At 43.5% G+C, this 72,089-nt stretch overlaps 4 protein-coding genes across 4 annotated transcripts in view; 2 read left to right on the top strand and 2 right to left on the bottom strand.

Annotated features, from left to right (window-relative positions):
* Positions 1–566, top strand: part of LOC149288371 (cleavage and polyadenylation specificity factor subunit 3-like) — a 9,123-nt gene extending 8,557 nt beyond the window's left edge. Inside the window, exons 17-18 of the mRNA XM_089491848.1 lie at positions 1–47; positions 462–566. The exon at positions 1–47 is cut by the window's left edge and continues 50 nt beyond it. Of these exons, the coding sequence (XP_089347974.1) occupies positions 1–47; positions 462–566 (152 nt within the window). The remainder of the gene's footprint in view (positions 48–461) is intronic.
* Positions 567–2,927: 2,361 nt separating this feature from the next.
* On the top strand, positions 2,928–6,707 carry LOC149288370 (isoamyl acetate-hydrolyzing esterase 1 homolog). The gene is made up of 6 exons (XM_089491891.1): positions 2,928–2,975; positions 3,846–3,898; positions 4,411–4,556; positions 5,049–5,210; positions 5,838–5,959; positions 6,519–6,707. Exons 1-6 carry the CDS (start codon positions 2,928–2,930, stop codon positions 6,705–6,707), a joined length of 720 nt encoding a protein of 239 aa, XP_089348017.1.
* Positions 6,708–12,337: 5,630 nt separating this feature from the next.
* LOC149288369 (disintegrin and metalloproteinase domain-containing protein 17-like) lies at positions 12,338–51,257 on the bottom strand. Its single transcript, XM_089491890.1, has 20 exons — positions 51,185–51,257; positions 32,340–32,414; positions 31,829–31,961; positions 31,583–31,716; positions 30,645–30,733; positions 28,814–28,976; positions 24,829–24,965; positions 24,019–24,105; positions 21,392–21,505; positions 19,730–19,874; positions 19,201–19,289; positions 18,368–18,520; positions 17,096–17,295; positions 16,455–16,558; positions 16,103–16,234; positions 14,149–14,279; positions 13,757–13,835; positions 13,080–13,168; positions 12,842–12,898; positions 12,338–12,685 (listed from the first exon to the last, which is right to left on the bottom strand). Exons 1-20 carry the CDS (start codon positions 51,255–51,257, stop codon positions 12,338–12,340), a joined length of 2,532 nt encoding a protein of 843 aa, XP_089348016.1.
* Positions 51,258–58,456: 7,199 nt separating this feature from the next.
* On the bottom strand, positions 58,457–67,177 carry LOC149288368 (14-3-3 protein theta-like). Its single transcript, XM_089491832.1, has 5 exons — positions 66,884–67,177; positions 60,391–60,514; positions 59,796–59,959; positions 59,307–59,402; positions 58,457–58,519 (listed from the first exon to the last, which is right to left on the bottom strand). Exons 1-5 carry the CDS (start codon positions 67,175–67,177, stop codon positions 58,457–58,459), a joined length of 741 nt encoding a protein of 246 aa, XP_089347958.1.
* Positions 67,178–72,089: the final 4,912 nt, after the last annotated feature.

The following is a 72,089-nucleotide window of genomic DNA, read 5'->3' as shown; positions in this document are numbered from 1 at the left end:
CAGTGACGGTTGATGGGAAGACTGCTGTTCTTTCTTTGGAAACCAGGGTAAGCAAGCAAGCAAGCAAGCAAGCAAGACATTTTAAGGCATTCGGGATTATTCATAAAGCCAAGTCTGGTTCAAGTTTCAAAAGTAGTGCAATCACCATAGCAACCAGCTGGATTATACAGTTACAGGGGATATTCCGTTTGATTTATTTTTCAAACACTTTTTAGAAATACTCCCTAAATATTTCAGTGTTAATCACGTGAACAAAATACATTATTCAACAAAGCATAAATAATCAGCCTTTTATATTTTTTGTTTTAAATTATCCAGCAGTTTTTTAAATATTTGTAATATGGGATTTGCAGTTTTATTTCTTGACGGTTATCCCAGCATGCTGCTGGCCTCTTCTTTTTGGGCCGATTCTATTTTTTGGTGTGTTTATTACCCAGTATGTCCCCTAAATGTTCTGCCAGGTAGTGGAGTGTGAAGAAGGGATCGATGAAGACGAGACTCTGCGGGAACTGGTGCAGCTGGCAGCACAGAGACTTTATGATGCCCTCGGGCCGGCAAATCTATAAGCAAACTATAGAATAAAGTCACAGAGATCAGCTATGAACACCTTCTACAATATCGTCAAAGAACATGCTGTACAATATAGTTCTGTTCCATACACCAAAAATCTGTTTTTGTTTGTTTTTTAATAATTCGAGGTCATTGTAATTCCTTTTCTAATTTCAGTTAAGATACTAAAAGAAAATAATTTATCAATAAACATATAATGTTTTGGTATAATGTTTCCTATTTCTGTTCTACCTGCCTCCTTAATGCATATGACAGATGGATGGTTTGTTTTGGAAACTCCCTTTTCCCTGCCCTCGGCTAAATGCCCTGCAGGAGGTGCATTCGGACGAATGTATCTCCCCGCCGGTCAGTGCTGGCTCTGCTGAAAGCGGCATGCAGGGGGCTGTTTACTCTCCAGTGTGCGTGTGTAAAGTCTTCCCATTGATTTCAAAGAGAGCAATTTCCTGCTACTGATTGGCTGCTTCATCTGTCAGTCAGTGGCAGGAACACACTCCTTCCATTGAAGGACTTTGCTGACTGACAGCTTAACCAGCCAATCAAGAGATTTGGGATCATAGAGGCCTAAAGAAGATTGCGTTCCTTGGCTTCAAATTTGGTGTCGGCTGACTTTTTTAAAAATTGTTTGTGTTGGAGGAATGTATATAAAATACGGAGGGTTAGGGTTACTTACAGAGTACGTTAACATGTATTCTTCTATATTAGCCATTAGACCGTCCCACCCTGAAATCTCAACTAATGCCGCCTGAAATAATTACTGACCGGACAGATATCACTTTTAGACGCTCAAAAAATCTTCAGGATCTTTTGGTCCGCGGTTATTGTTCTTCATTAAACAGCCCGTGGCAGGGAGATATAAATGAGGGCATCGTGTTGCTTGTAAGTAGATCTCTGCTCGGTTCTTTCAATCACGGAACTCTAAGCGATCGACTTATAAATAATATAAAACACAACGCGGATATTTAATTCCGTGTTCTTGTGTCCTGAGATATGTAGGAAAAACCTTTCATCCTCGTGTCTGATAACGGCGCGTGTTCGATCTGCTAGCGGAGTGAGAGAGGCGCCCAGCGCATCCCTTTGGGGAAGCTCTGAAAATAATAAGTTGGACCAAGAGGAGGCGATGTGACTCTAAAATAATTGCAGAGAATCACGGTGGATTCATCGCTTCCCAATCGCCTCGATATATGCATCGAATAAACCGGCGGGAGCGATGACGTCAGATTTGGATCCTGCACGTCTTCAGTCTTCTGCCCGTTAGCCTTCATTAACTCCGACCGTGCCGGTGAAACGCGATGGGAATTAGTTTTTTTCTGTCCCGTACATCCCTGGTTAGTCAGGGAGCCTTTGTAGTGTATTAAGTGATGTTTTTAGGGTATGGAATTGAAGGGTTAAATGGTGGTGGTAGTAGTAGAGAGTGTTTAGGTGAGGGACACCGCGTCGGCAGGTAAAGGTGCTGTTCCACTCGGGCAAACCATTAACTAATTCTTTGCTGCCTCTCACAAGGCCCGGAGGACAGTTTCATGGGCGCGGCTGGAAAGCGAGACTTCCTGTGTATGTCTGTGACCTGTTTACTATATGATACATTCTTACCCAGAGAGTATTCTGCGCTCCTAGAAAAGAGGGATCTGAGTCCCAGAGAAGGACTGTGTCTCCTACACAGGGACACTTGGAATGTATGGTGTTTTATAATAGAGATGTTAAGCAGTGAGAAAAAAGTATTATTTTCATGTTATTTATAAAACGTGCCCTATACTTAGACATGCAGATGTCCGTTGTGCAGCGCTGCGGAATAAGAAGGCGCTATACACTCGCGATACGACAGGGTGACCGGACCGGTGTGCTAACCCTCTGCTCTGTTTACAACACACACATTACCCACTCCCCACTGGCTGGCGCTGGTCACATGACAGCTTTCTCACCCCGCCCCCAGCCGGAACTTCTTCCTTGTAACGTGTGAGTTACAGCAGGGGCTGTGAGTTCTGTATTCGCTGCGGGGAATGTCGTGCCGGTATCTGCGCATATGTCTTATAATACGTCACAGAGGCGCTGTGAATTGGGGAGGAAAACCAGCTAAATCCTCACACCCCCTGAGCTCGCTTGTTCAGGAAAGGGTTGACTAAATTAAGATTTCATTAGGAAATGAAAGTGATGACATTGCTGGAATCGCCTCCCTGCGCCTACTGCCTATACGTGTCGCATGATGTCATAGAGGGGCGAGCAGCGCAAACTGTCGCAGTTTTGGGGGTTTAAGGTCTGTTCATGTTTTGTTTTGTTTTGCGGTATTAGATTCTCCTGGGGTATAATCTGTTCTGAGTCCTGCGCCTGTCCTCTTGGAACGGTGTACACCATCGCTCCGGGGGATGATTTGTTGGCCTCGCGTCATTCTGTTTGGAGACTCCATAACTCAGGTAAATAAATGATGTGTTCCCCGGGGAGGAAATCCATTTATTACATCGTATTATAGGGCATCTCGCGTGTGTCCGTTAAATAAAAGTATAAATAATAATAATAAAGTGTATTTTATTAGCCGCAGGCTGTTTCTCGGTCCCTGGTCTGTAAATTCAGTGGTCAGTGCCACCAAACAAAACGGGGCGATACCAGCCGGACCCGGTGCCGGTTTTGTGTCGCAAATAAAGACGCATTTTACTATTTTTACGGCATTTTGTAAGGGTATCTCATGCCGTATACTTGATTACGTTGTGAAGCAATCAGCGCCAACTTCCAATCTCCAACGCTTCGTATATCACGGAGGGTCATGGAAATAAATGGTGCTGATACTATTTATGAGGCTTTTTAATTTAAGAAGAAGGATTTAATTTGCTAAGAAGAGGGGTCATCACGCTGGACACTTAAACCTCCGTGCACAGAGACCCCGACCTTCGATCACCCTTAAGAAAGACTCTTTAGGGGGTCTCTCAGGCTGGTTAAGGGTTAAACTTTTAATAATCTCGTAATTGTTTTATTTAAGTAGGGATTTTTCTGTGATGACGTATATTTTCCTTACAGCCATCAGACAATAGCACAACGGTGTAAGTATGGCGAGAGTTTAAACTCCAAGGCACATCTTTCTATCCCTGAACAGCCATGGGTAGTTTTTATTATTCATTAATGGGTTAAATCGGATTGAAATGTTCAGTGTGACACACTAATCCTTTGCGTTTGGAAGACCTGTGGTGTGTGCGTGTGTGTGAATGAAAGCGCTCATCCTCCCGCTGGATAGAACAGCACAAGAATGAAGGCCAGGATTATAATGCGATTTTATTTTTCACTCGTTTTAGTTTGCTTTTGAGGCGAATGCGTGGGGCTCCACACTCGCTAATAAGCTTGTCAGGTAAGGGTAATAAAAATAAAACCGTGGTGCTACGTTAGTCTGAAGAATAAAATACTAGCCTAATGTTGGGAATGTGAATAGCCCCGATTCCCCGGCCCATATTCCTAGTATTGATTATACGTTCATGGGATAGCCGTGAATCCAAGACAAGAACGAGAACCGATTAACGCCTGAGTCTCTACATCACGAAAACGGGAAGACTAGATAGCTGAACGGGTCTTACCTGCCGGAACATTCTATGCTTCTGTATTCAATAACTAGAAATGGCCGCCTGTTCTTCCTGTAATTATCTGTAGTTTGTGATAGGTGTGTACAGCACACAGATACACAGTATGGAAATAGCCATTTGTCTCGGTGTTGCACCTGTAGACTGGTGGAAGACACACAGTGATTGCCCTTAATACCCCGATACCTCGCAACTCATAACAGCCGCCATAAACGTTTACCTCTCCTTTCTGTCTCTGCCTCTTGTTGTGTTTTAAGGATAACCCTTGCTTGCTTACCTCATGTAGGAAATGTGATGTCATCAACCGCGGCCTCTCTGGGTATAACACAAGATGGGCCAAACTGCTGCTGCCGAGGCTGGTCTCCAGAAGCTGTTCTGGAAACGTGGCTGCGGTGACCGTATTCTTTGGTGCTAATGACTGTTCCTTGAAAGGTACATTTATTTTATACGAGGACGGCCATTTCTAGTCTTAACGATAACGGGAGAACTCCCGGTCTCCAGGCCTTCGCCCTCCTCTGCCACTCCATGACCATCATGGTAATAAAGTCCCGTAACGTGCCGGCGGCCGGTGAATGGCAGCTGGCAGCCTGTAGGTAGTCCAAGTTTAAATATTTAGAGAAAAACTATGCTGTAAATGTCCTTAACAACCGAGTATCCTGCGTTTACAGCAGTAATAACTTAACATTTCAGGAGTAATACTTTTGAAGGAACAAATAAGTCTCAAGTTAAAGTCAAATGTGCACTGAAATAATAAAAAGAGGCAGGTGGACAATAATACCTCTACATCTTCTAATAAAACCCCAAACATTGCTTTCCATGCTTTAAAACTGGTGTCGTCTGGAAATGGTTTCCGTGGTTCTTCACGATAGTTTAAAGCTGCAGGGAAGGAAGTCTGATGGTAATTCTTATTCTCTCCCTAAACAGAGGAGAACCCCCAGCAGCATGTCCCGTTGGAGGAGTATGCGGACAACCTACGGCGCATGATTCAGTATCTGAAGTCCATCCACGTCACCGGAGATCGGATTATCCTGATCAGTCCTCCTCCTCTCCACGAGCCATCCTGGGAAAAACAGTGTCACGGAAAAGGTGACTCCCGGCCGCTGTATAAAGTGTCTGATTCTCGCAGTAAATAATACTTTCCTCCGTTCCCAGTAGATGTCTGAGAACAAAGAGCAGCTTTGGCGGATAGAACATTTCCTCTACTTGGCAACCCTTGAAGCGCCACCGCTAACCCAAGTACACGGGCAACTTTGGTCAATGTTAGAAAACCCAGATAATTCCGGGTGTTTGTCATTGTTACTCTTTCATTGTTTAATTCCTTATAAAAGATACCAGAACTATGAGCCAGAACTCCCACTCCCATATTAAGCCATGAGTGATCACCATTTAATACTTTACATCTCACCAGCTTCACTACGGATTATAAAATGACAGCCGCAGTGAGGATCTCTTGTTAGATGGAGGAGCCGACCCTGCATAATGCATAGTTAATTCAGATAAACTTCTCACAGCTATTCATTGGGCACGGCTGACTGAACCATTTATGCAGGAGAAGCTCGCTGGGCTTGGCCATTCATGATGTATAATAAAGTCAAGTGAGATGAAGTGTTTAGAATGTGTCTCCTGGATTTCTGTAAACATCAGTATTTACAGAGCTTATTATTACTATTAATAAGTTAAATATCACAATGGACGTCTAACGTTGTTCCCAAGGTTGTAAGCTGAATCGCTTGAACGCCGTCGCGGGTGAATATGCCAAGGCCTGCGTTCAGGTTGCTGCGGAATGTGGGACGGAGTGTCTGGATTTATGGACCCAAATGCAGGAAGGAGATCTGGTAAGAAGAGCTCTGATTCCAATATTGAACGTTTTATATTTCATTACCGGCAGGATTTGGCGAGGAGAGAGCAGAATCAAATGTGACACCAAGGCAGTGAGCTTGGTCAGTTGGTTAGATAGTGGAGTTGTCGCAGTTGGATGTATGTCAGGAGCAGGTGGCGGGATTACTTTGGTCTTAAGGTAAAGGGACGCCATCCATGATGCAATTCCTGAAAGGCACTCGGTGATGCGACTTAGAAGAGAGGGTGAGAGATCAGGAGAGGAGATATAGATCAGTGTGACGTCTGCATATAGGTGGTAAATTATCATTGCATATAATTTTGCATTCTCCCCAAAATGTATTTTTTTTTTAAGTATTTACTTTTCTGCCTTCAAAGTAATTTATCTTCTCTCTTATTTTTTGGTACGCTGAAAACAAATTGGAATGTGCAGCAAAAATGTATTACAAGCTGCGTGATGTGGAACTTCTGGGCTGTTGGGGGATATAGGATATAACGGACTTCGTGGCTGCTAATAAATAGAATGTTAGCGTTTTGTTTCCTCTCTTCTTCTTGCAGGACTACACCGCGTATCTGTCAGATGGGCTCCATCTATCAGAGGAAGGCAACCGCTTTGTGGAGTCCCATCTCTGGTCCATCCTTGAGAAGAAGCTGTCTGCCCTGCCCTTCATTCTGCCCTACTGGAACGACGTCGACTCTCTGAATCCAGAAGCCTCTCTGCTCCAGGATAAGAATGCAGAGCCGTAGAGCTTCGTTGCACAGCCCGTCCTGCCGTTACTATTCCATACTGAATGATGATGACGATCTGAGGACAGCTGAAATCTCAATTTAGTTAAATGACCGGGAAGCGAAACAGATATCAGGAGAAATATCCAACACTTGATTTCAGAAGCACCGACCTTAGAAATTCAATCCAACATTTTCTTTTGCATCAGATGGCTGTATATGTAACGGTTGCGGAGAGCATACGATAAAGAGCTCTTTTCCTTTACAGTACAATAGCAGATATTAATAAAAATCAAAACGTCTCGACCCTATGCGTTTGGTCAGGTAATACCGGGATGTCGATGATAAGCGGAACCTATCATGTGCTGACTTCTTCAGGCGCTCTAATCTCTAACCTAACTAATTTGGTTCAGAAGAGATCCCCAGCGATAAGCAAACACAGATAATTCTAGCGGTCACCAGGAAGTCTTTTTTCCATTGTTAGATGGTCACATTATGCCACCGAGGGCCAGACTTTGGAAGAAAAGCCTTGGCGATCTAAGGTCAGAGGTCACTAAATGACACACATGGCCAGCTAGATGCGCGGCCGAATACTACTCTTTTGCGAAATTGTACAGAGTGGAGCGGCACTGGAGAACGCTGTGTTTTTATGTTGTGTTAACCCAATAAATATCCTTTAACTGCAGTCCAAAAAAAAAAATGGGCTCCTAGATCCAAAGCAAATTTGTCGACCTTTGGTGGAAGATATTACATACCAGCGCTTCGGCTCTGAAGAATACATTTGGAAGATACGTTACAGAGTGATAGAGACTTTGTTGACGGGGGAGAGTTCTCCGTGGTATAAACGGGCCAGTGGGGCAGATAAGTGATTTCTGTGGGATCCGGTCCGTTGCGGAGAGGCAGAGAGGGGATGCCAGCAAAACCATTTACCATTTTTACAACCTTATTAAATACGATGGTGCTATATAATAAAAAAATAATTATAATGCCACTCGCAAAATAAAAAAGGTCCGAGAATGCCGTCTTACTTATTTTTATGCGGGGTAAACAGGAATAAATTCAGCAATTACATCTGGAGAAAAAAATACTCAGCCCGCACAGTATAACTATTGGGAGAGACTCTTAAATCTGTAAAACCTCATTTTATGAGGTTAAGAAGCACTGTGTGTATTATATATATATATATATATATATCTCCCCCTCTACAACTAATACACATATCCTAACAAACTCACTCTAACACCATACATTTTCACATACATACACATTCTTTCTCCCGCTCCTCCTCTCCCCCGGGCTCCACAAACCTAAGCAGAGGGACCCTCTTACTTATTAAAGTCAAGGGATGGAGTGCATATCTAATGTTTTACTTACTAATTCAGATACTGTGCGCCTACAAGGATTAACACTCCTAGGCATTAAAAGGACATCACGGCACCTACATCTTCCCATCATCAACTGGCCCCATTAATGTGAAATAACCTGAATTAGCCCTAGCATTTTCCAAACCTGGGGCTAATAGGAGAAAGACAAATCCATGTGCTCTGGTCCTACAGCCGCTTGTTAAAAATTAAGGAACAATTTGGCAAACCGGTGGACGTATCTGCAGACTTTATGTTTCTTCGATGCTGTGAAGTATAGAGAGAGACATAATGAGAAACAACTTCATTTTTATTTTAATAAAAATATTCAAACTAACTGAATGCTAGAGAGTTGCAATAATGATTTTCAATCGAGGCTGGAAAAAGTTGTATTTTTGCAGTTTTGCCTCTGGCAGCCAGTTTTGAACACGAAGAGATGGATGATTCTCCGTGACGGGACACAACATCTGCCGTCTCCAGGCTGGGGAGACATCATGGTGACTGCGCAGCCAAAAGGAATTGCCAGTTTGCAATAGACGTTAACTGGAGTGTTACTTATGAAAGTATACATAGAAAGTTATTTTTGTCACATTGTTATATTGAGCGATAAGTGTGCACACAACCTGTATTTTGTAGCTTTTGGGAAGGCCGAGCAGTTTGAATCCAGTATTTGACTTGGTCCACCAAGTTGAAGTGGTGTAAACTGCCTCTCGTGAAGTCTTCTCGTTATGTTAGACTTGTATAATGATCGGCCTTCCTCCTGGAGAGTGCTCTTCACTTGGCTGGGTGTTGTGAAGGGTTTTTCTTTACCGTGGAACGGTTCACCCACCACTGTTCTCTTCCATGGATGTCCAAGCAAGCGACAGCTTCCAAATGTGAATGCCACAACTCGAATCAACTCCAGACCTTTTAAATGCTTCTACCTTTTACCTGATGAAGAAATAACGAAGGAATAGCCCACACCTGTCCATGGGCTTTTGAGCCAATTGTCCAATTACTTTTGCTCCCTTAGAAAAAGAGGGGGCTAACTTATTAGCTGTAATTCCTAAACTCTTCCACCATTTTGGATGTGAATACCTTCAAATTAAAGCTACAAGACTGGACTTTATTTTGGTAAACAGTCCAAAAAAACAACTTGTGTCAGCGTCCAAATATTTCCGGACCCAACTGTATGTGTGTATGGATTGGTGTTGTGTAAGCGCAGTGTAAGTGTATATATGTGTACACCATTTTTGGGGGGAGGTAGGGGCCCCCAGTGCATTGCTTTGCCCAGGGCCTACAATGCTGTTAAGATGGCCCTGCATGCAATCCATGATGTCTGCTTACCACGAGAGGAGCTGCATGGCCATGTACTATGTGTCCAAAATCACATGAACAGAGGCTCAACAGCACTCGGACCCCATCAGAAATAAAGATACACATATAGGGACTGCATATAAATCCTTGAAACTAAGCACTATTTATCGTAGACATCCCATGAAAAAGCTCCTGTAGCAGCCATATTTCTTAAATCAGTGCAATTTATTACCCCTCTTTAGGCTAATTGCAGTAATTTACAGTAAGACAAAGAATGTCTCAAAGAACAAGGAGTTACTCAGTTTATTGGTTTAAAAAACACTGCTTTTACTGTCATTTATCACAAAAAAAAGCTTGCGAATTTTTTATATTGAAACATTTCAAGTAAGAAATATACACCTCGATAAAAACAAACAAAAAAAACCCCACGCTGCTTGAACTGCTCTCATACAGACATTCGCCAAACTTCGCACATTTAAACGTCGAAAGCAAGCCTTGGGATCCTAGGGCTTTGTTTTTTCAATGTAACAAAAAAACAATAACGGCAATTTTTACAGAAAAAAAAGTAGTTTGCTAATTACAATATTTAATATATGTTTACAATATAGCAGAGGACTTCCATCCACACAGTGCTTACATATACAGGTTGCGTGGCGGGGCACAGCTAACTCTGCACAGTTACCAGTTACTTGGGAATAATATTAGCGCTTTGAAGTACAAAGCGAGGGAAATGAAGATTTAAAAATGACTACTAATTACATCGGCAGATAAAGTTATAACTCAGAACTGTCCCTGTTATATAAAACAAAACAGCTAACGGGGAAAGTATGATTCGGGTAAAGGCAGTGATTAATTCTAAGAAACAGAAGATGCAGACAAAAGAAAATAATAATCACTAATGAATGAAATGATGACGCTGAATGAATGAATGAAACCGTGACACAAATAACGCTTTGGAAGGAGATTCCGTGAAAGAGCTCGTTTCCCAGCAGTGCTTTATTTTGCTACTAGAACTACTGACATATACATCCTACACATGCTATGTAGCGAATGTATTTCAATGGCACGTGTGCCGGCTGGAGGCAGCTACAGCGGGAGTAGAGTAAAGCATGAGTAGGAAGTGTACTCAAGTGTGTTTTAAACTAGTGCCTGGTTTCCACTAAAACACTCAAGAGGAAGGTGTTAATTTAATTCATAAATACTCACCCAAAAAATAATAAAGGGACCAGTTCCAAGCACCTCCAAAAAAGAGACTATTTATGGGGGGGGGGGGGAATAAAAGCAAGTGAAGAACAAGTGTTTTTAAACTGTGGCACCTGCTGGTTTATTCCGTTTCACTAGCCTGGCTTATGTCAAAGCTTTAAAAAATAAACATAATTCATCTTTTTTACCCATTCTTAAAAATATGAAACTCATTTAACACTTTGCAATCCTGCACGCCTTTACTTTTCATAAAGGGGAATGGCCACCTAGAGAACTTGGCATTCATTTATTAAAACTACCTATAGCTTGTGCTTTGTTGTAAAAATGAGATCATTACAAAAACCTGCGTTTAATTAATCACTACTCAGACTTACCCCATTCTTCTCAATTCTAAAGCTGCCAGAACCAATCACCTTCAACCATTTAGAAGGAATAAATTAACTACTAGTTAATTACTATTAGATTTCCTTTATATCGCTAATAATGAGCACCACATCAAGGCTTTTCGTAACAGAATGCCGAGAGTTTATTAAAGCGATGATAAACATGGTTTTGCTCACAGTACGTGTGGTGGTTGCGTGTGCATCGAAGGGGAATAAGCAGGAGCCTTCGTATAGAGGACTATATACCCACGATAATTCAAAATTTCATACGTAAAACGTATAAAATTATACAAACGTTCAAAAGAAACAGATTAGTAAAGGCAGTGTATTAAATAATGCAAAAGAACAAATCTAAGTGGAATATTCTGAAGAAGAAAAGAGTTCTCGTTAGGCAAGAACATTGTCGGGGGGGGGGGGGGGCTTTGACCGGAACCCACTGACATCACAGAACCCACTTCTGCTGTACTCACCCTTGCGAGGCCTCCTCTATAACTGGGGAATGATGGTACAGTGACAAGGTCACTCGCAATGACAAAGAAGAGAGGGGGCAATGGGGTACTCACAAGACACGATTATTATCGCTGAGCACACAGAAGCTATGAAATGCATAAATCATACCCACAATGATTATGAGAATGAAAACCCTGCTCATTGGAACAAGGATTTGCAAAGACTTGGGATCTTTTGGAAATGATGCAACTTGGTATGCGCTGGAATTATCATTTGATTAAAACAGAGAGGCATGGCTGATGTTAACAAGGTGAACAGACGATACTGAATATAAAGCGTAGCATCCCTGGGTCATCCGCTGGCAGAGTTTGACTGTTTGACTAACCAGCCTTAACGGATCCCCCTGAGAAAGACCCCAATACGTTATCTGAGCTACGTATTACAGATATACACAAGCTCACGGCTTATGCGCTATTGGTGACTGTGCAGTGAAATGTGTGTTTTATGGCTCAAAGAAGTGAGGTTTATTTATTTATTTTTAGAATATGCATCCATTTATCCCTCTTAAGTTATTTTCGCACATTCTCTTTAAATATTGGCAATATACAGAAAGTGTAACGCATCGATTTACGGGGGGCAGCTTAGCAGGGAGGCAATAAAACAAGCAGATGGAGGCTTTGGGGTGATGAGGTTTGGCTACCCCTTCTTTAACCTGCTTTCCATTTTCTATTTGTTTGTGGACTAGGATTGTTGAAGGATACCAAGGCACACGGTTACATTGCACATTTCTTACATAGAACACTTGAGGGTCTCAGAAGCAGTAGCCAGCGTCACGGAGCCCTTGGAATTTGTCCTTTTAGGGCGCATGATTTTTGGTCAGGAATTCCATCCAAAGTAACCCTGTCCGCCTGCTGTTTAGGATGAATGAGATGATTGTCAGTGTTCACTCCACACTATATCAGCACTCGGTCTCCTTGCTGTCTACGCGGCCCTGGCGCTGTAACTTGAAGGATGATGCCTTCTCGCTCCTGATAACTGGGTTATCGGTGAGATCTTCAAATGATTTGGCTGGAGACCCACTATTAGGGAAAGGGTCCTCATCAAACTGATCATCGAGGTGAGAGTCCGTACTGGAGTCCTCCTGAATCGTGTCCATTCTTTGGTGGTCTAGCTTGGAGGTGGAGGCAGATAACGGTGTTATTGGAGCTTGCTGTAGACCCTGGAACCGTGGAGCGGGCTGGGAGGACGGAAATGGCTTGACAATACGCACCGGAGCCGAGTCCATGCTGCTCAGCATTTCCACATTCTATCAGGGAAAAAAAAAAAGTTATTTTTTTTAATGTTTAATGCATGCATATGGCAGGGGAGGGCTGGGAAGAGTCGAGATGAGAATTTATAGGACAATGTTCTAATATCAGTGATGGTCGATTACACTCCAACTAGTCGCTGAAAGGTAACTTACGCTGGGTAAGAATAACGACTTGGTGTTCTCTTCATACTGCCTGTCTAACTTCTTATCCTAAAAAGTTGGAATTAGAAAATATAAGAACTTTTAATCATGGTTAATGCAAAAAAAACCCAAAACAGTTACAAGTTTTATTACATAAAGAAACCGGACTAAATGGATATTGCATGGTAAGCTTAAATGGCGCAAAAAAAACAACAAAAAGGAAATTGCTAAACAGCAAACTATTACTTACCACACAGTGGACAAGAATACTGAGCGGGATCCAGAACACCAGAGAGAAGACAATGACAGATCCTACAATGTTATCTGCCAAGAACTTCCCTGGAAGTAAAGAAATCATATCAAATAACTCTAGGAAGGAAGATAACACCAAGATTCATAACCGAATAACTATTTAACGGGGAACTGCTGACGCAACTTCATCTATTAGAATTAATTAATAAATGCTTAAAGCCTTGTTTGCAGTGTAGTTGAAGACTTGCAGTTGAAAAGTGACATTATTTCACCGCAGGCAAGCCGAGATCCAAATCAGACTGTGTTAAAACCAGAATTCTCTCCTAAATTTCTTGTTCTCACCAAACAGCAGTGTAATGAGGGATAACACAGTGGGGGGGATATTTTTGAGGATCTCAGAGAAAACGATGATAGCTTTCCCCACAGAATACACATGAGCAATATATATGTAATATTGCTCACGTGAATACAGTTACATGGGTTTATTTAGGGTAAGAAGTGCTAATACTATGGAGGCTGTGCCAACTTCTATCGTTTCCACCCTGTGCCAAATGTCCTTAAAAAGCAAAGCGCTGGGATAATCTGACACTTGGCAGGAGGGAAGCCCGGAGGGGCGGCTGGCGGTGCTGCCCTAGGATACCCCAAAACCAAAAATACATAACAGAACACACATACCCAACGTGTTGATGCTGAGTTTATCAATAAAGTCCCAAAGCCTCTCAATGACATCTTGTACCTGCTTCTCGCACTTTCCCTACATGAAACGAGAGACATGTTAATGGCATCAAGACAGAAAGGCAACGTTTACCAACAATGAATGATTATTGCTCCTTAGAAATACACTTAAATAAACGTGTGGAGGGCAATGCATTCTCTAAAGCGACTAGTCCAGCATGGAAAGTATTAAGGAGGACTCCATTAGGGTTATCTTTTATTCTATATTATTATGTTTAAACGACAATGCTTAATGTGTCCCAAAACGCTGACGTGTTAGATAAACCCACGAGAACAGGGTTACGGGGCTGACACCTACGGCACGGATGCGGGGCTGGTCCCGAATCACTTACGTTCATATCACAGAAGCCGACGGTGCATGGCTTTCCTTTGCGTAGATATAGATACTGTCCGTTTGCGTTCACATAGGGTGTACACATCCTGCTGTGGTCACGACAACAAACTTTACACGAATGTTCGGTCTCTGTAAATAAATAAAATATATATAATAGAAATATACATATATTACAAAGTTATGACTCCCCTCACCACCCCATTATCAATCCACGTGGGATCTGAGCCACTAAACAAATCCCTGTTCCTACCCTGCTTGGTATAACATGTATGTTCTTTACCTGCCAAACACACGGAAGATACCCCGTCTTACAGAACAGCCAGCATTGACTTTTACTTCTGCGCTTGTCTTGTTTAGTGTCCTGCGGGTTCTGATTTTAGCCAAATGCTGCATTCTCCTGACACGGCTGGCTTTCCCTAATTCTTTATAGTTCTGGGGGTGTACTAGCAAAACCGTTAACTGATATATTTAACGAATCATTGGTAACGGGAGTTGTCCCTGGGGATTGGAAAGTAGCAAATGTTTTGCCCATTCACAAAAAAGGCAGTAGGGAGGAGTCGGGCAACTACAGGCCGGTTAGTCTTACATCTGTAGTGGGGAAATTAATGGAAACAATGTTAAAGGATGGATTGTTGAACATCTGAAGTCGCATGGGTTTCAAGATCAAAAACAACATGGGTTTACCTCAGGAAGATCTTGCCAAACAAATCTTATTGATTTCTTTGATTGGGTGACTAAAGTAATTGATCGCGGTGCTGCGGGGGACGTGGCGTATCTGGATTTCAGTAAGGCCTTTGACACTGTGCCACATAGAAGACTTATAAATAAACTGCAATCTCTGGGTTTAGATCCCAATGTTGTTGAATGGATCAGGCAGCGGCTGAGTGACAGACAACAGAGGGTTGTAGTGAATGGCGTATATTCAGAACAAGGTCTTGTTACCAGTGGGATACCTCAGGGGTCTGTACTTGGACCCATTCTCTTTAATATTTTTATTAGTGATATTGCAGATGGTCTTGATGGAAAGGGATGTTTATCTGCTGACGACACAACAATTTGCAACAGGGTTGATGTTCCTGGAGGAAGAAGCCAAATGGCAAACGATCTAGGAAAACTGGAAAAATGGCCAGAGCTGTGGCAATTGGTATTTAATGTAGATAAATGCAAAGTAATGCACCTGGGGCATAAAAACCCAAGGGCAGAGTATAGAATATTCGATACTGTCCTTACCTCAACGTGTGAGGAAAGGGATTTAGGGGTAATTATTTCTGAGGATTTAAAGGTAGGCAGACAATGCAGTAGAGCAGCAGGTAACGTTAGCAGAATGCTTGGTTGTATAGCGAGAGGTATTAGCAGTAGAAAGAGGGAAGAGCTCATGCTGTTGTACAGATCACTGGTGAGACCTCACTTGGAGTATTGTGTACAGTACTGGAGACCGGATCTCCAGAAGGATATAGAAATGTTGGAGAAGGGCTACTAAAATGGTTTATGGGTTACAAGATAAACCTTACCAGGACAAGTTAAAGGATCTTAATATATATAGCCTGGAAAAAAGACGTGACAGGGGGGATATGATAGAAACATTTAAATACTTAAAGGGAATCAACAAGGTAAAGGAAGAGAGTTTATTTAAAAGGAGAAATACTACCACAACAAGAGGACACAACCATAAACTAGAGGGGCAAAGGTTTAATGGTAACATCAGAAAATATTACTTTACGGAAAGGGTAGTGGACGAATGGAATAGCCTTCCAGCAGAAGTGGTAGATGTTAATACAGTAAAGTCATTTAACCAAGCATGGGATAGGCATAAGGCCAAGCTAGATATAGGATAAGGGCAGGTACTAAAGGAAAGTACTCAGAGGTTGGGCAGACTGGATGGGCCTACTGGTTCTTATCTGCCGTCACTTTCTATGTTTATAGGTAGTATGTATGGAGTATAATTATCGTACCATTGCAAGCACACGACTTGAGGTTCACGATTTCACAGAACGGTTTGCACTCCCCGCTGACACACTTCCCCAGATCGACGCAGACCGTGTCGTCGGCCGCGTTTCCAGGTGGGGGGCATTCGCTGCTATTACCTGCGGGAAGCACAAGAGTAACACAGGTACAAACTATTATCATAGTCGCTGCCTTAAAAGAGCGCCCGCCGGCACAGTATCCATCCAGGAACAGAACGTTCACATTAACACAATAAATTATGACTTACCGTGCAAATGCAGGGACCAGGCGTGGCGCTACACAGATTCTAAGGGTTACATCCGAAGGACAATCGATAAAAGAAGCCCCGGGGCCACTTACCTGTGCAGTAGGACTCTCCTTTGCAAGTAGCATTTATGGCTTCCTGGCATTTCTTTTGGGCCGTTTCAAACTGACATCCTTTACAGCACGGACTGTTCCGATCACTAAAACACACGGGCAAAGTCAGCCGTTAGACGCTTCGAAGCACTCGCTCGGTTCTGGAATTGTGCAAGTTGTGCTCTATTTCCTTCAAAGTTCCATTAATTAAGACAAACATTTAAGGGGATACAATGGTTGAAAAAATGGTTCATTTAGATTGCAAGTTCTCCAGCCTGCTAATATGGGGGCCTTTGAGTCCAACGGTACATGCCAGGGTTTGAATAAACTACTTAATGAAATATATTTTCAGGATTGAGCACAGGTGCTGTTTTCAGTAATATAGCTCAGCGCTGACAAAAACCTACTTATCCGATTTTTGTGCCAATAAACTTCCTTTACCTGCAGACCTGAAGGCGGCCATTGTTGTCAATCATGTGATATTTTGAGTGGTGCTCGCTACTCAAACACCATACCGAGCGTGTTCTTTATGGCAATGCACAGACCTTTAGTAGTCAGCTCTTTTTTTATTAAATCATACTCCTATTGGTGCACCTAATGTCCATTAAATGGCGTTTTGTCACACTGTAGCCTCTTCTACTCACCTGCAGCGGACGCCCTGCCTGAACATGCAGTCCGACGTGCAGCACGGGTCGTTGTGCTGATGCAGCAGACCCGGGTCGCATTCTTCCCCCTCGTCCACGCGGGAGTTGCCACACACCTTGTTGTTGCGCTCTTTAAAGCAGATCGAGGCCTTGCTCATCAACGTGCGCAGAATCGATTCTCTACTACAGCTCGAGAACATCTAAAAGCAAACGTATAGAAAACAGAACAGCTATCTTTTAACGGCTTAAAAGATTTATATGTCCCATATTTTGGGCGTTACAACAGATATACAAAATAATGACTCGGAACTCGGGGATTGTTTAGGGTCTCAAGCGCCACCAATGGAAAACGGCAGACATCTAATGGTGGAGAAGAGCGTTCACCATCACTGTTGTAGTATTTGAGATGTAACAGCGCCTCTCTAATGAGCGGCCAGGTCTTGTTAACAGATGGAAAGACCAACCCCTGAGCTCCAAAGACGTGATTATGCCGGTGTAGCGGTCTGGCATTCTTTGAAGTGGATAAATGGGTAGAAATGAATAGAAATTAAAATAGCGAAAACATTTAAGTTAAATATCTGGTTGCCTCCCTCGCTCAAACCCCTAAAATGATCATTTACAAAAGAATGAAACTAACCTGCAGCTGGCCAAACCCGGAAGTGAAACTTTAGCTAACATTGAAGATACAAAGTGGGCTATTGAAGTCAACAAAAGATATATATTTAAATAAAAAATGGTCCTTTTATTTTCCAAATAAAACTTTCGGTTGTTATTTAGTGAAACTGCTAAGCAAAAGACAACACGGACTTCCCATTTCGCCCGAAAACGTCAGATGCGTTGTTTAAGCAACAAGGAAGCTAAAGGAGACCGAGCCGGAAATGACGTCCCATTAAAAGGTATCTACGCGGGGGAAGCGGAGCGTCGCTGGGCTCAGATCTCATAGGATAAAAGTTTATGGTGGAAATTCATGGAGTAGAAGGTTCTTTTGGAATTGTGGCCATCACACACATTATACCGGACGGCCAGCAATATACTGGAGAAATACAAGGAGGTGCATTATGCAGACTGGGTTGATGCTTGTAAGAAGAAGTCATCCTTCGCTGCACACAATGGCTTAGCGGTAACCTTTTGTTTACTTTGGCCAGTTTCTTGCTGGCCAAGCGGCTAAAATATTAAGCAGAAGGAAGGTTTTTCTTCCCTTGTCATACATTCCCGTAAAACGCTACAACGACGGAAGATTAAAGGCACCGAGTTAGGATGACTGAAGCATACCTTATTGTTTTCGTGGTCTCCGCTCACGGCTATGGGATACATGACATATTTTCCTCCCCGATCCTCGCTGGGAGCACAGGACTCCATGCTGTCAGGATCGTGTTCTGACCCAAAGTTGTGACCGAGTTCATGAGTAGTAACCAAGTCTGCTTCCTGAACGAGAGCATAGAGGAAATCTACATTAACAGGTCATCGAAAAAAGGTTATCCTATATGGCGTCTTCTTCACAGCATCCCGACCCCAAGCTGCAAACAGCAGAGCTCACCCCATGCACTTAATAAATGCTGGTCTATTTTGCATGGTTCACTTAAATGTTATAAAGGAGATACATATAATAAAAATAAAATAACTAATGGATCTGATATACATTTAATGACTTTGTAAATGCCCAGATATGGCGTTGGAGCATGAATGTATCCACAACTTAATTTACCCTATAGGTTTGATTGCGGCAATAAACGCAGCCACCATTTTTAAACAAAACCTTAACAGCAACGCTGTAATTAAAATGTTCTCACTATTAACATACAATACGGGTCTGCATAAACTGATTTTTTGTTTCCTTTTAGGAAATATGAGGCTGATCCTATACTTATATGTTATAGTGCATCATATGCAGGCTCGCAAGTGTAAATTATAACGTATTTGGTTATATATTACTTAGACGTATAATATAACCTGGGGCAACAAAGTGGGATATACACACTTTTCGAAGGAAAAAAAAAACCCAATACAGTTTGCGATGCGATACCCACATTTAGATATATGCGGCCATTATTACTATTTATTGCTTTATATAGCACCATCAGATTAGTAGGTGGGATGCACTGTACCTTAGTGAGGATGGTTTTCCCATAGTTTTTGGTGCTGGTCAGACCAGTGTTTAGGTATATCGGCTTCTTCAAGGAATCTGTTTCATAAGCTATGGGAAGGAAAAAAAAAACACAAGGAAAAGCCAGGATTGATCATTCAATAATATAACCATGCTGTGCATGTGCTTGTATGATTTATGCCACCATGCAAGGGCAGTAAATGTGGCAGCACTTAATGCCTCACAGTGTAAATGATCAGTAAGAACTGAGTCAGTCAAAGGTCTGCAAATCTATGTGACGGGCAATGTATACACATTTTATCCGTTTATCCCCAGAAATGCATGGACATTCATTCGAAACATGAATCAGCAATTGCTCATTTCTATTAAATAAACTAAACAATGTTACCTACTCCTCCAAGTATAAGGTTACCCTTTTATAAGATAGCTGGGTTGGAAGGGCTATCTTCCAGCAATAGCTGGAGAGCCGCTACCCCTAGGTCTCTCTCCACCGACAGTGAAAACAGGTTGACCCAAAGAGATTCACCAACCTTTTGGACAGATGCCTCCATGGGTATTTGGCTTGTGGGAACCTACATACGCAAGTCCCAGAGTCCCCATGTCAAAGTCCTGATACGTGAAGAGATGCGCCAGGCAGACCTGAGCAGCTTTCTCGGATATGTCATGGCTGAATTGCTGAAATCAGACAGGTCTGACTTTTACTGAAGAACATCTCACATTGCTAAACTTAAAGACTTTCACATGGTTGGCACGGAATTAACTGCAAAAACATCATATTTTCAGCAACTGATTGTGTACGAGAGGGTCAAATATAAATAAACAAAATAATGGCATCTACAAAAGGTAACTAAACTGAAAGACACGAGTCATTCTTACACACAGCCTGAAAAGACATTCATTCATATATCCATGCACCTCACACCCCCTCGACCTCCCTCTTAAATTTTTACATGTAATTATATTTGTTGGAGAGCTGCTATTTGCAATGCGGATTACCTACTGTGAAAGGGATTTCTGTTTTAAAGAACTTTTGTTCATCATAAAATGTGAAAACTGTTACATTCATACTTAATTTCAGAGGCAACAAAAAACCAAGCGAACCTTTCGGAATTACCAGCCTTTATGAATAAGTTACAATAACGAACAAACACAATCCGTTTGTAACTAATAAGATTATTGTATTGTTCTTGTCCATATTGAATACATCATTCAAACATTCACATTCCCTCCGCATACTACCATGAATACGTCATCCCAATGCTAAAGTATGGCGGAGGGAGCATCATGATTTAGGGCTGCCTCAGGGCCCGGACAGCCTGCCATCATCGAGGGGACAGTGAATTCTCAAGATAATATACAGGATAATGCTGCCCGCCAGCCGCAGCTCAGTAGAAGTTGTGTAACGCAGCACGACAATGACCCTAAACATCAAAATACATCTACTACAGAATGGATTCAAAAAAGAAAATCCACCTTTTGAATTGGTGAAATGCCCTAAAGAGAGCCGTTCACAGCAGACATTCTAGGAATACAGCTGAGCTTTAGCAGTTTTATAAGAAAGAACGGTCTAAAATCCCTCCAGAACGCTGTGCGGGTCGGATCCGCAGCTCCCGGAAGCGCTTGTTTGAGGTTATTGCTGCCAAAGGAGGCCTGACGAGTTATTAAATCCAGGAGTTCCCGTAGATTTTCTTTCTGTATGTGTCATAGATATATCTGGAAGGTATTCTGCAATCTGTGCTAAGTAGGTTTTTCTTACTTGATGCAGGAGATGTATTCTGTTACTATTGATGAGATTACTGTGATGAGACTACCATAGAGCAGTAACTAAACAGTATAACATTACGGAGGGGGTTCCCCTTTAAATGTAAAAAGATACACAATACAGAAAATGGAGATATTAAGGATGTATTCATTCTTCATCAAGCGCCAACATCATTAGCACTATAAGCTATTATAAGGTTCAGCTGGGTTATACATTTGAATATAAACATTTGAACACCAGTCTATAAATTTCCCTTCATAGTAACGCACTTTAACACCATTCTAGTAAAGAGTAAACTTCCTTTAACACAAGTTTAAATGTTTTGTGGAGCAAGAATACCCTGCTGAAGGCATCCACCAGCAGTCACACCAAATCACTGTTCTCCATTCACAGACAGCTCTTGAAGGGTCTCTGATGCTCCAAAGCCTACCTCCAGCAGTTGCTTCACATCCCAAGCATCTTTCCGGTCATCGGGCCAACTTTTCGCCATGTTATAGTGTCTTCGGTTATTGGTTACGTTCTCAGGAACTTTGTGCACAATGATCTGTATGAGAAAAGCACAAACAGATGAACAATCTGCCCCCAACATGTCATCTACAGGCTCATCAATGGATTTAATGAAGAAGCAGCTGCCCGTCCCGCGCTCCTATATGCCCATCACCAAGAGAAAAGGCTTACTGCGATGGATGTCCGATTGCTGCTCTGGGCGCCTGCGTAAAATGCAGCGTATAAACTCAAGAAATTCACAAAAGACCTTGTTATACGGTATAAATAAATGCTGAATAGTTGGGGTGATTGCACTGAAGTTACTTTGGATAGCTTACTCGAAGCTGGGGTTGGCACAGAAAATACTGGGGCAAGTGGGAAAAGGTTCTAGCTTGCAGAGGGCAAGAGAGGGTATAAAAATAACGAGCTTCAATGCTAATGGAAAAGTATGCCTAAAAACCACGCTTTGTACCATTTGGAGGAACGTCCTAGAACCGCTAAGACCATACATGTAAAGGATTTGTTTGGTCTGACAAAGCTTAGATAGCATGTTTAAGCAAAACGTTTGTAGGAATATTTACTTGTAAAATGTAGAAAGTGAAATTTTATAATAGGTGACTTATAACGTTTTATCAACGATACGCTGTAGCTAAAACAAAAATGATTATACCAAAAATGACTAAAATCTTTGATATTAAGGTTTGTCTTGATTTTAAAGTTAGAATTAAGCGTTTAAGACAAAAATAGACACTAACGTATACAAAAAACTCAAAAGGTATGGCTTTGCTGAAAGGTACCCTGCTGTGAATATGCCATTTATTATTTCTTGTAGATCCTGTGGATACCATCTACTACATCATTTCTCTCTGCCCAGGTCTTCGGCACTCAAAGGATTAATATCCGCCAACACTCCCGTTCCTTCGAGTCTTGTCATTTGGTAACCTCCGTCTCCCAGCCTTCTACCGTCTGTTCAGCAGCTGATTCCTTCCTGCCAGGGACGTCTCCCGTCACCCATCTCTCCGCGGTGCCATCTGTGCCCACGCTCTGATCTGGATAGCCCACTTTGTGTGTTTGTGGCCGGCAGCAGATATCAGCCCAACAGAAAAAAGGCCGGCTTTTATGGCACCAAGAGAGGGGAGACGGCTAAACCCCGGTCTAAAGCGGACAGGCGCTTATTCACTAAATACACTGAAAGCTTCCAAAGCAGGGCTGCCTTCTCATTTTATACCAGCACGGGTTCATCTAGTTAACATGGTATATTTTCACTTGTAATGTTATGGGTAATGCCCCCATCCCCATCATAATTGCGCTACAGATTATGCTGGTGTTTTTTGTATTAAGGGATGTACCCTAAAAAAAACAGAAATAATAATAATAATAATAATAATAATAATAATAATATGATTATTATTATTATTATTAATAGCAGCAGGAAAGTACGATGAAGTCTGCAAAGAACTCAGATGATTACTAAAATGTTGATAACAGTCAGCTTAGTGCCATGAAAAACAATAGCTGCTTTATACCAACAAATCCAACAATGAAAGGATCATTATATTCAGCAACTGGATCCAGCATAGAACGCTCAAAAACGCAGGGGAATAAATGTTTATCCCGGCCGTGTTTCCGCGGAGCTCGCCTTCGCCATTCCCTCATACGCTGCGGTTGGGTTGAGTCGGATGCCAGACGAGTGACCGAAGTGTCAGATGCGATCGGACCGTATGTTTGACAAGACGTGGAAGCGTTACTCCTCGGCCTTCGGAAAGAGGTTCACAAGAGGCAAAAGCGGGTTTGACAGATCTTTGGAAACCACAGAGGTTTCCTTTTTATTTCCCAGGAAGCAGTGTTCGGGGAGTGCTGACAGCCATCTGTTCGGCGTACATTAAACGCCACTTAGACGCCAGGCCCAGCGTTGTTTATTGCCGTGCCTTGGGGGGGGAGCACGAGGGGTCTCGGGCATAATGTATTTCTCCGGTACTGCCGGTATTTTGTAGGAATAATAATAAAAAAAAATGCGCACTCAACCGTAAAAGTAAAATACAAAAATAAAATATATTTAATAAGAGCTAATTAGGAATAATGAGTGATTTTAAGAGATGCTATGAAAACAAACAGAATTACAGGGATTATCGAAGGACATTAAACATCTTATGTTTTGCGTTTCTTTTCAATTGTATTTCTCTCAGATAAGTTGTTGTGCTGGAATAGATAGGTACACCATTCCCCTCCTACAGACATGGAGTGCAGTGTAGATGTGTGTGTGTGTGTGTGTATCCCCCAAATAATGGATCACGGCCCACCAGCTATCCTTAATGGAACAACCTGTGGCCTCTTAACCGTTTTATTCACCAAAACCAAGACATTACTCCTCCCCCCCCCCATCCAATCCCCCATGTTACCACAATGTATTTGACAATATAGCCTTCTCTGCATTGCTCCTCACACGCACTGTACTCATAGGGTTGGGAATTAGGCCAAACCTCTCATTGCCCTCACCTCAGGTGCACAAATCATGCAAATTACTTTATTTCATTTATTTCAATATCACTCCAAACATGTATTTACAAATACCTGCTCTATCTGTACTCCGTATCCTTTCCACTGGGCATCCCACGAAGTGTTCCTGTAGATGTCATCCACCCGATCAATAAGCTCAATCTATGGCGATATGATGAAAATGGACAGTTGGATAAACATTAAAACGCGGTTCTAAACACTAAATAAGCCTGTAAGTGTGTATATATGTATCGAAAGTCCACCTTATTTAAATGCCAAGTATTTGTAATGCATGCATTAGCGTGTTTAGTTAACACACACAATTCATGCGCTCACATCCCGTTTGCGATACGACCCTCCCTTATGATTTCCTTAACCCCCCTATTCTTTCAGACATTATCCATGGAGTCTTTAATCAAAGCTGGTACCTTTTATCGGGCTAACATTTGAAAGAGACCTCCGAGGTCCCAGAGGCCTTATATGACTGCATTCGTCTATGTTGGCCCAGTGAAATCATCAAGTATCTGCTGGACTAAAGACTCCACGGATGGTCTGGAAGATAAGGGAATGTGCTGAGAGATCTGGACGGTTAAGGGGATGGTGAGAGGAAAGGGTCATATTATGAGTTGGTGTGTAAATAAATGCACTAATGCATGCAGTGCAACTACTTTAAGCCTCAGGCACCCAGTTTGGTTCCCACGTCGACATATTGTGCTTCATTAGAAATATTTGGATTTAGACAGAAATTCAAAACAAGCATTAAAAAATCCATAATCTAGTGAGATTCCCAGTGTTGGAGACTGTTCTATCCACCAAGAACCAGCAGATGGCTCTGAATAGCAAGTGTGTATTCGCAGTACGTCTGCTGAATGATTGAGTACTCACCAGGTAGTTGATGGTGGTGCTCTCCTCACCGCGGCCCATGTGCTGGAAGAAGCGGTGGTCTGCTACCACAAGCATCTTACAAGTATTCCTGAGAGGGTCTGGACCTGCCTTCTGTCTCTTCTTCCGGTGTAGGTGCTCTGCATTGAGATGAAAACACACATCAATGAGAATAATCTCCCTCCACCTAATGTATCGGTTCGTCTTAGTCTACCAAGGACTTGTCAGACCCCTCGAATATACATTCTACCCAATTACTTTTCAAATTTGAGAGAGTTAGAGCTAAAGCGCGAGAAGAATGAGAAGACTTCTTATTTGACCTATTGATTTATATAATGGAGTAAATACTTTTTTTCCAAAAAGGAAAACATATCCTACTCAATTAATTTAGACACATTGTTGACTTTTAGTACATTACAGCAGTGTAAGAAGGATTTGGTTCCTAAGGGGGCGCATCCTCCTCGAAAGGGACACCTGGGAGGTGTGTAGTAATGAAGCCATTACCAAACATTACAACGCTCTGCCGGCGGACGGCATGTTTATTTACACGCCTCAGTGATTTAATAAAAAGAAATCAAAATTCTAAGCTAGAGGGAGTTTACTGGACCCCTAAACCCAGAGCAATAAATACCAATGGGGCACCACGTAGAATTCTTTATTAAACAAGATTTAACGCTTTCATTTTATTTCATTCAAGACAAATCAATAATAAGTGGTCTTCCGAGGGCCGACACAAGTCTACAGCTCCTTACTTATTATGCAGGACGTATAAGTCTCAAAAGCAGCCTCTATTTACACAGCTGACCCGGAGCTGCTGAAGTCTACATTTCCCCGATGTCCAGACAGCTCTGGGTTGACATTTTTCTCTTTATCTCTTCGACCTTTTTCATATCCGCCTTCAATCCGTTAAACCACCGCAACACCCAAAATGTTTACGTTTCTTTAGCTTGAGTCATTCACTTCTACAGGATCTGTCTCTGTTTATCCTCTCCTTAAATCCCCGCAGTTACTTGGCTTGAGAAAAAGAGACGTCCGAGTGGATCTCTTCCCGCCGATACAGACACAGCAGCTGAGAATAAGGGGAAATTACTCGTTGTAAACGGGTTCCCCCTATACAGAAAACTATATGAATAAAACAGATGCGAAGCCAGGGGCAGGCAGCAATGATCTTCACTAAATGGTCCATATGCACCAATCACCTCTGCAAGTCTCGCTAGGGACCCTGAAGTTTATTCACTAAAGGGAGAGCGTTCACGGGTGAGTATGCAGGAGAGTTGTTTTCAACCCCCCACATTTTGCTATTCATTAAGAAGGGCCAACACAGGCAAGAGTCTCCAGCAAGAAGGGCTGAGCTGGCCCTGTATTCAAAGGGTCAAGAGACATCTCATTTAACACTGAATTACATGGGACCAATGTATACGGGCAGTGGGGAAAGGGGCAAATGCATTAGAGGGTTCTGCAGAAGCCCCCCATGCATTTGGAAAAGGGGCAGCACGGATGACATGCGCATTAAGGTGCATACGATGGCTGGAGTGTCCTCCTAATGTAAGTCATTCACTTGGCACCTTTATGGAAAATGGCTCGCACTCCCCGGAGACGGCTTACGTCATTATCGAGATCCGCACTAGAATGGAGGAAGGGAGGAAGAACAGCCCGTTGGTAGCTCCACAGCCACTACTGCTGGAAGTCAGAACCCCCAGGCCCCACAAATGAGAATCGCTTCTTGTTTTTAGGTATGCATTACTAAAGTGTCACAAAGAGCTCTTGGCAATATCACATTAAATATCCCATTTTATTACAGCACACTGTGGCCCATGAAAGCAAACACTGCGCTAGATCTGAGAAATACTACAAGAGAGATCAAAAGACCTTGAGCTAAAAACTCCAGGGCATGACATCATACACAGAAGGGAATTTCCCCCGTCTATTCTAAACCTACATTTTTTGAGAATGACATTTTGCATAATCCTGGGTTATTTTCTGAAGCAGTGCCATGACTTCAATGTAATTATCTAAAATTAGGCTGCACAACACTGACAAAAATGTTACATTTTTCCAGAACACATTTGAACTATACACCAGGCATGTATGGCTGTACACACGGATCCCGTAGGGCTGCGTAATTTAGTACAGAGAGAGTACAAAGCATTTTAAATCCAGTGAGCACAAAGAGTCACACTGTAATCGGTGTCATTGTGTGGCTCAGGACGCACACGATTATGTCAGCTGGATAAAAATAACCGTGTGCGGGTGAGGAATTAGCTTCACGGGACCGGCTGTATGTATCTGTAGCAGCTATTAAGCAAAAGGGCACGAGAGGTTAAACGCCAGAAACCTGCGATGGCAAAATAAGGAAGCTTCACAGATTCTGACAAAACAAATGGAAATGACGCTTCGTAGAAAGACCCAAAACACGAAACCTTAAAGGAGAATTTCATGGTTGGTGAGAAAGACATAAAATATAATGACCAGAAGAGGGTTACAAAAAATAAAGCTCTGGGAGTATCCAACACTGTAACAAAACCTGTGATTTTATACACTCATTCTTAAGTTTTACTTTGGGTTCAAAGTTTTACTTTGGGTTTTTTCTTTTTACGTTTCATTGACCTGAGGTGTAGTGTTGCTTTGGTTGAGCCATGTCCAAGTGTTCACACAAACACACACCGTCTCGACAATCTGCCACTAGCCCCCCCACACGGATACAATACACACACCCCTCTCATATATACATTGTTACTATCGCAAAAGCCTTTTGTCAGCAGTCTGTTACTTCGATTCATTTCGGGGACTCTACATGGTGCTGGAACGAGGCTGCCGGAGACACAGGCGAGATTTGTGATCTCCTGCAGCTTGATGGATGTCACAATGAATATTTTTTAACAGTGTGGGATTTAGGATCCACATTAAGTTTTATACATTAATCTGCACAAAGTGATGCAACTGCAGAGATATAACGGCCAACATTACAATTCTAGAAGTCATTGCCACCTGGTCGAGGATCTGTCCAGCTCCTTTAAGAACTATTTCAAACTATTGATCAAGGGATTTACACATGACGTGGACTTTAAAGCATGAAGTATAATCTCTATTACAAGTAGAGTGAGATTGTTCGTCAGACATTATGCGTTATGGAGAACATCGGTTATGTTGGATATGTCGCAGCTTGGAACACACGGTTTTCCCTAATGAGCTTCTTGCTGCCAAGGGACAGAATGTATCTCTGAACGTCACAAACAGACCTACAGGCAGGTAGCCAGAGTCTACCTCCTTTACCAAGTCTGAAAGCTAAAGCAACATCAGCCGGCAAAATTAGCGAGTTCTGATTAACAAAGAATCGGAACGGTCTCGTTATCGATGTTAAGCACCCGGCCATATTAGAGACAACATCGGGGAATAAACATGCCGCTGGCTATTCAACGCTCTCCAGCTCCCGACGTATGCAAAAAGGACAATCTTGTCAACAGTAAATTGACTTCACAAGCTAGCAGTTTCCCAACAAATATTCCTAATGCACGGAAAAAATGTCATACAACACAGAACATGACGGCGGTTTTCAGAGAAAGGATCTAAGTGCTGCGTGAAATTAAGATCAGTTGATCGTATAAACCAAATACTTCACATTCATTTACTACACAGGTCTCACCTCTCCTACAGGGGCCACAAGTGGCTCGTTTTCCAATTTTAGCATCAGTTGGTATCTCCCCCTTCCCTGTTAAGATGATAAAGAAGCAGCATCCCAGCTGCTCACACATTGAGGTCTGGTACGAGATCTGCCCACGCTCTATCTGTTCTTGATTATGACTTTAAGTGAGTGGGCAGGACCTCTTTGAAGCTCATCAATTTCATGTTCTGTGAAACTTGCTACTGCTAAAACGCACCGCAGAAAAAGAACACCAAGTATTTTTTTTTTAATAAATTCTATGTGATAATTCTATGCAAAAAAAATTGCGGTGGTTGCTACGGCAACATGAAAAGAAAGACCACAAACCTTCACTTTGTTCCATGTCTCGTTCGCTCTTAAAGACATCCTCCTTAGGTTTTATGTAGCCACAAACTTTTGAATCCTTGCGGTGAGAGAAGTCTCTTACATCTTCGGATCGATAAACCAGAATGCTCTCCCTTGAAGAGTTCTCCACAAACCTCCACAGAGGCTGAAAGATGAGGAAAGTAAAGTGAAGGTTAATAAACTGATATAGATGCATCGTACACACAATAATACAATCGAGACGCTAACAGAATGGAGATTTCCTGATCTCATTAAATGTATATATAGTTGGTAAACTTGGGTGCGAGTAAAACTGAAACCAATCAATATTTACATTGAGTGGACATTAAGACTTTTTAAGTTTCACGATATCCTTCTCAATGGGAACAGGACAATTCTAGGGAATATTAGTTAGCAAAGCGTCACTTAAGAAAATATATCATACATACACAGATGTGCCATAACAATATGACCAACCACCTGTCAAATATTTGTCCCCAAATCCGTCGAGGCAGGGACTCCACTAGACCTCTGGAGGTGCGCTGTGGCATCCGACACCAGGACGTCAGCAGCAGATCTTTTAAGTCCTGTAAGTTGCGAGGTGGAGCCTCCATGGATTGGACTTGTTTGTCCAGCACATCCCACAGATGCTCGATGGACTGAGATCTCGGGAACTTGGAGCCCAAGTCAACACCCTGAACTTGTTGTGTTTCTCAAACCATTAATTAGCCACTTTTGCTTTGCAGCAGGGCACATTATCCTGTCGAAAAAGGCCAATGCCATCAGGGAGTACCGTGTCCATGAAAGGGTGTACATGGTCTGCAACAACGCTAAGGTAAGTGGTATGTGTCAGCCTACATAAATGACAGGACCCAAGGCTTCCCAGCATAACATTGCCCAAAGCATCACACTGCCTCCGCCTGCTCGCCTTCTTCCCATAATGCATCCTGGTGCCAAGTGACGCACCTGACCATCCACGTGATGAAAAAGAAAGCGTGATTCATCAGACTAGGTCACCTTCTTCCATTGCTCCGTAGTCCAGTTCTTATTCACGTGCCCATTGTAGGCACTTTTGGCAGTGGACAGGGGTCAGCATGGGCACCCTGACTGGTCTGCGGCTACACAGCCCCAAACTGCGATGCCCTGTGTGTTCTGACACCTTTCTATCAGAACCAGCATTAACGCTTTCAGCCAGCCTTCGCCTCCCACACGCATCAATGAGCCTTGGCGGCCGGTTCACAACTGTTCTTCCTTGGACCACTTTTGATAGGTACCGACCATCGCAGAGCAAAAACACCCCACAAGAGCTGCAGTTTTGGAGACACTCTGACCCAGTCGTCTAGCCAATGAAATTTGGCTCTTGTCAAAGTCACTCAGATCTTTACGCTTGCCTATTTTTCCTGCTTCTAACACATCAACTTTGAGGACGAAAGGTTCACAAATATATCCCACCCGATGACAGGTGCCATGATAACAAGATTATCGTTATGTTATGGCTGATCTGTGTTTATACACAAATACATACATACATAGTCATACATATAAACACACATACATACGTACACTAAGCCATCCCTTCCTGCGCTGTCAATGCCAACACCAGGACATGGATGCCAGATAGAATTTTGGTCGTTTAAATTCCTTATAATGCAATAGTGTTTGGTGTGAGTGCTTCTACAGCTGTTAACACTCACTCATTAGCATAACACTCACTCTTATGAGTCATTTAAGCACTACTGTGATCTTTTTATGCTATAAAGAGGACATCTTATATACAGAAATATATTGTAACCCTAAACATATGATATGGTAAAGTCCCCTATATTGAATATACCTCTACGTTGTACTCTTCTCCGTCAGTTGTTATCCGTGCCGTAAAATCTCCATCACCAATGTGTGCCAGGACCTTTGAATTGTGCTCCCCTTTAATAAAATAAAAAAAGGAAAAATATGAAAGCAATGAGGACTTTAAAGGTTTACATTTGCAAACGAAGTAAAAGTGTACAAATAAATTGAGTTTTAAAGGCACGAATACGTCATAGCGTAGGATTTGGTGGATGGTTCGCATTTCCACAGGCGAAATGGTGATAAGATTAAAGTAGAGGACAGGCGCCCAAGCAGTTCTAGGCTTTGGTTTGCCGAGTATCATGTAGATTGCAGCCGAACAGGTAGAGGCCAAAACGACGTATTCTACAGCATCGAGACACGGGCTTATCCAAGCCAAGGGTAGCATCCTCAAATGCAACGCCTAAGGACTCCCAGCCGCAGCTCCGGCTGAGAATGCACAGCTAGAGATCTACACGTCATCTAAGAGACAGATAGCAACAGATATTTGATAATTCTGGGCTTGAGAAAGGGGCAGTGTGCTTAAAACTAATTCTTACTGGACTACTTTTTCTAAGAAAGATAACTATATTTGCATTTCACAGGAATAGGGTTTTCATTAAAAGAGGAAGTACTGCCTAAAACAAGAGGCTTTTCAGTTATCCCCACTCATCAGATATATGTTCCTCACAATGCTTCTACTATATGGTGTGCCAACACATCATAGCAAAACATAGACAGCCTTTACCCACAGCCACACAAGAACGTTGCAGGACTGCAATCGCAAGCCGTTGGCTACATGGTCATCATGAAGAAGACATGAAAGGTTTACGGCTTCATTGGTGATTTTAAAAAGTGTGTCTCTATTCTACATCAAAAACCATTGAATGCGTCCTTAACGTAATATGGAAGAACCCCACAAAATGGGTTCAGCGATGGTTAACTTACCTACAACGTGGCCAGTGAAAAAGTCTGATTTCTTTACGTGGTATTCCGTTTCTCTGCCATTCCCATCCATTACTACAGCTTTAAGGTTTTCTGAAAGATGCTCAGCGCTTGATGTCAAGTATAATTTGAAATGTCTATTAAAGATATAAAAAAGATTTACATAGTTTATTAAGGTAGACATGTCAAAAAAAGAACATACATACATAAAACACGGTGAGAGGTGACAGACTCGGGCGATTCGTCTACCTGTGCAGTGCGGTGAAGCTCAGCATCCTCTCCAGCTGGGACTCCGACTCCAAATCGCGCTTCCTCAGGGAGTGCTGCTGGATGCCGGCCATGGAGATGACATCGTAGTCCGCCAGCATGGAGTCAAGGTTCGCTGCAGACAGAAAGGGAAAATCATGCCGGCTGCAAATGGTTCCAAAAAGGTAATTTAAACACAGTAACTAAATGTACTGAATACGTCTCATTATAGAGTAAAGCAATCCCAGCCCTCTTTACACGATGCAAGTATTAACTAGAAGCCACATTTCTGGAATTCCAAGCCTGGCTTACCAGAGCTCAAGCCCCAGAAACAACACATGTGTAGCATGACAGCTAGCACATGCATGAGGTTCATTCATTAAAAACAGTAGCGTGCGGGAATATTATTCATCAACTTTGCAGTGAATTATGTAAAGCCAATTCATTCATCCTGCAAGAATAGGAGAGCTGGAAATGGGCGATTAAACCCGCGAGGTGAATAAATACACATTACGCCAGCTCAGCCCTTCTCCCAGGAGACGCTCAGTAGGGTTGGAAGCTGCGTGAGGCTCTTCTACCAAATACAACTCTAGTGGAGAAAAGAAAACAAAAGCCGCACCATTGAAGCTTGTGTGTAAAGAATCTCACTAACGATCTCGGCTTCAGACTTGGATCACAACTGTTAGCAGAAACTGAGTGTCGCAAACCTGTTGTGTGCGCACGAAAGTTAAGTCAAGCATACGATACACAAAGGAAACGTTCCCCCATATTACACCATACTAGATTACAATAAGCAATATACAGTAGAATCCACCCTGTGTGTATATCGTATATTTGGTAAGTATATATACCATATGTATATACCATTTTTATTTGATTAAAATGTGGTTGTTAGGACAAGCTTGAGAGAGAGTATCAAACAAGAAGCAATGCCAGTACTGCTAACAGGGGTATTGCTGCAGACTTGCTTTCAGGAGTGTCCACCTTCCTTTATCTTAAAAACTAAACTGTCCAATAAAAAAAGGTTATAAAATAAATTGCTTATTTTATGGATTATTTTATGCTGTAAACACCGTTTCATATCTGTATTCAGCCAACAGGAATGTAAAACGTACAACAGGAAAAGATGACAGATTGTCTTTAGGAAGCACGCACACATCCCATGAGCCGGGACCCCCTGCTAAGCAGATTTCACTCTATTTAACTGTGTTTTGTTTAGAATAATAGATCCTTATTATTTGCAGTATAGAACAATAAAACTTGTGGGCTTTTCACGTACAAAAAAAAACCTCCTTGGAAATATGCAATGCAGCTGGGAAGACAGTATAATTATCGGGACAAATGTTGCAGAAAAAGACACTGTTATTCAGAAGGAAGAACATGCGGGTGTCGTTGAAAATATTGTATCAGTACAAAAGCGCTTGGTGCGTTTTCTCTGTTTTTATATTGTTTTTTTGCTCCATGGAGGTAAATTAATGACCGACTGATCTATTTCCTGATACAGCATTAACATCGCTGCTTAGAAAATAATAAGACAGAATTATGTCAAATAGAGGACAGTTCCACGCTTCATAAAATAACGCGTGAAAGGGATAATCCAGCCATCACCTGCACTTTAATGCTCACGGCGAGTGGCCCTCATTGCAAATGCATGGAGGGATTCTTAAGGACCGCGTTGTTCATAGCCATCTTTGTTATTGACAAGATATTGAATAGGAACCTTATCTGGAATTACTCTGCTGGGGAAAAAAAACCCCCTGTTTTTAGATATTTCTCTAAATTTTCCATACACTAAAGTAAGGATATTTGGAATTGCGTCCCTGTTTTTCAGCAGGAAGTGGAAAGCAATTTGCGCTTGTTTTACGAGCATTTCCTGCACAGGATGCTGCCTTAAAAACAAAGAGCGTTAAAACTGCTTCCCCTGGATGCTGGATGAGAGTATTAATGCAGTTATATACCCAATATGAACAGCATCGGGGAACACAGCAGGATCTGGACAAAGAACGCAGAATCTCTACGATTTGCATCAATGCTTGGACAGCGCTGGCAAGAGACAGCCAGCAATTCCAGCTCCTGTCAAGTTGAGCCAGCAGGACTATTATGTCCTAAGGGTCATGTGACTGCTTATAATGGTGATCTGTAAAAAATAATGGGATTGGATTGGAGCCCACTCTTCTTCAATGCTACTCTTCATACACATTTTTCCTATATGCCTTAGCCTTTTAACAAGTAAACTAACGATCCAGCAACCCTAATAATACAGGGTCTTCTCTACTTTCAGTGGAACGTTACTATGTTTATCTTTCACTGGAAAAGTACAATGTTTTCCTAACCCACAAAACGTGTCGTTCTTAAGACTGACCACCCAGCCATCCCTCCCACTTCATTAAGTGTGAACTTCAGCCGGGTACAGAACCCGCTGAATGCTGTCTGCTCATCCGCGTGACTCAATCACAATCTCCCCACAATTAGCAGAGATCATACCGAAAGGCAGAGACTACACACAGCAGATTGCTGGCACTTTCGTGCACATTTTTTTTTCTTCACAATCTGCCGGCAGAAATTGTTGTGAAAGTGTTGGGGGAGCATCTGAAGTTTCAACAATGTCCATTCACAGAGCATCTCTCACACACACACACACACTGTGTATATATATATATATATATATATATATATACACACACTCACGGGCCACTTCATTAGGTATACCTGTTCAATTGCTTGTTAACACAAACCGCTAATCAGCCAATCACATGGCAGCAACTGTCAAGGCGCGGTCAAGACAACTTGCTGAAGTTCAAACCGAGCATCAGAATGGGGTAGAAAGGGGATTTAAGTGACTTTGAATGTGGCATGTTTCTATTCTATATTAGGGTTTGAAACTCGAGTCATTATTGCCAGAATCTAGTGTGGCTCTAAGCCTTCCCACAGAATAATGACAAGTGCAGACTAGTAAAGGGAGAGAGATTTGTGGTGTTGGATCACTCTTGTCGGGAAGGCAGTGTTCAGTTGGGTTACACGACACATGGCCGAGATGCGTGTTTAAGTTTTGAGATTGTGCACAGTAGTTTGACTAAGAATGGTACGTGTGTTTGAATGTTCGCCAGTGACTGACTGAGCGCGTGTGTGCCCCCCCCCCTGAAAAACCAGAGGGGAATTCTCTCCCGTAAATAAGATTGAATGTCATGCTCTGCATATTTACCGCAAAGCTAGCTTTGCACATTCGTAAAGTGGGAAAGTCAAGATGTAACAATGGTGACACAACATGAAATAACCAAGACACATGCTAACCCGGGGGGCCGGAATATTAACCATGGTCTAACTACATCTGTCTGGGCAGAAATCTGCATGAATGCAAGTAACTTAATGAATGTTTGAGAACAGTATTCAAGAAAGGGCAAACCCAGAGGTTCCCAAATTTATTTGGCTTACCAACCCCTTTTTTAGACTCAGCCCCCTGGGAATATACCTGGATTGTTCCAGCTCCCCAGGGGGGGTTTCACCCACTTTAGGAAGCACTGGGTTATAGTTATAGCTTGCATTTTGTGTGTCTATTTGGAAAATGAAGTGATCACTAGAACTTTAACTCTACTACACAATGGATGAAACACGTAAAAACTGTTTTTAAAACATTTCTTATCTTCTCTTTCTATATGCTTCCACCGCCCCCTTATTTTTATTCAGCGACCCCCAAGGGCTACTATCGCCCCCTTGAATTGTTCCACTTTAGGAATCACTGAGTTAGTCAATGGAATGTTTCTGTTTAGTAAGTGGTCGCAACCACCACGTATCAAGACTCTCGGCCTACGTTGGGGCCATCAGGTTTCTCATCCACTCAACTGGACTCACCTGTAAAGCCAACGCTTGCCCGCCTGCCCCCGATAACCTCTAGACCACTTAATTTTGAGAGAACATCCACTGGTTTGAGGCAAAGCTCTTGAGCACCATTTGGACAGAATACATCTCAACTCCATGAATGCATTATTTCTCCAACATACCAAAAGTAAAAAGACCCCATCTCATTTACAACTTCAGTCGCAGAGATAGAAGCGGCCATTTCAAGTATTTCTCTAGCCAACATACTACAGATTATTTGATATACTAAACAGAATTATAAAAAGGCTGAAATGTTCTGAAAATAAGAATAAAACATGGTAGATATTGCCCGGAATTATTTTGTTCCATGGTCAGACTGCAACATTTCGTTTGTTTGGCTCTTTGCGTTTGCTTTTGTTGGTGGATAAAACCGATTCGGACCATGAAGTCTTTGGAATGTATTCTCAAAAACACCGCTTTATTAATTGGAAAATAACATTGCTGTCAGAATAATTGAATTATATTGAATAGTGATCAGAACCCTACAGTGCAAGGTATTTCTTGTCTCTCTGGAACTCAACGGGTTACGAACGAACACGAAGCTGAAATGAATTCATTTTAACAATAGTGAGATTGTCTTGGCAACGCTACGTGAAGTGGTTCCAGTGCATTTCGCTGTCGCTCTGACAGCCTTCGCAGGAGATGCATTACTATAATGTATTCATCCATTCCATAGTTACATTCCACTAGGTTAAATGTTATGCTTCAGCCAGTGTCATTTTATGAAAATGTTATAGCTGAAAAATTAAATGACAATTTGGTAGGGATGCACCGAAATATATATTGTTAACAATGCCCAGGTTCTAACATGTACTGGTTTGCCTGGGCATGATCAGAGTGTGATTGCTGTTAATATATATATATATATATATATATATATATATATATATATATATATATTTATATTAAAATTGTTATTTAATTTTTCTGTCCATTTTTGGTGTGTTAACCACACTTTTATTAAAAGTAAGTAACACAAATTGGACAGAAAAAAAATCACACAAACTTATTCACTCATTCATTCATTCCCTTAATCTCGCATATTTGCTCATACACCCTCCCCCCACCCCCTTACCCGAACTGCAGATACGGTATTTTGTTTAAAAACAAAGTATTTGCTCGATTATAAGACGACCCCGATTATAAGACGACCCAAATCTGAATATTAATTTAGGAAAAAAAGAAAAAGCCTGAATATAAGACGACCATATAGGAAAAAAGTTTTACCAGTAAATGTTAATTCATCTAAACTATTTTTTTTTTAATAAAAGCTATGATTGAGAAAAATTTTGGTTTTATTTCCTTCTATTTTCCAACCTGCCCCCCAGTTATGCACATCTGCCCCAGAAACGCCTTATACCCCCTATATGCCACTGTGCCCCATAATATGCCTTTTAACCATATGTGCCACTCTGCCTCCAGAAATGCCTTATACCCCTATATGCCACTCTGGCATTTAGAGGGTTAAAAGGCATATTATGGGAAAGAGTGGCATATAGGGAGGTTTAAGGCATTCAGGAGGCAGAGTGGCGTATAGAGGGTTAAAAAGGCATTTCACAGAGCACTCTGCCTTCAGAAATGCCTTATGCCCCCCATTTAACCCCCCCCCAAACTTACCGGTGCTTCTGACTCCCCTCTCATGTAGCAGGGGCAGCGTGTAGATCCCACGCACTTATGCTGCAGCCGGAAGGAGGCGTGGCTAGCAGCGGGGGTTGTCTGCGTCGATCGCGCAGACCTTCGACTGTCAGAGATCAAAGTTCCCGGCACCGGCGCCGGGAACTCTGATCTCTGAGAGCCAGGGAAGGTCTGCGCGATCGACGCAGACAACCCCCGCTGCTAGCTACGCCTCCTTCCTGCTGCAGCGGAAGTTGTGTACGCGAATCGCGTAGACATCTACACGCTGCCGCAGCTACACACCGGGGACTCAGAAGTACCGGTAAGTGGGGCGGGGGGGCGACAGGAGGATCCAGGTCCCCTGCAGCTGCGGGGGATCTGGATCTTAGTCGTCTCATAGTCAGACCTATTTGAGGTCTGATTATAAGACGACCGCGATTATAAGATGAGGGGTATTTTTCAGAGCATTTGCTCTGAAAAAGACCTTGTCTTATAATCGAGCAAATACGGTACATTAAAAATGCAATCTTCTTTGGTGAGGCTATATGGAATAAACTGAAACTTGGAGAGAACCAGTAGCTCTTGTCCCAGTCACGCCATCACTGTGAGCAGTCTACCATGTTCCTTATCTCTAATAGTAAGGTAGGGAAAAGGTTTTTCCTTTTATAAATATTGAGGAAATTAGTGATTGCAAGTGGGTTACAAGGGTGTCCATATTAGATCTTAAACAAATAAATAAAACATTTAAAAATTCACAACCATCCAAGAGATTACATTCAGTCCCTTGGGACAACCGTATGTGTTTGACAGTATATAGCTGTTTTTAGAGGCGAGTGATTGTGGAACACATACAGCAAAAATGTCAATTATCTTTGGATGAAATGTGGATGTGTCTTAAAGGCAACACTCCAGCATGTGATAGCTGAGTGGCCCTCAGGGGACGCCGGAGAAGTATGTTCAGACACTCTGTGTGTTTGAATTCCAATGGGAGCACTTTCCTGCCACCGACTGGCTGCTTTATGCTCTCTCCCCTTGAACCTTAATGGTATAACACCCAACGGCCCTAATAACGAGCAGTTATGTTGCGTATTACATTGCTGGTATCTCTCAAGATCAAGTCAGTACCTGTGAGAAAGGTAACACTTGGTCCTCGGGCCGTAGGGTGCTAGAGGGCGCAGTGCATGATTAGTGGTTGTGCGAGAGTTACACTTTTGGCACCCTGGACGCCTTCGTGGATTTCTTATTTTTGTATGCACTAGCCTCAGCATTTTAGGCTAAGCGTGTGGTGCATAGAGAAAAGATTTTTATCACGAGCTTAAAAGGCCGGGGCTTCCATGGGGGGCACCTTTTGTATATACCGTATTTGCTCGATTATAAGACGAGGTTTTTTTCAGAGCAAATGCTCTGAAAAATACCCCTCGTCTTCTAATCGGGGTCGTCTTCTAATCAGACCTCAAATAGAGGTCTGATTATGAGACTAAGATCCAGATCCCCCGCACCGCTGCAGGGGACCTGGATCCTCCTGTCTCCCCCCCCCACACTTACTTACCGGTGGTTCCTGCTGTATTGCCGGGGCAGCGGGTTGACGTCTACGCGATCCGCGTAGACAACGTCCGCTGCAGCCGGAAGGAGGTGTGGCTAGCAGCGGGGGTTGTCTGCGTCCGTCGCGGATACCTTCCCCGACTGTCAGAAATCAGAGTTCCCCGCACAGGTGCCGGAACTCTGATCTCTGACAGCCGGGAAAGGTATCCGCGACGGACGCAGACAACCCCCCGCTGCCAACTCCACCTCCTTCCGGCTGCAGCGGAAGGAGACGTCAACCCGCTGCCCCGGCAATACAGCAGGAATTTGGAAGCACCGGTAAGTGTGTGTGCGTGTGTGTGTTAAATGGGGGACATAGGGCATTTCTGGAATGCCTTATACCCCTATATGCCACTCTGGCACTTAGGGGGTTAAAAGGCATATTATGGGGCAGAGTGGCATATAGGGAGTTATAAGGCATTTCAGGAAGCAGAGTGGCGTTAAGGGGGCATTTAATAGAGCACTCTGCCTCCTGAAATGCCTTATAGAGTGCTCTATACAATGCCTTTTAACTCCCTTAATGCCACTGCCTCCTGGAATGCCTTATACCTCCCTATATGCCACTCTGCCCCATAATATGCATTTTAACCCCCTAAATGCCAGAATGGGATATAGGGGTATAAGGCATTTCTGGAGGCAGAGTGGCACATAGGGGGTCAAAAGGCATACCATGGGGCACAGTGGCATATAGAGGGTTAAAAGGCATATCATGGGCCACAGTGCCATATTGGTGTGGCAAGCCTGGGGGCAGATGTGCGTAACTGGGGGACAGGTTGGAAAATACAAGGAAATAAAAACAAAAAAAATATTTTTCTCAATCATAGCTTTTATTTAAAAAAATAGTTTACATGAATTAACATTTACTGGTAAAACTTTTTTCCTTTAGGGTCGTCTTATATTCAGGCTTTTTCTTTTTTTCCTAAGTTAATATTCAGATTTTGGGGGGTCGTCTTATAATCGAGCAAATACGGTAGTTTCTACATGTTTAGCAGCGTAGCGACACAGGACAGCCACAGACAAAGGAACAGACTACTGGATGAAGATGAACACTGAAAATACCATGGTGGATGTCCCTTAAAAAGCCCCCTGGCTTTTCTAGCGAGGGGGTGGGTTAGGAAGCTCTTCTGAGTGCCCCCCTCTAAACGGGATTTCAGCATCCCGAACCCTTGCAGGGAATGGCCAAGAAGATCCGGCCCTCCAGCAGGCTTTTTGGACGAGGAGAGAAAGGGCAGCAATACAAATAATAATAAAAAAGTGGTTTCTAACCCAGTCTTCAAGGCCCCTGCAGTCCAAAAGGATCCTATCAGAGTAGAATATGGTAGTTATTTTGATCCCGCGCAGTATGTGTGCCTCGAGGGCTGACTTAGCGGACCAACAATGACAAAGTAGATATAAAGCTGCTTCATCACAAGCTTTCCCAAAATACCGGTACCCCTGTGCCATCGAATATCTGAAACCTCAGCACCTCTGCTATTCATGTCCTTAATAATGCAGTTTTAATACTAACTTTTCAGTTTTAATTAGTAAGTCCAGCAGAACTCCACAAAGGGACAGTAAAAAAGTGTGTGCCACTAATCAGAACACTAAAAATACCCGGTACAACCAGGTCAACCACGAAGCAGCCGTGTGCCCAGGCTCTTACCCAGACCAGAGGTACTGCTCAACACACCATACATCCAATGGGTTTTTCAATCTTTACTTTTCTCCTGAGTTTTTCAACCACTAGAGTGTTTGAATCCTAGGCTAACACCTAACGTTGATAAAACACTTTGGATGTAAACACTAACTTTACACTTAAGACATGCACATAGTCAGCGTTTTAAGCTATTTAACAGAAATAATGCTGGGCTATTAACCAGTAGAGCAGACGTGAGGAGAATCTTCCTCATTGGGAGAGAAGGAGAGCGAGTCGGCTCAAACGCTTCTTTCCCCTTTTAGGTCTTCACTTACATACAAAAAGGACGCTCGTGACAACCCGTGTATCAGCTGCACCAGGTACCGTATGTAAAGGAGACCCAGCCCTGGGTCATCTACTCAGCCACCCCAATAAAAATGCCATTTCTCATGAATAATAAAGACCATTCCAAGAGGTACATGAAAATAATACGAATAACACGTGAGCCTTATAAATGTTACTGCCAGCACCAGACATAACGCTTCACTAAACTCAACAAAAATCACACTGGCTTCTAAGTAGGTCTATCGTTAATATTTCCAGCTTACTGCTTACATGATAAGTAGCCAAGAACCGAAACGCCATAATATTTATCGAGCGGAAGCTTGAATTCGCGTAACTTGGCAGAATAAGCACCCCGGGTTTTGTACGTTTCTACAGAGGAGCCTCATTGTTCTTAACAGCAGGAAACACTGAAACGTGTTTTCAGATCTAAGGTTCACTGTCCTTAAAGGGTCAATCATGCGTTACTTAGTCTCTCACAACCTCTACCTCTCTGCATGGATATATTCGACCGCTCTTACCATGATGTTTCGCAGAATTCTCCTGTTGATACACAGTCGGCACTCGTTCAGCTGCCAGGAGGACCGGTGATAAAATTAAGAAGAGTGGAATTGCCAGACTTCGGCGACTCAACGGCCACCCCGTCTCCATCTTTTCCCCAAAAAAGATGACGGCTTCAGATGGAGAGAAGGTTTAGCATCAAAGAGATGATGGAGGGAACACCAGTCTGGAACACTGATGCATTACTGGTTATTGATGACAGTCTGGGCTACTCCACAGTTCCGTGTGTCTACGGATCTTCTGTAATTCAACCAACGTTAGATGATGCGTGCGAAGAGATAAAGCCGGGGCTAGAATGCAAACCTAAAGAAAATAAGGGGAAAGAAATGTAATTAGCAACAATACAGTTTCCAAAAGAAATCTTGTAACACACGAGAGTGAACGAATCAACATGTTTCATGGATCAACGTGTTTCATAGATCCCCGCGGTACATAGAAAGATAATTTATCGCAACCGCAGGAGAAGAACAAGCCTGAGATTATCAGATAGGTGACCATAAGTGACCATTCCCTGATCACAGAATATATAGGGGGCACTTACATGACAGCAAGAAACAGAAGGTGGAAGATTCCGCGTCACAGAGAACGAATGGAAGGACGCTTTCTGCTGGAAGATGACACTTCGGGGGGTTATTCAGTAGTGGCAGGAGCTGGCAAGAAACTTTGGTTTCTACTCCCTGAATTCACTTTGTATTAGAAAGGGCGGACTCCCAAAATATATCAACAGGAAGGGCTAAGCTGGCCCTGCGTAATGCAAAGTGCAGTCAGTGAGGAGACTTCAGAACACCTCACATCACTCCTCTACATCCACGTCGGCCCAATAAAAGGAATCAACCGTAACTAAAGAATACAGAGTCTCCTGGGCGAACACAGCTATATCCATTATATAGATAGATAGATCATTTTCAACTGGTAGAAGTACAGCACTATGGGATATGATGGCACTATATAAAACAAATAAATACTAATATATATAAATATATATCCATAGATCATATTCTACTGGTAGAAGTACAGCACTACGGGATATGATGGCGCTATATAAAAACAAATATATATATATATATATATATATATATATATAAATAGATGATATTCCACTGGTGGAAGTACAGCACTACGGGATATGATGGCGCTATATAAAACAGTAAATTATAATATGTAATACTTAACTGGTAGAAGAACTGTGCCTGTGCAGTTAATAAATAAATAAAAAAAATCACCCACAGCATAACTTGGGGGAACTAAAATACAGTCCACTGTTACATACATACAGACAGACAGACAGACAGACAGACACAGATATTGAAAGGCATAAAAGTAATTGTAGATATTAGAAGAAAAATATATAAAATATTAAAAATAATAGAGAATCATTTGGGATGAGAACTCCACCTTTACCCAAAATAACACAGATCTCGCCTAACGAGCAGCAGATGGAAGGTAACTGTAACTACTCATACTACAACTCTCAGGACTCTCAGCACATTAATACCTGCCCTATACAGTAATGGCCCCACAGGTGGTGGGTGGGCACTGCCACTCATTGCCGGGTACACCAATGACACACATGCACAGACCATAACAGCAGCACGCACCTCATTGTGTGTGGTTATTAGGGCTGCTCCTCTTCCTGTGCCGAGCTCGGGCCTCACCCATACGGTACACAGAGAGGGGTACCGGCTACCCGCGGGCGGACGAATACCTACACCACATTAACGGGACTGAAATGCGCTAGGCTCATCCAAAAAGTCCCCTGCCCACACACCGGAACACTCAACAAGGAGAATCATTCCGCCGAACCATGTGATCCGCCTGGCGCTGCTCAAAGGTCACGTGATCATCACGTAACCCGACGTAATGTCTGACACTTTGCCTAGCTGGTAAAGTAGTCCGAAGCGATGATCCGGTGGCGTACGTTGTATGATGGTATCGTGACAATCGTGCAAATATGCGAATCAGTAGAGTTGTAGGGTTCTTGTAGCGTAGTTCTCATATATAGATTTACAAATCGATGCATAAAAGGAAAGAGTAATCTTAGATACTAGAAAAAATATTAAAAATAATGTTTTTAATATTTTAAACTTACAAAATACACATACGTGCACTCTGTATCAAATTTTCACCATACTTTATTTTTTCATGCTATCTAAATAGAAAATATAGATTATTTATTAGGTCGAACTGGCTCTGTGTAACCAAAACAATAAGCTGTTAAAAATATGTACCTTAACCCCTTAAGGACCGGGCTCGTTTTTTCTTTTTGTACCCTGTGGGACCGAGGCTGTTTTAATACTTTTGTGGTGCTTGTGTTCAGCTGTAATTTTCTCCTCACCCATTTAGTGTACCCACATAAGTTATATATTGTTTTTTTCAGGACAAGATGGGCTTTCTTCAGATACCATTATTTTGATCGTATCTTATTTACTATAAAAAAAAAACATGGTGCAAAATTGAAAAAAAAAAAAACATTTTATGACTTTTATTTGAAAAATCTTTTACTCACCTAAAAAAGCAAGTAAAAAAACTAGCTAAATAGATTCTACTACTTGTCCTGAGTTTAGAAATACCCAATGTTTTTTTGCTGTTTTTTGTAAGTTATAGGGCAATAAGTACAAGCAGCGTTTTATGATTTCCAAATCTTTTTTAACAAATCTGGTCATTCTGCCTCCATCTCCTCTTTGGAATATCTTTGAAGCCGGTTAACTCAATTTAACCCATTCAAACCATATATTTTTAAAAACTAGACACCCCAGGGTATTTCAAATGCTGTTATTTTAACCCTTTCCATGCAACAGTTATACAACCACACTTTGTCAAACTTTGTAATAGTAATTTTTTTTTATTTTTTTTCACACAAATTGTACTTTAGTTATAGATATACACGTCCTGGTATATGTCACTGTCAAACAACACCCCAATGTGTGTTCAGGAACATCTCCTGAGTACAGCGATACCCGACATGCATGGGTTTGTCAGATTGTTTGGCTGGTAAAAGGCTACTTTTGGCGCATGCGTAATTCAGGTGGTCATTTGGTCAGTCTGCCTCCATCTCCTCTTTGGAATATCTTTGAAGCCGGTTAACTCAATTTAACCCCGTCAAACCATATATTTTTGAAAACTAGACACCCCAGGGTATTCCAGATGCTGTTATTTTAACCCTTTCCATGCACCAATTATACAACTACACTTTGTCAAACTTTGTAATAGTAATTTTTTTTATTTTTTTTTCCACACAAATTGTACTTTAGTTATAGATATACAGGTGCTGGTATATGTCACTGTCAAACAACCCCCCAATATGTGTTCAGCAACATCTCCTGAGTACAGCGATACCCCACATGCATGGGTTTGTCAGATTGTTTGGCTGGTAAAAGGCTACTTTTGGGGCATGCGTAATTCAGGTGGTCATTTGGTCAGTCTGCCTCCATCTCCTCTTTGGAATATCTTTGAAGCCGGTTAACTCAATTTAACCCCGTCAAACCATATATTTTTGAAAACTAGACACCCCAGGGTATTCCAGATGCTGTTATTTTAACCCTTTCCATGCACCAATTATACAACTACACTTTGTCAAACTTTGTAATAGTAATTTTTTTTATTTTTTTTTCACACAAATTGTACTTTAGGTGTAGATATACAGGTCCTGGTATATGTCACTGTCAAACAACCCCCCAATATGTGTTCAGGAACATCTCCTGAGTACAGCGATACCCGACATGCATGGGTTTGTTAGATTGTTTGGCTGGTAAAGGGCTACGTTTGAGGCAACACAGACTTTTAGCATCTGGTCATTCTGCCTCCATCTCCTCTTTGGAATATCTTTGAATCTGGTTAACTCAATTTAACCCCGTCAAACCATATATTTTTGAAAACTAGACACCCCAGGGTATTCAAATTGCTGTTATTTTAACCCTTTCCATGCACCAATTATACAACTACACTTTGTCAAACTTTATAATAGTAATTTGTTTTATTTATTTTTTTCACACAAATTGTACTTTAGTTATATATATACAGGTTCTGGTATATGTCACTGTCCAACAACACCCCAATGTGTGTTCAGGAACATCTCCTGAGTGCAGTGATACCCGACATGCATGGGTTTGTCGTGTTGTTTGAGATTTAAAATGCCACATTTGGGAAGTGCGCTTTTTTTCTCCATTTTGGTCAGTCTGTACATATGCCCTATCTTTGAGCTCTGCCACTCCAATTTACCCCATCAGCCATTTTTTTTATATTAGACACCCCTTGGGTATTTGAAGTGCTTTTATTTTAACTCTTTGTTGAGATTTTTGAGCACTTGCTCAAAATAATAAACTTTATTTTTTTATTTTTTTTAATACTTTTTTAATATATTTTTTACACATTTTGCTGGTACTGGATGGTTCATCTACTGACATCACTGCATAATTATTTTTAAATGTTAGCACATTTATTTTTTTATTTTTTTTTAATTATTTTTTGAATATTTTACTAATTACATTGTGATTAGAAAGCTGGGCTCCATTGACTTGCATGGTGGCGTGCAGTACCTGTATTCAACCTGCAAGTGGGGCCAGAGTTCTCTAGAGGGTCTGGAGACCATCTAGCAAACTCTTTCATCTCTATTGTTTTTTTTCCCGGGCCGCCGCCATCTTGCTCATGGCGAAGATCACCGGCAGCTGCGGCTGTGACCGCTCTCCGGATCGAGGCATTCCAGCGACACCATTTAAGTTTAGGAGGCAATCAACGGGCGTACATTGTATGGCGGCTGTTGACGCCCCGGGGAGGGGCCAGACATGGCCCCCGATGCCGATCTCGGCCTTTACAGGAACGCCGTTTAAGCGAAGAAAGTGATCGTTGATCACTTTCTAAGCTTATTTATTTTTTTGACGGTTCAGGACCGTCAAAGGTCGTTAAGCGACCGTTTTTCCATGACGGTCCTGAACCGGCAAAGGTCGTTAAGGGGTTAACCCCTCCACAACCGGACTGTTTTCGAAATTTTCTACCCTTGTTTGTGTTTAGCTGTAATTTTCTTTTCTCTCATTTATTGCACCCACACAATTTACATATTGCATTTTTAGAACAAAAAAGACCTTAGATACCATAAAATCATGGCCGTTTTTAATGCAGGGCAAAGGGGCAGCTACCATGGGCTCAGTCATTCCTAGGGGGCCCATGGAAGCTGCTCCTTGAGTCCGCAGGAACCATGTTCGCAGGGGTCGTAACTGCGACCAGTAGTGATGTCCGGATCATGAACGAATCGTTCATTTGATCCGAATCTTTTTAGTGATCCGGATGAATCGGTTCAGTAGACTGAACGATTCATTTGTAGCAGTGCCAGTTCAGTCTGTGAATCATGCAGCTGTAACCTGATCCTAGAGCGAGTCATCTGCAGAGCACTCAGGCACAGACTCTGGGATCAGGTTACAGCTCATTAATTCACAGGGGAACGATGACTCATAGAGTCAGAGAGTCGTTCAATGATTCATATGATTCAAATGATCCGGATCTTACAGGGATCCGAATCTTACAGAGATTCGAATCATTCAGAGAATATCACCATACTTTTATAAATAAATACATTAATAATCACTGCCCCCAGTATTTACATTCCCCTTTACCTCCAACTGCACCTTAATTTAACTTTATTAAATTAACCCATAACACCCCATCAACCATAACTGCCCCTAAATTAACCCTAAACACCCCATCAACCATAACTGCCCCCAGATTAACCCAAAACACCCCATTAACCATAACTGCCCCTAAATTAACACTAAAGACCTCATCAACCATACCAATTTATTAGGTAATTTATCTGGAGTACATGCAATTAATTTAGGGCCAGTTATGGTTAATGGGGTATTTAGGGTTAATTTAGGGGCAGTTATGGTTGATGGGGTGTTTAGGGTTAATTTAGGGGCAGTTATGCTTAACAGGGTGTTATGGGTTAATTTAGGGGCAGTTATACTTAATGGAGTGTTCAGGGTTAATTTTAGGGGCAGTCATGGTTGATGTGGTGTTAAGGGCTAATTTAATGCTAAGGGTTGATTTAATTAATTTAATAAAGTTAGCTTAAGGTGCAGTTGCAGGTAAAGGGGAATGTAAATCCTGGGGGCAGTGTTTATTAATGTATTTATTTATAAAAGTATGGTGATATTCTCTGATGTTTCGAATCCCAATGAAGGCAGAGAGTCGTTCAAAGATTCGGATCTTACAGTGACCCGGATCTTACAGTGACCCGGATCACTGTAAGATCCGAATCTTTGAACGACTCTCTGCCTTCATTGACATCACTCGAGTAGGCAGGCAGGAGGGTTCATTGACTAATGAAAGGGGCGGGGCCAATCGTTAGTGTGCCTGCACGGAGGGACTGGGAAACAGTAACTCCTGTGAGTCACACTCAGTGATCCGAAGATTATTTCAGTGAACGAGTCGAAATGATCCGATTCACTTTAATGATCCGAACTTCCCATCATTAGCGACCAGGCCCGACACTCTAGGGGGCCCAGACGACCCCTGCGATCACTTCCGCATAGGCTGGCAGCTTATGTCTGCGTTGCTCTCTTGTACTGCCCAGGGGAAGCAGTTACGTCACATGACCCTGCTGAGTTCCTGGTTCACCCGGGCGGTAAAAGAGAAGTTGTTTGCAGTGTGCAAACAACGCAGAGGTCCCTGCGGAAGTGTGAAAGCGCTACTGAAAAATATTTTGAGATGTGGGGGAGGGTGTATGAATGAGTATATGTGAGTGAATATGTGTAAATTAGTATTTTTGAATGAGTATCTATGAATGTTTGGGGCAATGATGGCACAGGGAGGGTGCTGGGGGCAATGATGTCACAGGCAGGCTGTTTGGGGCAAAGATGGCTCAGGCAGGTTGTTTAGGGCAAAGATGGCACAGGCAGGCTGTTTGGGGACAAAGATGGCAAGTCCTACGCATCCAATCTGGTTCTGCGGATGCAACCTGGGTGCATTTTTCATTCGATCTATACCTGCAAGTCTAGGGTTGTGTGTTATTTACTTGCTCTGTACCTGCAATGTCACGTTTCATGTGTAATTTATTAAAACCTGCAAATAGGTTTGGATGTCTTTTCCAGTTGATCTATACCTCCAAAGCTGGGTTTCCATGAGTTATTTGATTTATACCTGAACTACATGAGGAAGGAAAAGAGCGGTGTGGCACAGTGAAGGAGGGGACTCTGGGGGTGGTAACAGGGGAGGGCACACCATAGGGGTGGCTCACAGAGGTGGCCTGAACACCTAAAGCCAGCCCTAATAACTACTTGCACTCCATTTCAGGTCACTCGCCAGACCTGCACCATTCATTTGCTATGTGATCTGTGATTAAAGGTGGCCCTGCATAAAATGCATTATAAAACATAAAGTATGGTGGAAAATTAATTTAGAGTGGCTGTGTGTATGTATAAGTGTATGGTGTTGGAGGGGCTGTGTGTGTATGTATGTAAGTGATGATAGAGTAGTGTGTCTGTGCATATGTACTGTAAGTGTACGGCATTATAGAGTGTGTGTATGTAATTGTATGTATATGCTGTAAGAGTGTGTATATGTATGTATGTATGTATGTTTATGGTGTTAGAGTTGCTGTATGTATTAGTGTGGACCTACTCCTGACCATCATCATACCCCTAACATCCTAATTCATTCCAATACCCAACAACCATCATATTCATACCCCCATCACCATATTCCCCCCCACCATCATTTATATCCCCTGCTATCACTCCATACTGCACCACAATCACCTACTCCATCTTCATGCTCCCTAACATAACTTCTCATCATCTCTACACCCATCCTTTATTTCCCCATAATCTTAATACCCTTCCCTTAGCATGCCCCTCACCCTTCAAATTTGTACAATATTTAACAATACATTTAATTAATTCATACAAATGAACACAAGGGCGTAACTAGAAACCTCAGGGCCCCGGTGCAAAAATTGCCCTTTGCACCTCCCTCCTGACTTCAGAAGCAACATGTTCCACAGTGCCACATTTGTCTCCAAACATTTGTGAGTGCCACCTTTGCCCCCCCCAAAAAAGGTTGTCTTTGCCAACTTTGTCCCCAAACAGCTTACCCAGGTGGCACTTTGACAGGGGCAGCAAATTGCCACCCCTAGTCAGTCTTGCCCAATAGATTTGTGGAGAAGCAGAAGTGTTTCTGAACCTCTCCTGTGCCACAGGGGGCGTTCCTCCAATTGAGGGGAGGGGCTTGCCCGGAAGCTCCTCCTATTTGTGGAAGTGCAACAAGGGAGGCAGGTACGTGGCTGGATCGAGTTGTGGTTGAGGTATCTAAGGTATAAATGAGACAAATAGAAGACACGGGGGCTCAAGAGGATATCCAACTGTATGTCAGTTATTGGCATTTGCCCTCATTACAACCATTGCAAAGTAAGGATGATATTGAGTGTTAAAATGGTTTTGGGTGGATAATAAAAGTTGGGGAGGTAGCCAGTAGGACAAGCACCATGTGCCCACTTCACAAGCCGTGACATCTCCTGTCATTACTCTGCTCCCTAAAAGTATACACATCTGTAGATTGTTGATTAGTAGCGTGCATCTTCTTTTAATTTGGACTTTTATGACATCATATAATCCAACAAAAGTTGGAAGCATGGAGTTGTCCAAAGGGGACATATCAAGATATTTTGGACAATGCTCTGATTCCAACTTTGTGGGAACAGTTTGGGGAAGGCCTTTTTCTATTCCAGCATGACTGCGTCCCAGTGCACAAAGTAAGGCACATAAAGACATGTTTGGATGGGTTGACCGGCCCGCACAGAGCCCTGACCTCAACCCCATTGAACACCTTTGGGATGAACTGGAACGGAGATGGTGAGCCGGGCCTCTTTGTCTAACATCAGTGTCTGACCTCACAAACGCTCAACTGGATGAATGGACAAAAATTCCCACAGAAACTCCCCAAAATCTTGTTGAAGCCTTCCCAGAAGAGTGGAAGCTGTTATAGCTGCAAAGGGGGGACCAACTACATATTCTATGCAGGGCCGGCCTTAGGGGTGTGCGACCTGTGTGGCCGCACAGGGCGCCATGGCAACAGGGGAGCCTGCCCGGGACTTAAATTAAAACATTGGTTGTTTTTTTTTACTTTATTTAAATCCTCCACGTTAAATAAAGTTGTTACAGACCATCTCGCGGTGGGAAGCGGTACGGGGCTTTTTTTTATGCATGTATTTTGATTGGGTTTATAAGCAACATGCATGAATTCAGCCACTCCGTGTACCCTACAATCTCTCAACCAGGGCGAGGCTGGCAAGAAAAGCAGCCTTGGCACTTTAAAGAAGGGGAGGGATAGGACCTGCAGCCGGAGCAGGGCACTGGGTCCACAACCCGCAAGAGACCCTGCGATCAAAGGCTTTCCATTCACTGGCCCCATTTGTGTAACGGAGGCCCTTGCATTCTTGGGGACCATCTGTCAAGTAGGGGTCCTCAATGTTAGTGTGTGTGGAAGCATTATAGTGTGTGTGTGTAAGTATGTTAGTGTGTGTGGAAGCATGTAAGTGTATGTGGAAGCATTATAGTGTGTGTGTGTGTGTGTGTGTGTGTGTGTGTGTGTAAGTATTTGTGTTGTTAATAATTGAATTTACTGCAAAAGAATAAAATAAAATTGGGGGCCCTTCAAGCTATTTCACACAAGGGCCCTTCCAGCGAAAGCTAAACGACGCACGGCCACACTTGGCCGTCCTTATTCAGGGTAGATCTTGAGATTGCAGAATGTCTTAAAGCAATGTGCAAACGTACGGATACCTGACCTCAGAGTCTCAGCCCCTACAGGTACTCTAGCCGTGCCTGGCATCTTCAGTCCTGACAGGACCACCATTTTATCTTTGTGGAAACCAGAATGTTTCCTTTTACAATGGGAATTTTATTACCTGGCTCTTCGGGACAGAGATATAGACCAATATATACATCCAGGCCCTCGAAGGGATGACCACAGTACTGCGAGAAAGCCAAATTCCAATTTCATTTTGGTAAATGTAGGTATTTGGAAAAAGGAATTTTGCATTGAACATGTGAAGTGTGTTACAAGATATACTAACAGAAACATTAAATTTGAAGCCCCAAGATCTTCTGGAATGCAGCATATTCTTGAGGTAGACCGATCAATAGATTTTTGTTTCGCTTCTGAGTTTTCAAACCACACCTCTTAGAAAATGGAAATTTTTTTACTTACCGTAAATTCCTTTTTCCTTAATACAGTGGCAGTACCAGTGGGTAATGTTCTTTCCTAGGGACAAGTAGAATCTAAAGAGAGTAAAGAGTTAAATTGCCCAGAGCCCCTCCTCCTTACCCATAAAACCCGGGACCTCTCGAAGAGAATCAGTAAGTAACAAGACACACACAGAAAGATGCTTGCCAAAATATAAGTTTATTCCACCAAAACAGGGGAGGGAAACCTGTACTGCCACTGTATTAAGGAAAAAGGAATTTACGGTAAGTAAAAAAATTTCCATTTTTCCTGGCATACAGTGGCAGTACCAGTGGGATGTAGCAAGATCCCGGAATTGGGAGGGAAAACGCATCAGGAAACCACCGCCTGGAGCACCTTACGCCCAAAATCCGCCGCAGAGGAGGAGAAGATGTCTAGCCGATAATGATGAACGAAGGTGGAGAATGAGGACCAGGTAGCAGCTTTACAGATGTCCTCAGGGGAAGCTGCGGCCTTTTCTGCCCAGGAGGTTGCCATGGCCCTCGTGGAATGGGCCTTGATGGGCCATTGCAGAGTGAGGTTATTGGACTGGTATGCCATCCGGATGGCGTCCACCAACCACCTGGAAATGGATGATTTCGAAGCCGCTCTCCCGGCCGAGCGCCCGAAAAAAATCACAAACAGCTGGTCCGAGGTACGGATGGAGGAGGTACGAGCAATATAAATCTCTAAAGCCCGTTTTACATCCAACGTGTGCCATGCAGACTCTTCAGGAGAGGAAGGAGACGGGAAAAAAGTGGGCAGAATCAAGGGCTGATTGAGACTGGACCTGGAAATCACCTTAGGGAGAAATGAGGGTTTGACATGTAGAACAACCTTATCCTCATGAAAAATGGTGAACTCAGGAGAGGAAGAAAGAGCTTGGATTTCTCCAATTCTCCTAGCCGAGGTAATAGCCACCAGAAAAATCGTCTTCAGCGAAAGCAGCTTAAGGGACACTTCCTCCAGAGGTTCGAAAGGCGCTGAACAGAGAGCATGAAGAACAAGGGAAAGATCCCATGATGGAAAAACAGACCTCCTAGGAGGACGACGAATAAGGGCGGCCTTGAAAAAAGTCTAATAAGCACGTGAGATGCCAAATCCGAGAGAAAAAAATGACTAAGGGCCGAAATCTGCCCCTTAAGGGTCGAGACACTAAGGCCCAAAGCCAGACCCTCTTGCAAAAACTGAAGGATGGAGTTGATGGACAGAGGGAAAATCGAACGATTCTTGTCGGAGCACCACAGGAGGAACTTGGTCCACACCCGCAAATAAATTCTGGAAGTAGAAGACCTGACTGAAGACAGAAGAAAATTAGACATATCTTCGTCCAGACCCTGGTAACTCAAAATCAGCCTTGCAACAGCCAGGCTGTCAGACGGAAGACCTGAAGAAGATCCGGAAGGACGACGTTCTCCAGAAGCTGGGACGAAATCGGCAGTTCCCAATAGGAGACGGTCAACTGCCTGAGGAGGACAAACCAACTCCTGTTGGGCCAGTACGGAAGGATGGCCAAAACCCTGGCCTTGTCGAAACGAATCTTCTGCAGCACGCGAGGAATCAGAGCCACCGGCGGGAAGACGTAGGCCAACCGGAAATTCCACACCATGGACAGACCGTCCAGGACATGCGGCGAATCCCATCTGTTGAGAGACGCGAACACCGGAACCTTGCGGTTTAGACGAGTCGCCATCAAATCCACTTCCGGAAGACCGAAACGTGCCACCAACGTGCAGAATGTTTCTGGGGTCAAGGACCACTCCGTCTGAGACCATTTTGACCTGCTTAAATCGTCTGCGATTAAATTGTAGCGGCCTCTGATATGAGTCGCCGAAATATCCGACAAATGAAGTTGGGCCCATTCCATAATCACTGCACACAGAATCTGAAGACTCCGTATCCGCGTCCCACCTTGTTTGTTGACATAGGCGACGGCCGATGCGTTGTCCGATTGGATCTTTACCGCCTGCCCCTCTATGAAGGGCCTGAAGGCCAGGAGTGCCTGAAGAACAGCCTTCAGCTCTCGGAAATTTGAAGAGTGGGCCACATCCACTGGAGCCCAATCTCCTCTTCGAAAAAGGGAACCTAAATGGGCTCCCCATCCGCGGCCGGAGGCATCTGTAGTGAGAATGATCCAACTTCTGGGACGGAAAGAGAGACCTCTTGTGAGATGGGTCGACTGTTTCCACCAATTTAAGTGGGACAGGACCTGGCCACTTATTGTGAAGGACGAATCCAGGTCCTCTTCTTGCTTGGACCAGCTTGAGAGAATCTGCCACTGCAAGGGACGAAGCTGACACCTTGCCCAAGGTACTGCCGGGATGGAAGCAGTTAGCAGACCCAAGACGCTCATAGCCTTCCTGACCGAGCAAGTTGGACACCTTTGAAGTGCTGCAATTTCCCGTCTTATCTTTATCTGCTTGGGACGTGGAAGATAGACGCAAAGGGACCTTGAGTCCACCAAAAAACCCAGGAACAGAATCTTGGAAGAAGGGATAAGGTAAGATTTTTGCTTGTTTATCAACCAGCCGTGTTGTTCCAAAAAGTTCATTGTTGTGGACAGATCTAGTAACAATTTTTCCCGGGAAGCTGCCATGATCAGCCAGTCGTCCAGGTAAGGAATGATGGAAATATTCTGTTCCCTGAGGTGCGAAGTCAACGGACAAAGAATCTTTGTAAAAACTCGTGGGGCAGATGCCAGACCGAATGGAAGGGCCTTGAATTGATAATGATGCACCCTCTGATTGACCCGTAGAGCAAATCTCAGAAACTTCCTGGATGCCTCGGCTATGGGGACATGAAGATAAGCGTCCTTTAGGTCTAAGGTGACCATCAAATCTCCCTCCTTTAAGACCTGAGTGACTGAGGCGATACTCTCCATCCGAAAATGCTGATAGGGAATGCAGCGGTTGACAGTCTTTAGGTCCAAAACCGGACGAAGGGAGCCGTCCGGCTTCGGCACCAGAAATAACCTGGAATAGACTCCTTGAAACCTGTGGAGAACAGGGACCTGCTCTATAACTCCCTTTTCCAAAAGCTTCATGCTTTCTGAGAACAGCGTCAAATTCTTTGTTACCAAGGGGTAAGATGAAATCTGGAAATGGCGGACCGGAGGACGAAAGAACTCTATCCTGTAACCATGAGAAATAATGCGTCGAATCCACGGATTTTGCGTGGTCTGTTCCCAGGAGAGACTGAAATGCTGCAGGCGACCTCCTACTTTGTCAGAATTTCCTTTTGTCCTGCTTTCTCGGCCGGTCTTGGAATTTCTTATCTCCAAAGGGCCCACGAAAATTCTGAGATCTAGCGGATTGGAAAAAGGGCCTCGGGTTCCTATATGGATATCTACGACTCCACCTAGGTCTTCTATCCTGTGGTAAGGCTCTCTTAGTATCAGAAATCTGTTTTATAAGGTCTTCCAAAGGTGCACCAAACAACTTCTTCTTTTCCAAAGGTAAGTCACAGAGAGCCGCTTTTGAGGCGGAATCAGCCGTCCAAGACCGTAACCACAGGGCTCTGCGCGACACAGAAGACAAAGCCATGTTCTTGGCTGATAACTTCAGAGATTCATGCGCCGAATCCACAAAAAAACTGTTAGAGAGCTTTAAGTTCTTTAAAAGCCTAGAAATCTCCGAGTCGGACTCATCCGCCAGACGATCCTGCAAAATCTGAATCCACATGTGCTGGGCTCTAGCCACCGCTGCACTGGATACCGCCACCTTACATTGAGCTCCTGCAGCCTGAAAAATACGCCTGCACGAAGTTTCCGCTCTCCTGTCCATGGGGTCTTTAAGCCCGGACGCCTCACCAATAGGGAGAGTAGTCTTTTTAGAGAGCTGGGCCACTTGTACGTCCACTTTGGGGGGCTCATCCCAGGAATATTCCCCTTGAAGCCTGAACAGCTGCTTAAACTGTTTTGAAATGAAAGCTCGCTTCCCAGGGTGCTTCCATTCCCTGGCAATAAGGTCATCCACTTTAGGCAGGACAGGGAAACCCTTAATTCTTCCTATATCATCCTCCAGGAGTAGGCGAGACACCTCCTTGGTGAACTTACGGAGGTCGTGGGGAGGAAAAACCATCTCATCCTCCGAACTGTCACTTGATGAGGACTTAGAGGACCGGGAGATCTCACCCAAGGAAAGGTCAGATGGAGAGGAAGACCTGGACCTCTTGCGCTTGTGAGCTGACCCACTCTTAACTTTCTCCTGGGTCTGAGCCGCGGAGAACTGAAACGCCTCAAATGTCTGCGCCAAATTTTCCTGGAACCACCCAAGGAACGATTGCAGGTCTTTACGCTTCTCAGAAGCAAGCTGTTCAGCAGAGCAGGAGTTACATAATTTTTTTCTGCAGCCATCGGGAAGCGGAGTAGCACATTCAGCACATGTAAAATGCTTAGCTTTAGCAGTGGCTTTTTTGGGAGCTGGAGCAGGTCTCTTATCCTTATCCGGATTTTCTGACGGCACCGGACTAGACATCTGATAAAACAAAAGCAAGTATAAAAAAAAATTTTTTTGGAGGGAAGAGGAAAAGAAAGAGCAAAGATAAAAAAATATCTTACCCTAACCTCCTCTGAACCGTGTGGGGGGGCTGGTGACACGGTTGCACTGTACTGACGAAAGCTCCAGCAGTCAGACAGGCAAAGCGCATTATAAGCAATTTAAAATTGCCGCCCTCCGGAAGATCCGACTCGCGCATGCTCAGTAGCACGATCGGATCTTCGGTGGAACGCAACGACACCCGGGCGTGCGTTCCACCAAACTGCGCATGCTCCCGCTTCCTGAACATCAAAAGGAAGACTCACCACATCCTCCGTAACGCGAACCGCTACGGAGGGACGACCCCTCTCTGCTCACCACCCGGGGAGCAATCGGAGGCAACGAAACCCCCAGGCAGCAACCCGTGCGCCTCACCAGCTTGCCGAAAATGTCCGGACCTGACGATTCCACCTGTCCGTCCCTGAAAGGGACAAGAAAAGAACTGATTCTCTTCGAGAGGTCCCGGGTTTTATGGGTAAGGAGGAGGGGCTCTGGGCAATTTAACTCTTTACTCTCTTTAGATTCTACTTGTCCCTAGGAAAGAACATTACCCACTGGTACTGCCACTGTATGCCAGGAAAATATTCCATTTAGCTTCTAAGTCATCTATCTACAGGCTACATCTGGTAGTCTCGCTATCATTTGTATCAGGTCACCAGAGTTCGTCGATAGACCCGACAGACACCGGGTGACTGCAGGAGATGAAGACAGTCAGGCGCTTCCAGTAAGAACAGGCCAGGTAGGAAATCCAGCAGCTATGCGGGACACAAATGGATCGTTAGATATAAGAGACAAAGGATTAGTATGAGGGTCGCACTACAGGTTAGTGAAAGAAGAGTCTGAGAAGGAAAATAGGAGCACAGTCGAGGACTGGCCAGTAGATTAACACCCTAGGCAGGCAATCCAACAGGCGGTAGGAGCAGGGAACCTCATGAAGCACTTCGTTGTAGAGGTCTGTTTAGCTCACATGCAAACACTTCTCAATTTGTAGTCTTTGGCTCACAAGTACACGAGTGGCCAAGGCATTGCAATGACAGGTTTGATCCTGCATGACCTTTTCCAAGAACCTTCGTGATGTATGGAAGAACAATATTTTGCCATTAAATCTATGCAGTTGACCTATCCATTATTTGCTGAAACACTTTGTTCCTATTCTGCTGGGTTTAAGGTTTGTGCCAAACAATCCTCTTTCTTTCAGAGCATTTTAAAGATCTAGATATTCTGCAAAGTCAAGATGTGCCTACGACTGCATCACACTGAACGCACGAATCCCCCCGTTTGTTTAACTTGTTATTTATCACCAATGCCATGAGTCTGTATAGCAGTAACTTTTGGGAAAGTGATATATCTGCTCCAAATTAAAATTGGTTTCCAGCTTTATTCGAGTTACATTACCTTTATAAATGCAAAAGCTGTCGCCGCCACCAAGTGAATAACTGCTGAACAAATGAACACTAGAACCAAGCCAGGAGTGTAATGATGATTTATTGGAGGAGGCAGAAGTTGTAAACCAAACAGCAGCAAAACCCCAAAATTACAGAAAAATAATAAAACTGACAAGGTGTTAGAAAAGTCCACAAATATCAGCAGCTTCTGATACAATAACCCCATAGCCGCTGTCACGTACACAATGAAGCCCTGTCAGCAGCAATCTGGTTACAAGAGAAGCACCCAAATCTTAAAAAGTACCCCAGAATACACCAGAACGTTTGACATTTGTTTAAAAAAAAAACCCAAACAAAACAGAGGGGCAACACAGTGAAGACTGAAACCTAAGTGTGTTACTGGAAAGAACACCCCACAAAATAAAAATTCCGTATTGGGGGGCAGGTGGGGGATAAAGGTCGCTTGCAGCTTTTAAACTACATGTTCCATACATTTTACATTATAATACAAAAAAGAAAAAAAAAAGTCATTTGCAGAAACTGGTGGTTCCAAATGTCTTCTTATTTATTTAGATACCAGATAGGCGTCTAAGTCCTCTACATAAGTGTCTGGAAGTTACTTATGTGCATTTATTTATTTATTTTTTTACAGGAGTGAACCATTAACACTTTCTACAGCAGTAACCGCACACCAGAAAAAAATTGACAAAACATAAAAAAAAAAAAATATATATCAGGGAGGGGTAAAGGGGAAAGGAATGGAGTTTCCCCAAAGCTGCAGTGTGAAAAAGACTATAAACTTGATTTCCATAACAGATGGATGGAATTTCTTTGCTATAGGAAATCCACGTGGAGCAGTAAGGAATGGAGACGTGTAAAAAGGGTTCTTAGGGGAGATGCGCCCGGTTGTTTAGTTGTTTTCGGGCTGTTCTGCGGCATCGTTTTCTTCTCCTGCAGTGTCAGATGTCCATAACTGATGGAAGGAAAAGAAAATATTTTATACGGGAGCCCATTTCTACATTCCAATAGGTTGTGAGACCCTTTAACCCGGTTAATAAACCCACACCAATAATACCACTGTCCACACGCAGCGACTTCAACCATGTCCTATTAAAAAGTTAAAATAGCACTTTGTGGATACATGGAGGGTACGGGATGTGCATCTTCACAGGTGGGCACTGAAGCTTCCTCTAAAACTACTCAAGTAGTGCAAGCAACTGCGTAGACCTCGATCAGTTTCATGTATTTAGGGACGCTAGAATGATTACCTTCCATTAACCTTAATTTGAATAACTGGTACACATGCATGAAAGACCATTGACTACAGAGCACTTTTCCATGATAAGGGAACGTAGAGCTCATTTGCATGTCACAGAGGAGGAATAAACCTGTAATTATAATGTGCCTACTAGGAAATACGCAAACATGAACACAGACGTTCAGCTTAATGCTCAGCCACCACAAAAAACGATCAGTGTTTAAGATCTGTTAGAGGAATATTAAACAGCAAGTTTAATTATAAGATAACGAGGGCAAGTAGTGTTTTGGGTAGATGTTAGTTTGCCAATGTATGTCTGAGACAGGCTGAAGGTTCCCTTAAGATTATAGTGAGAACAGTCTCAATACACAACAGCCATTTATATCTAGGTACCAAAGCCTTATCAAACCTGTTATTCTAGTACATTGCCCCTGTTGGAAGTACCCAGCCAACCCAGCTGTGTGACTCTTCATTGGCATCACTCACACTCAGATATACTTACTGTAAGGTTGTCTCTAAGCAACTGCATGATGAGGGTGCTGTCTTTGTAAGAGTCTTCGTTCAAGGTGTCAAGTTCTGCAATAGCTTCATCAAAAGCCTATGTACAAAACATGGACAAATTACTATAACCAGCAATGGGAAACTAGAAGATAATCGACCGGAAAGCAAATCTAGCCACATATTTATGGGAAAGAACCAAAGTAAAATTGAAAAGAAAAAAAAAAAAAATTTGGATAGAGAAGGAAGTTGGGTAAATGGAAATCATTTTGGAAAGGTCTCTGGATGCCCATGGCCTGAACCAGATCCAAACCTCATGTTAATTAGCTCTAAAAATCATTAAGGACACCACTGACAGCCCGCAGTTACCAATATAATAAAGAGAAAATGATGTTTCCCCTCTTTACATGCAACTTGTCAATTTAGCCCTAAAAACCAGAATCAATCTTTGCTGTCATCGGTTGCACTTTGTAAAAAGACATTCAGAACTTACGGTTTTGGCCAATAGGCAGGCCTTCTCTGGACTGTTAAGGATCTCGTAGTAGAATACAGAGAAGTTTAGGGCTAAACCCAAGCGAATGGGGTGTGTTGGCTGCATGTCCTGCTTGCTGATGTCAAACGCCTTCTGGTAAGCGGCTTGGGAATCTTCTATCGCGGCTGCGGGGAATTAGAAGACAGTTCCCTAGTTAATCACGAGCGCCATTTGGAATTCTCCATTCTACGCATTTCAGATACACCTTTAATGAGTGTAAATTTACATAAATGCAGAGTATTCACTGATCTTGATTCTTTGATGAATCAGTAAAGCGGTAAATCTATGCAAGGGAAGCAGATTCATTCTACCAATTGTTGGAACTTTAGGTAGTGGGTAGTAGAGTGCTACTAAAAGTGGTTTGTTTCTTTAAACCAGAAGTTTGCATCTCAGTGTCTGAAGGTCTGACATAATGTTGAGGCAGCTATGGCGGCACTGCTAATGTTATATACAGTCTATACATCACTAATGCTCACATGGAATATTACCTATGAATTACAGATAGAAGTGCGCCGAGCATCCCCCCCCCCCCCCCCCCAAAAAAAAACGTACTCACCAGTTCGGTCAGCTCCGGTCGCCACCTCGGCAAGATACCTGTAATAGTCTCCCTTCATCTTCAGGTAGAAGACCTGGCTCTCTGGCTGGGTGGATGTGGGGATCAGAAACTTATCAAGCAGGGCCTTAAAAACAAAACAAAAAAAAATTTAGGTTTATCAGTGTCCCAAAACTAGAGCTACACAATACAGTGTCAAACAAGAAGCCTCATGGGGGGAAAAAAATGTCTTAAACAGAGTGGAAATTAGTTTTATTTTGCTCCTTTAGCTGAAGGCAGCTATTGCTGTCAGTCATGTGATATTTTTGGCTATTTCTCTGCTCAGTCACCACACTCAGCTAATGCTTTATGGCGATGCTAATGAAGTCTGCTCCTCCACAGACTTTCGTTAGAGAGCCCTTGTCTTGGCATTCACGATTGAACCTTTTTACACTTGTTTGATAAGGAGTCAGGATGTTTATCTAGTAGATTGGTTGAAACATACAAATGGCTGATACACAGCTGCCTGACAACTAGAAAGAAACCCCCACAGTAGGTATATGAAAACATCTAATGACCGCATCCAAGAAACTCCACTGCAGGCAAAGGAGTGACCGTTCAGGTTTACCAGCTATTCACGCAAGAATGCCGGTAAGCGTGTCTGAACCGGTATTAGCCTGTACGTGATGAGCCAGAAGCATCCCAAAAATCCAGCCTGCTCCGAGGATTGTATTACATACAGAAGCCAAGTCTCTAAATCTCTAGAAGTAGGGAACAATATAAAGGATCCATCTTTCCTATACAAACATTGCCTTTCCATTGTTCTTTAGGGTACAATATGAAGGTTGAATCCCGGAATGACCACCCTACTTAATGCATTGTTTGAAAAGGCAAGCAGTTTCCACCGAAGAAGCTCATCAGATCACCCCTTTAATAAATGTAGTCTAAATGTACATCCTCTTGAGGATCGGTTTGCATGCAGTAAGCCATCGGGGGATGTGAAGGTTAATTAATGTGGTTCACAAGCAGTAGTTTCCTTACTAGTACTTTGTATGATTGAGCGGTTTCTTGGAAAGCGGCACCGCCTCTCCCTTAATCTCATTGTTTACGGCTTGCACTCTGAGTAAAGCTATGCGTACGATATAAATGCCAATGACGGGGTTTGGCCACCAGGAAGGAACGGACATCTCCAACTTCTAAAACTATTAAAAGATTAACATCTGCTTATAAACAAAAGCTTTCTCTGGGTGATACACATATAGAAGGAAACATGTTGGTGAAAGAGGATGTCCAGTTATACCCATTACTAGTTTATATGTTAAATTCCCTCACTGTATTGGCCTTTATGGCACTTATCTACTACACTCTCAGTAAAGTAAAGTCCTTTGAGTTTCTAAAAAGTTTTATATACTAGATGCAGAAATTTAAGGCTATAGTTGTATTCTAGGGCTGGAAATGTGCCAGCAACCAGGTTACCAATAGCCAAAACAGTCTCAATGCATTAACACCTCACAAAAGGTGGAGAACGTTTGCTTTGTGGACAAACAGTGTGGACAAGAGTAACCAAGGTGTACTTTTTAAAAATGTGAAGGAAGAATATGCTAAAAAGTCTTCAGTGTACGTACTTTGCTTCATGGATGGAAAAACCCCAATTTGCTGCGTATCCTTATTTGTGTTACAAATATTCTCAGGTATTAATGGAAATAGAGGTGAAAAGAATATTATAGAGCCACACTTTGCCAAGATCCCACAGAATTTTACTAGATTACACCATGTAGCGTTAAAATGTAAACGTGCCAACAAACCAAATACTTAGGGAAATCATGGCTACTATCATAAAACAGTCTGAGCGCCTTATAAAATCACACACACATAGGTAAGGTCATTTACCATCAGCTAGGAAGACCACAGCGCCATGGGAGCGCCTTCATGGGGCCAACAAAAGCCCTGTTCTCATTAGATAAGCCATTGTTCCATCTTACAGAGGTTGTTATCCAAGGTAACGGCTGGAAAGCTCTGGAATGCACTTCCAATACAGGCGATGACTACAGGTATGGTACGGACATTCAAGAATTGGCCGGCTTTCCAGCAAGAAAAGGTTATTCTGGGTACGCTTCATACTTTGGGTTTATGGAGGAAGCCATGAAGATTATTTCCCCCATTGTGAGGAGGACTGACACTTAAGGGTTTTTTGCGATCTGGGTCAATATAATAAGGAATCTTTGATGTCAAGGCTATAAAGTCCCACCCAATACAAGTGCGGTGCCACTGGGTTGGAAAAACAGGACATGCTCTACAAAGTGAGGGGCATCTTGAAGTGATCCAGGCTTTCTGGAAAACTAACCTTACAGCCACTACAGAGTAGAGGAACAGCCAATATATCCGGTAATTATTTGTCTGTCTCACAGATCCACACTTACTCCAACAACATACCTCTAATGTCTTTGGGAATCCAGTGTCACACCCAGGGTCCCTCTGCCAGTTACGGAAATAGTCAGGCTCTCACACGGAACAAAGCTACAAGCGGCCGTATAAAGTGACAGAATCCTGAATAGTTATGGAACAGAGCAGTTGGGCTTGCGGTGAATGCAACAGTTCTGCATACAATGCTGGCCAGAGTGTCACCCACCAAATTATACATTTTACAGTTTATAGAGAAAAATATATTCTAAATCCACCACATGTTAACAGAATGGGAGCATCCAGCTTAATGCCCTGTTCTCATCCGCATGATTATCATTCCACGTTAAGTTAGTCCTCCCCTTTGGAGGATGCAGACTGACAGCATTAGGAATGTGGCAGAGGAGGAGGGAGGTGACTGCAGGAAAGAAACGGATAAACAAGATCCAGCTACTTCTACTGTCTTTTGGTACAAATTTTAGCTTCCTCAAGGTAAGAGCTCCTCGCGTTTAAACCAATTCCAAAACTATCAGCCACAATCTAAACCAATTTAGCTGCACTCTGATATAAACTTGCTTTTGGATTGTCTGTCTGAACCCTCACTTATTAATACAGCCAGTGGGTTTAACGGGGGTTCTTTTAGCCCGTGTGACAGAATGACCTGCCATACAGGAGCCCAAGGTACTCCGAGATGGCTCCAGCCTGGCTGCCAAACAGGCAGGAACTCCATTGTTAAACTAATCCCATTAACAGGATGGCTGCCAGGGGGATTTCAGTAGCTAAAGGGGATTAAAGGTTGGGTTGTCTACCTGTTTATCAATGTTAATTTATGTTAATGAAGTTCTGTGGCTATATCAGTCAATGTTTTACAACAATAAACTGTTCATTCCCGCTGTACTCAGTTCAAGATAGTTGTGTCTACTTATTGGGTACACATAGCAGGGTTCCAAGGTGCGCATGCTGGCTGGTGCTGGAAGTGATTCCGGGGACAACAGGAGGATACATGTGGGTGATCTCTGGGAGTTACTACAGCTCTCTTGGTGAACCTGTTACAGCCGGTCTATGCAAAATAACTTATTCCGCACCAGTGATTCCCAGAGAACAATCTGCTTGGTACCGAGTGTTCCTTCAAATATAAAAAACTTCATACAATGGCTGCATGGCCCCTTTATATTTTCCATGGTGATTGACATTCACCCCCCCCCCCCCCCATTTTTCACACACACACACACACACACACGAGATTTATTGGGCTGAACACATCTTTGCACATCGTGTACTTACCTCCGGCTCACACCCTGGCATGCGTTTGTGGGAAGCACTGCCGTGAGTTAAATAAGAGGGATTTCCTGCTACTGATTGGCTGCTTCAATCAGCCAATCCATGGAAAGACCTGCCAGACTATGGACCAAGAGGGTGAGTGTTACTCAGAGTACTTCAATATGCCTTCAGCTATAGCAGGTTGCTATATTCAAGCACCAGCCAAGGATGTCCATACTCTACCTAAACAATCTGGTTTCTCAACCACAGATACACAGAAAAGATTGATGAGTAAACTATAAAAAAAACATCTAAAGGAAATTAATTGGGACAATGTGAGCCAGGAAAGGGTTTCATAATAGAAGCCACCTTACCGGAGTTAAAGGAATAATCACTGCCGAGTCTAGGGAGACCCCTGTGGTCTGTAGCCTCTGCTGCCTACACGAGTACCAGGAGAGCACTTGGGGCACCCCGGACAGCAAAGCTGGGCACGGCAGAGACAGGGTAGTAATAAATGCCAGGTTATTGCTCCCTCTTAATAGTCCTGGCAGCTCCTCGGCCCAGAATCTCACGCCCTAGGAGCAGATTAATGACTGCCGCTTTACCAGTCCTTCCCAGGGGCTACTGGTAAATTTCCAGGTACCATCACTATGTTGTCTGATGAGACAGTTTCTATTAAAACATAGTTCATGACTGCAAAGAAGAGATTAGGCTGCAGAGAGCTTCGCACATTTCCTTTTCCTTGAACTGTGAAGCACTTAGAGGAGGCCGTCAGGAAATGTGTACAGCAGCCTCTGATGCAACGGCGACACAGAAATGACTCAACATTTCAGATCACTAAAGACTTAAAAAGGTACGTCTGCTTCACGTTTATCTATAAGCTCCTGGCGACTATATGGGGGCCCTACAGCTACAAAACTGTATGAGGGCTCCTCAGATAAGGTGGGGGGGGGGGGGGGGGATTCCCAGATCATGAACTATCCAAGCTATTCGGCCAACATACCCCAGAACAGTAACAGCTTCACAACGTCTTAGAGGGCTGCCCCAGCAATAGAAGACTCAAGGGTCCACTTCACAAATATACTCATTCTGCAAGCTACATACTCTGGTTCTAGCATCCCGTGTACATATGCAGATTTACTCCGATACATTGTGATGCACGGTGCCTGACAGCTTTGAATTCCCAACACCACTCAAGAAACAGACGGCTGTCCTCGGCAGGTTCTATGCACAGGACCCGCTGCGGGAGGGAGGGATAAGTCAATCCTCTCCCACGGTCCTTTCGTGCCTCCATGCGCTCTCACGCTTCACCTGCAGTAAACTAATCAGTCGGTGACTGGGAAGGTCCAGTACTTCTGGTCTTGGACCATCAATAGTTGGCAGAAATGGGTTAATGCAGAACACAATGTGACTGGCAGCACCCAGCCGAACGACTCCCATGGGATGACTATATGAAGAGAAGCCATCTTCACAGTAGCCAGCTTTCCTGGATAGGCTTGGAATGGTCTATAGAACAAGTCCAGAACACACTGAGATCATGACATATTTGGCAAACGTTTGTTACCACAAAGAAAACTCTCAACCTGTCACAGGGACCTCTGATCTTGAAACCTTATTCAGAGGTCTAACTCTGCTGGTCCGTTAAGCATCACAAAGTGCAACCTCTCAAATATTGGGTTAAGACAAGTAGCCCAGCAAAGTTGTTGTGTGTGTTTGCGTGTGTGTGTGTGTGGGGGGGGGGGGTGTTATTAAATTATATAAAGCTGACCAAAAAAGCAAAAAACACCCCAAGGCATGTGCAAGTAAAATAATGAAATCATTCATCATTGACCAAACGCAAAATCCCACAGGGAAGAATTAACGTCAGGTGCGACCAATTGCCAAGAATGATGAATAAAAGTGGCTTTAAAATAAAATTCTTTGCTAAAAAAAACGGTGCTTTCTGGCATCTTGCATGTGGTCACGTGGTATGAAGCACGCAGGGGAGTCTAATCATTAGGCTGCTTATAATAAGATCATCTACTCAGCCTGCAGCTAATTGCCTTTGCAGTGTTTGCCGACACGGTGCATCCGCAGCACGCGTGTTACTGCAGTGCAACACATCAGGATCTATGCAGCTCCAGTAACTATCGATCCAGCGAGTCCAGATGGCGCCCCTCCTGCACAATGCAGCAGCACAGCGGACAGACGGCTCCAACGGGCGACGCAGGATATTACGCATTTCTTTAGGCTCGGCCTTTACATTCCAATTGCCGGGCGGAATGCGGGAAGCTTTTATGTGCAAAGAATAGCCTGTCGAGATTTAAGCTCCGTGTCAGACGACACTGGATACCAGAGTGCTGCTTTTCACATAACGGATTGCAGTGCAACACACATTGTTACCCAACGAAATAATATCGACAGGACCGTGGAGCAGGCAGCATCCCCAATACCATTATTTACTCTACAATACAACATGCAGAAACCCGACGGCCACAACGGCTGCCACTGGAAGTAAACCTCGAACGTAAGACTTAATGCAAATTAATATTTTCTTTACTGAAATTGTGTCGTGAAGATAAATATTAGGAATTGGGTCTCCAGGGGGAGTCTTGTTTGTTGGAAGGGGGCATTAATGTATGGTAACCTCATTTTAACAAGCGCCATAGACAAGTGTTAAGGTTTAGCACTTAAGCCAGCTACTAGCGGAAAACGCCTAAGGGACACGTGATGCACAAGTGTCCGGCAGTAAAGTGTCAGGAAAGCCATCTCTAACATCAGAACATTTCTCTCGCCTGCACCTTCAGCCAGGTGGGATGGTAGTCGCATAATATCTAGCTCTGGCAAACAGTATGACAAAACTGAGAATAAAACTCACCAGAACAGCTTCACATATAGACTTCAGCTCGCTCTCTACTTTCTCTCTGTACTCCTTAACCATCTGCAGCTTCTTGTCAGACCCATCTGTCTTCTGCTCAATGCTTGAGATTACTCTCCAAGCCGACCTCCGTGCACCAACCACATTCTTGTAGGCTACAGATAGAAGGTTCCTTTCTTCGTTGGACAGCTCATTCCCGCACTCTGTCACTGCCTTCATGCTGGCAGCCATATCATCGTAGCGTTCAGCCTGTTCAGCCAACTTGGCCTTCTGGATAAGCTCTGTCTTGTCCATGGCTTGAGTGTGAGTTGGGGTGTAGGAGAGAAACTGGGAGAGGAAGGGATGCTGAGAGGTGATCTAAAGGTGACAAACTGCAGTTGGCTTCAAATGCACAGCTGGCACCAAAAACCTACAAAGCAAAATAGTGAAGATAAGTAACAGTGTTAAAGGTCATCCAGAATAATTCTTATGATGCAGTCTGCATTATCGCATTCTACTGAGGGTATAAAACACTAAAGCAAACACAAATGCAAGTATATATACACACACATTTTTATAATATATACATATAAAATCATTAAACAAGGTTTTCAAGTTATCAACATGCTTCCCACCTTACGCAGTTACATAAAATGTATTCTGGGTAAAACGGCTTTAAAGTGAGGGATCAGATTCCGCCGGGAATGAAGAGGAGACCTCTGTTCTATCAGAAGCCTATGTAACTTAATCTCTTTCGATGTTGGCCACGAAAAAAGTATCACTGTCCGACTACTCAAACCGTCATCCAAGGATCGCCTACCATCCAAGGATTGCCTACGTGCTGGCAGCTAAGGAGTTAAAGGCATGAGTCAGTGTAAGGGGAGGAGCTCGCCGATGAAAACCAAACTGGGGGAGGAGAAGAAAATGAATCTGGCTGCCCTGCCTTTTGTCTCCAGGCTGGTTGGATCATCCCCGCCCTGCCTGCCTCTCCCTCCACTCCCACCCCTCAGGGGAGCCTGGCTTCCAGCACCGCAACATACAATCACAGTGCAGAACATACAAAAAGCCCGCAGACCATACCATCTAATCACCCCCCCCCCCCCGCAGAAACACGGTCAACATGCACAACAGAGCAGGGATCGCCTATCTATACTATAGATAAGATAGGCATTAATGTCTTATTACTGCATAGCAGGAAGTGCCAGAGGACACGCTGTCAATCCAGAGGAACTGACCCCGGAATTATGTTCAGTCTAATTAGAGTCATTGAATTAATGGGTCAGTAGGACAGGAAGCCATGTGCTAGAGACTGATATTCGGATAACACCAGGACTGACACACACAAGTGTCACTTCCCAATGTCACCCAACGCAGACCAACAGCAACGTGTCCACCTGCAGGGCTCCTACCCACAAACCGCCCCCGAAACCCCCCCTTTCCTTACAACAAAGGAGAAATCCTCCTGCCGATTCCAAAAGGAAGGGTGTCATCCTTACATGGAACCCACAAGTCTAACGCATGTGCGAGGATCCTACGGCCAGCCCTTTGTGTAATGAAGGCACATACAGCCATGTCTGACAGTCAGGGCAATGGAACCATACAGAGACATGGAGGAATCTAGCAAAAAAGATGGCAATCGCTGCCTCTACACGGCAACAGAGCCAGAAAACGGGGGGGGTCAGGAATCGGATAATCAGTGGAGGCGAAATGACCGTTAACTACATACCGGGACCGAGAGGAAAGAACAAGCATGACCCGGCCAGACTAACACGGTTACAGAATTCATACATTTATAATATAAATCTATATAAAAAAAATCGTGTGGATTTAGACACACACATCGTAAAATGAAGATCACACAAAACACCTACACATACATAGCCCATATATAAGGAACCCAGAGAGGATACAAGGGCCGATCCCACGGAGATTACGCTAGAGACCTACACCCCGCACCGGATGAGAAAATCGTCATGTCACAAAACCTACGGGCGTTCAATACTCGATGCCAGGACACCCTTCAATCATCACGCATCCACAATGCGACCTATCACACCGCGTCCACCACCAGCCCAGACACATCATGCGTGTAGCATGACAAAGCACATACATGAAGCAGCCACACATACAGAACAGCTTGGGACGGGCCGATAAACCCAGATAGGATTTAGAAGCCAAGCAGAACGTTCTAGACAAGCCCCGTAGCCCTGCCTGCAGGACATCGACCCAGCACAAGCCCTGCCTGTGCGATTAACCCGGCCGGGGCGGCACGTATGTCGCCGTCTCAGAATGAGTTAAGTCCCCAGCGGGAGGTGCCCTGTCCACCCCGAGCTTACAGAGGGATATAAAGAGGTTACGGCTGCGGAGAGGCCTCGGATAGAGAAGAGGCAAAGCCGCTCCTAGACTCACCGTGCGAGCCGCTGGCCGGCGGAGGAAGGAAAAGGGAGGACAAGAAAACCTGGAGACTGACGCTCAGCTCACAAAACACCCTCCCGGCGCAGCCAAACCCAACTACCAGGCGTTGGCAAGAAGGAGGTGTTAAGAAGACTCGGCCAATCACAGCCCAGGGGGAGAGCCGCCAATTCCGCGTGTCCTTATCCATGTCTACCAATCAGAGAGGAGCGCGGGAGCTTGGGGCGGGGCCGTGAAGGAGAAAAGAAGGGAGGGTTAGGTTGAGCGACAGGCTGCGGCTTGGGCCACGGGGTTTCCTCCAATGGGATCCAGGGTGTGATGACGTCATTGTCTCCGTGGCAACCGAGTTGCAGCTTTCTCCCCGCACACCCTTCGCTGCTCTAAGCCTGGGCGTGGCGGGGGCTTCCTGCAGAGGAGTGTGATACCGAGGACTGGGGTGACTGCAGACCAGGGGCAGAAGGGCAATCCTCCAACCAATGAAATGCTCGCCATTAAAGACTGCAGCATTCAGTGTGTAATAATAACTAAAACACACTTATACATTGATGATATATTCCGTGTAATGCGTCCGCACAGATGGGCTTTACCCTGACGTGCATTTCTTCACATGGTGCATCCTGCAGTGTAATGGACGGGCAGGAGACGCATTGTGCGAGCCAAGTGACTCAACCGCATACTGACGATCGAGTCACATATTACACAGCGGAGCTGACATGTCACGACAGGGCTGCATTATTCACGCGGTGAACCGAAATCCACCTCAAATCCAGCCGCCCATCGACGCTTTCACCCGTGGTACGCATGACACAGCATGCAGACTAATACATGGCAGGGACTGCTCTGCCCAATGTATTGCAAGATGGAGGAATGCATGCATGTGGGCAGCGTGATCCAACAGCATGCATGCGGGCAGCGTGATCCAACAGCATGCATGCCAGCACGGCGACGAGATGCAGGAGGTGTTACTAGGGCTGCTTCATCACACCTAGTAGTAGAAGAGATTCGGTTGCATAGGTGATGCAGATTGCATCACACCCAGCTCGGCCCGGTCCTCGACCAAACAGCGCTCCAGGCGTGACCTCTCTTTGTCGCCCCAGAAAAGCACTCGCCATGTCTTTTTAGCACATACAGAATGCCAGTGTAGGCATATATCTCGTGCATGTCTCCTGCACATCGTGGACACATTGGGGGGATCTTGTGGGGTAGCCCCCAGGGCCAGGCCATTGGCCTGGCGCTAAGCCCGGCTCTGCTTTTAATATTTGCAGTGAAAGTTGGCAGAGGACGGAAGACTATGCGGCATCCCAAGAGAAGAGTTTCAGGGCCACTCAGTATTTGGAGGGCATGCGTGTTATGGCCGGTAAAAGCTCATCTCATGTACATGATGCGAGCCCTGTTCCAGCTTACAGTAAACATAATCAGGATTTCAGGTCATCATGAGAAGGCCCCTAAACATACAGAGCCACCAATTGGCTTAATGGGATCACATAATGTAACATTGCATGAGCCTGCGGCGGTGGCGTGGCAGCTGCCACAATTGTGAGCTGCTCTTTAGACAGGTTCCAGGCAATGTCAATGTGTGCTACAGTGAGTGTGTGTAAATATGTGTGTATATGTGTATTAAAGTACGTTTTTGTTCAGGATACTGATCCCCAGCTTTCTGTCCTCTCAGACCTTAGACTTTTGTCATATCCCTTACAACCAAGCCCCCCATCCTTGTTCTTACTGTAATACCACTTTTTCGCACCCCGGAACTGTTAAATATTTCTTCTGTTGTGCCATGATGGCCGTTGCTACTCTGTATTGTGCTTGATGTCGATGCATGATGGATTGTCTCAGGTTCAATACGCATGGTTAGGCTTTCAATGGTTGTGTTCTGCGCTGCAATTGGTTTTACTTGCCCTAGCATGGACTTGTGACGTGGACAGCATGATCCAACAACATGGGCTTTTTAACCCCTTAAGGACAATGGGCGGTCCCAAAACCCATTGAAAACAATGCATTTTGAGCCCGTACATGTACGGGGTTTGTCATTAAGGGGTTAAAAACATGAAGGACCTTGGGAAAGGGGAATGTTTTATTTTAAACATGGGGAAATTTGGGGCAGGAAGCTTTTCTTTTTTGAACACAGAGGGCACCTTGGGGAATCTCCTTGATGAGCGTGGTAGAACTGGGTTTGTCCCACAATGTTTTGAAAGAACATATTACTGCACGTAACTGGAAAGCCCATAGTGGGGCAAACAACACTAGACATATATTACGCCCATGGGTTGGGGGCAATAAAAGTATGATTTTCTAGAGAGAGAGCTTGTTGCTCATGGCTGACTCAACCAGGCACTCCTCTAAGGCATAACGTTGTAATTCCACTGATGTCAGCCAGCCATGGCAAATGCAATTATTTTTATTTTGGGCAAATAAAGGCAAGCGTCCAGCTACTGTTTGTTTAGGGAGTGCAGTCCAGTTCAGTCCACCAGGGCCGCAATATTTAGGATTTCTGTTATAAGCTCATAATTAACAAATAACAATGGACACATTGAGGCTTTTGGGTTTGCAGCCCCCAAGGACACACTTTGGATGCTACTGTTTGCCTAGGACACCAAGAGTTATTGTGTTGGTCTGATTGCCGCATCTGATTGCAAAGTCCACCTGGTGATTTAAATGGTAACACTTTCCTGAAAATGATTGGCTGCTTTGAGCAGCCAAAATTGTTCCGGAAAGCAGACAGCAGAGGGGGGTAGTATGCTGCACCCCTGGAACTGCAGCTTCTCCTAAAGTTAAGTGTTTTTTTATTTTTTTGGGTGGGAGCATGCATAATAAA

This window comes from Sceloporus occidentalis, unplaced genomic scaffold (genome assembly GCF_023333645.1).
Source record: "Sceloporus occidentalis isolate IW3139 unplaced genomic scaffold, rSceOcc1.0.p SCAF_52, whole genome shotgun sequence".
Classification (NCBI taxonomy): domain Eukaryota; kingdom Metazoa; phylum Chordata; class Lepidosauria; order Squamata; family Phrynosomatidae; genus Sceloporus; species Sceloporus occidentalis.
This window is presented reverse-complemented; position numbering and strand designations above follow the sequence as displayed.

What these genes read in the sequence shown, in the direction of transcription:
- LOC149288370 (XM_089491891.1), top strand. Translation starts at nt 2,928, where the DNA reads ATGATTTGTTGGCCTCGCGTCATTCTGTTTGGAGACTCCATAACTCAG. An exon ending in TAATGACTGTTCCTTGAAAG is followed by an intron (nt 4,557 to 5,048) that starts GTACATTTATTT and finishes CTCCCTAAACAG; the next exon opens with AGGAGAACCCCCAGCAGCAT. An exon ending in AAATGCAGGAAGGAGATCTG is followed by an intron (nt 5,960 to 6,518) that starts GTAAGAAGAGCT and finishes TTCTTCTTGCAG; the next exon opens with GACTACACCGCGTATCTGTC.
- LOC149288369 (XM_089491890.1), bottom strand. Translation starts at nt 51,257, where the DNA reads ATGGTGGTCCTGTCAGGACTGAAGATGCCAGGCACGGCTAGAGTACCT. An exon ending in ATGTGAAGCAACTGCTGGAG is followed by an intron (nt 19,875 to 21,391) that starts GTAGGCTTTGGA and finishes GTCTGATTTCAG; the next exon opens with CAATTCAGCCATGACATATC. An exon ending in CAAGTCGTGTGCTTGCAATG is followed by an intron (nt 14,280 to 16,102) that starts GTACGATAATTA and finishes ATTTATTTACAG; the next exon opens with AGACCGAACATTCGTGTAAA.
- LOC149288368 (XM_089491832.1), bottom strand. Translation starts at nt 67,177, where the DNA reads ATGGACAAGACAGAGCTTATCCAGAAGGCCAAGTTGGCTGAACAGGCT. An exon ending in CTATATGTGAAGCTGTTCTG is followed by an intron (nt 60,515 to 66,883) that starts GTGAGTTTTATT and finishes TTTGTTTTTAAG; the next exon opens with GCCCTGCTTGATAAGTTTCT. An exon ending in TGCTTAGAGACAACCTTACA is followed by an intron (nt 58,520 to 59,306) that starts GTAAGTATATCT and finishes TCCTTCCATCAG; the next exon opens with TTATGGACATCTGACACTGC.